Source organism: Sminthopsis crassicaudata, chromosome 1 (genome assembly GCF_048593235.1).
Source record: "Sminthopsis crassicaudata isolate SCR6 chromosome 1, ASM4859323v1, whole genome shotgun sequence".
NCBI classification, from domain to species: Eukaryota; Metazoa; Chordata; class Mammalia; order Dasyuromorphia; family Dasyuridae; genus Sminthopsis; species Sminthopsis crassicaudata.
The window spans coordinates 229,085,455-229,157,543 of record NC_133617.1 but is presented as its reverse complement, the minus strand read 5'-3'; the positions used below and the strand labels follow the sequence as shown (position 1 = coordinate 229,157,543).

Below are 72,089 nucleotides of genomic sequence, written 5' to 3'. Positions count from 1 at the left end.
GGGAATAGCAAAAAAGTGCTTGTGTATAGTGCCTTAGCTCCAGGGATTCAACTATACTTGGGAGAGAATGATAAGAAAACAGTTTTCAATCTCACTTATTCATCAACATAATTCTCAATAATTTTCAGTTTGAAACAAATTTCCTTAGAGTCCTTGTGCTCTGATTCCTGCTGCCCTTCCTGCCCTCCCTTATCCTAAAGTCTAGATTATCTTCACAGAAAAGTATCCAGACAGTCCCAGCCAACAGGTAGTTCCTTCCTACTCCTTTTTTTTCACATGGCATTTTGGAATCTAGACCTTCCCAACTCCAAAGTTTATCCACTATAACACTCTGATATACTTGGGACAAAAATGTGTTAGTTAGTTCTGACTTGAATGATCAGGAGAGGCTCCAGTGAACCATTATTTCTGTTTGACATTTCATCTTCTACATTCCACACAATCTGTTTTTTACCATCCCTTTCCCCTACTTCTTCCCAGAATCCACCAACTTTTTGTTCATTTTTTCAATTTTCTTAATTACTTGACTTAGTCTTCCATTCTAATTCAACTTTTGGCATCATTTTAGAGCCACCGTTTTGATGTTTAAGAACATTAAATCTTCAATTCCAATGTGATGTCCTTTATCAACACATATCAATCAGACACTAGTATGATCACATATTGGAAATTTTACTCTCTAACCCCAACTTTATACTCTTCTACCTCTTCTATTCTTTTACTTACATTAAACCACTTTTTCTGAACCATGTCTATTATTCCAGTTTGTATTCTCAGCTCCACATCTAGTCTTGATCTCTTCTACTTTAATTTTTTACTAACTACTACCCTTAGAATCCAACATGCAAATCCTTATTCCTGACAATCCCCACGATTCATTTTTTTTTATTCTACTCCTAGGTTACTATCATTGGAGAATATTCTGAAATCAAGTTCATTTTTATCAACTACAAACTGTTTCCCAATCTCAGCAGAGCCCTCTCTGTTGATCAACAAACTTTCTTCTCTAATTAAACTCCTTGTCTCATTATCCAATTGTTTCTAACCTGCTCTCTCTTCTTAATGCCAACTCTGCTCCCTTCTACCATATAGAGCAGATAACATACTTTTTTACTTCATTAAGTAGAGAAACCATGTCATGAATTCCCCAAACTCATCTAATTCCTCAAAAATTTTCAGCCATAGCATCTACTTTTCCCTCCCATCTGCTCATAGGATCAGTTATCCCAATTACTCACTAAGGTAAATCCTCTACCTGTGTCTTTGATTCCATCTCCTCCCATCACTGAAAATACTTCTCTTTTATATATATATATATATATATATATATATATATATATAGTTAATTTCTATTGGTTTCTGTCCATCATCAAAGAATATCTCCTGAATCCTAAAAAAAAGCCTTTTCCTGCTTCTTCTAGCCTATTTAGATATTGTTCTACCTTTTCTCCCCTTTACTGCTAAACTCCTTTAAAAAGTTGTTTGCTATCAAGCACCCACTTCCTCATTAACTACTATAATTCCTTGAAGTCTGACTTCTGTTTCTTATCACCTTAATAAAGTTGCTCTATCAAAAATCACTAAATTCTAAATCAGATCCTATTCACCAAATCCAATTGTGTATCTTCACTCTTAATTCACTTTGACTTCTCTGTAAGTTTTGATACTGTTGACCATCCAGTACTGTTGTATATTGTTTATTTCCTTAGTTTCAAAGACATGACAACTCTTTGTTTTCTTCCTGCCTCTCCAACAACTCCATTTCTTCATATTCCAAATGTGAGATTTTTTCTTAAGAATTTGTCTTCAGTCTTTTTGTTTTATATGCTTTCTTACCAATTTCATTCACTCTCACCTCTCTTCACCTCTAAGTGCTTAGCTACCAAATCCTCATCTCCAGATCAGATCTCTTCTCTCTTCAGTTAAATGTCTGACTGGCACCTTACATACAACATGTCCAAAACTGAAATTATTATATTTCTCCATAACCTCTGACTTCATTACTTCTGCTTATGGCAATAAACTTGCTATCTCCTATGTTTATAATTCTAAACTTGACTTTTCTTGCTGTAATAGTTTATCATTTATCAAATAACAATCATTTTCAGCTGCACAATCCCTCTCATTTTTATTCTCTCTACTTAATTCCCACTGACACCATCATGATATAGGTATCATTATTTATCATCCATCTGAACAATTTAATAATCTACTTCCTACTCCTACCCTCTGTCCTTTCTAAACTTGCTTCCATCCTGTAGCCATCCATGTCACTCCAACTCAAAAATATTCAATAGCTACCTTTTTCATTCTGATGAAAGTTTAAACTCTTTTGCTTGACATTTAAGATCCTACACAATCTGACATCACCTTTTTAGTCTAACAACATGTTATTCTATGAATTTTATACTTCAATCAAATTGAACTAATCACTTTTAAAATATACCTCATATTTTCCTATATCTTCTTTCTGCCTGGAATAACTTCCCTTTCCTTATTCCCTTTTTTAATTCCTAGGTGTTCTTTAAAACCTAATTTAAATGCCAACTTCTCTTCAAGCCTCTCCTAGTCCCTTTAGTAAAGTCCCCTCTGACCTTTAAAAGCTTTTTTTCTATTATTCAAAGCACATGCTGTGTTGATAATTATAACCATCTATGTTGACATCTTATTTGCCTGATAAACTTGGGCCATTAAAGTAGAGACTGTATTTTATCTCAATGTCATCGTTCTCCCAAAACCAGCACATAATAAAGGCTTGTTGGATGTTGAACACTGAGAAAATAAGGCGAATTTAATTTGGGATTTGAAATATTAATGTGATTTCATGACAAAGATGAGAGAAAAGCCAAGGAAACAAAATGAGGGAACTTATGATGTTCTAAGGATGAGAACTTATGAGAAATAGCAAATGAGTTAAATTGTTTTGTCTATAAGATTTATGTATGGAAGTAATGAATAGTAAAGCTAATATAACCTGGCTTCTACCCAAGGCTAGAATGGTATTGTTGCTTACGTGGAGGGAGACATAACTCCTGATTAGTAGAGACTGTTGAGCATGACACTGTGTACCTATAAATATTCTATGAAATGAAAAGAGTGAACATATTTCTAATGGGAGATGAAATCAAAGCAATCATAAGGAATTATTTGCCCAATTATATGTTGAAAAATTTAACAATTTAAGTGAAAAAGAAGAAAAATTTACAAAAAGTAAACTGCTAGACTAGCAGAAGAGGAAATAGAATATCTAAATAGACCATTTAAAAAAATAAACTGAAGAGGCCATAAATAAGTGACTTGCCCAGGATCACATAGCTAAAAAGTATTAAGTATCTGAGATCAGATTTGAATTCAGGTCCTCCTGACTTCAGAGTGGGTGCTCTATCCACTGCACCATCTAGCTTCTAGGTTGTAAAATGATCAACCATTTTGGACAGCAATTTGGAACTGTGACCTAACAGGTAAAACTATGCATACCATTTGATGAAGTAGTGCCACCACTGGATCTATATATTACAAAGAGATAATAAAAAAGGGAAAAGAACCCATATATGCAAAAATATTTATAGCAGCTCTTTTTGCAGTAATAAGAAACTAGGAAGTAAGTATATGTCCATTAATTGGGGAATTACTACTTTATGAAGGTAATGGAATCTTATTATTCTCTCTCTCTCTCTCTCTTTTTTTTTTCTGAGGCAATTGGGTTAAGTGACTTGCCCAGGATCACACAGCTAGAAAGTATTAAGTATCTGAGATCAGATTTGAATTCAGGTCCTCCTGACTTCAGGGTGGGTGCTCTATCCACTGCACCATCTAGCTTCTAGGTGATTCAAGACAATTCCATAGCCTTGGGATGGAAAATGCCAATCACATCCAGAGAGAGAACTACAAAGAGTGAATGTGCATTGACGCATAGTATTTTCATCTTTTTGTTTGGTTCATTTTTTTTTATTTTGGTCTGATTTTTCTTGTACTACATGACAAATATGGAAATATGTTTTAAAGGATTATATATATTTAGCCTATATCAGATTGCTTGCTGTCTTAGGAGGGGAAGGGAGGTAAGCAAAAAAGGGAGAAAATGCAGCTAGATAGTGCAGTGGTTAAAGCACTGACCTTGAAATCAGGACAATCTGAGTTCAAAACTGGCCATAGACTCAACACATACTAGCTGTATAACTCTGGGCAAATCTCTTAACTCTATCTGCCTCATAAGAGAGAGAGAGAAAAGGAGACAAAGAGTGACAAACCTAAACTAATTTGTATATATAATCCCATCCCAATTAAAGTAGCAAAAAAATTATTTAACTGAGTAAGAAAAAATAATAAAATTGATTGGGAATAACAAAAGGTCAAGGATATCAATAGAACTAATAAAAAATGTAAAGGAAGGAAATTTAGCAGTAACATCTTAAACTATATTATATGGTAGTAATTATCAAAACTATCTGGTACTAATAAGAAATAGAAAGGTAGATCAGTAAAACAAAGTAAATATACAATTTATATCAGTAAATGACTATAGTAATTTTGTATTTGACAAATGTAAAGACAGTTTTTATATAAGTCTCATATCTAAAATATAAAGAACTTGTTCAAATCTATAAGAATACAAGTCATTCCCCAATTGAAAGATGGTCAAAGAATATGAACAGCCAATTTTCTGATGAAGAAATCAAACAATTTATAGCATTATGAAAAAATGCTCTAAATCATTATTGATTAGACAAATGCAAATTAAAACAAACTTGAGCTATTTTACGACTATAAAATTGGCTAAAATGGTTGAAAAAGAAACCAACAATTGTTGGAAAGGATATGGAAAAATTGGGACACCAATTTTCTGTTGATAGAACTATGAACTGATGCAACCATTTTAGAGAGCAATCTAGAATTATGCCATAAGAATTTTAAACTGCCTATATTCTTTCACTCAGTAATCCCATTACTTGGTGTGTTTCTAAAGATAATTAGGGAAAAAGGAAACAAGCCTGTATGTTCTAAAATACTTAGAGCAACTCTCTTTATGGTAGCAAAGAACTTGAAATTGCAGAAATTCCTATCAGTTGGGGAATGGATAAAGTTGTGGTATAGCATCATGATGGAATACTACTGTGCTAAAAAATGAGACACTCAATGATTTTATATAAACATGGATAAACTTGCACAAAATAATGAAGAGTGAAATGAGCAGAGCCAAGAGAATGCTGTATATAGTAACAACAATATTATTTTAAGAACAACTTTGGGACAGTCATTTTGCCTATTATAATAAATATCCAAATTAACTACAAAGGAGCTATGAAGAAAAATGCTACCTGCATCCAGAGACAGATCTGATAAAAAGATGTATAAAATGCATTTTATATACATTTTATATACACACATACATACACACACATACACATGCCTAATGGCAGTCATTTAAGGACAGAGGGAGGAAGAAAAATGAAAAAAGTAATATTATTGCAGTTACATATGCAATTATCTTTTATATCCCCTATTCTTCTATATTATGGAAATGCTTGTTTCATTTCTCAAATTCAGAATAAAATAAAATTTAAGCAAATTGTTAAATAGTCTATGGGAGAAACACAAAGAGAAATCCAAGGAGGTGGTAGAGAAGAAGACTTTTAAATGATAGACATGATTAGGAAATTGAATCCATCATATCCTTGGACCTACTTGAAATTCTAGAAACTGATGAGAACAGACATCTTTTGAGTAAAATTATTCTCTCTTTCCTGATTTCCTTATTTCATTCCTAGTTAAAGAGTTCAATCATTTTAAGAGTATTTTGATATATTCTTATCTATATAAATTCTCCAATTTCAGTTTGCTTAGATAAATAGATTTCTTGAATATATAGATGATTCAATATTTGATATTCATAATGATCTTCTGTATAACCAGCATTTGGGGGGGAAGGAATTAAGTATGACCTATAAGCTATCTTCCCCATTAAGAGTAAGCAAGGAATTAACTCCCTCTTCTGAATTTATTTAATCTCCTAGATTACCACTATTTGAGATCATAGAAGGGAAATTGTTTTAACTCAATATCCTCAGATTAAAGAATGTCCAGTGTCATTCTTATTTCTGTATTGTGCCTACCTTATCCAGTGCCTATCTTTACCAGCTAGCATTGTCTTTGGCTCTCTTTTTATGCCTAGAGATGAACTCCATTAGTTGATTTGGACATGCCCAGAGTGGCTGAAGTCATATATGCCATAGGTAATGAGGGAGCCTTTCCAAGCTTTTGAGTAGGAAAGTTTCTTGTTAAAAATGTTGTCTTCAGAAAAACCAATCTGCTGGCATTCTGTAGGATGGATTGAAGTCAGGAAGAGTTTGGAGGCAGAGTCTTGCTAGAAGGCTACTTAAATTTACTTTTCACAGCTATTCAATTTATACTAAAAATAGTTTTTATAATTATATACTTTTAAGGTTGTTTAATAAAACTAATTTCAATATGTTGGAACTCTTACCTATTTGATGAGAATTCCTTTTATGTGATTAAAAGAAAAGGAGTCTTTCCTGCTGTACTCTTGATATTAGTTGTTATATCATATTTCATATATAATAGAGTAAAACTCAATTTGCTTATCCAAACTTAGAACAATTAGAATGACCTATAATTGGCTTCATATACTCCTTTTATTGATGCAAATCACAACCCTTCCAAGAAGAAGGACAGGAGCCAGAGCAAAGATGACTCTCTAAATAAAGGGCAAGTGGTCCTGTGCCCTCTGAAAAAAACTTAAAATTCCTACCAGACAAAATAATGATTTTTTAAAAAGTTAAAACCGAAGTAGAGTAAGTTGCTTATTTCATCCCAGAACTGCATAAAAAGTCAGCCAGAAGCTGGACAGCAACAGGAAAGGAAGTCACCAGCAAAGTCAATACCAACTTAAGGCAGCTTCCCAGCATGACTAGAACCTGAGAAGCCACATGTAATCTTCAGAGCTCTGTGTTCAAGGCACCAATAGTAGAAGGTATGAATGAGATAAACTGAGTGAAGATCTCTCATAAGGATATGCCCTAACTATGCTCTAATTAGTGACTTGAGACTTTGCAATAACAAGTTGTGCTATACTTGAAAGCTGCAGGTGTTTGATTATCTTAGATAAACTTGCCCTTTCTTTGCAAAACCATAATAAATCCCTTTTTGCATTCCTACTCTTATTTTAATTTGGTTAAGGGTCATAATTGTCCCACACAGGGTCTCTCAAGAAATGTCCAAGGGGGTCAGAAGGTTGGGACTTTAGAATGTCTGAAATCAGTATGGATCAATAAACTAAAATGGATCTCCATAGACTTGATCCAGATAGCCCAGATCGGGGGCTATGAAGTTCCTAACACTGACATAAGACATCAGAGGGAGCCCTGTAGATCCAGTTACTTTGAACCTCCAAGATGAACCTTCCTCATAGGAGGAAGGGGTCAGTGCAAGAACTCAAGAGATTCTAGATAAGACCAAGCAGGATAAACTGCCCCACCTATAATAGTACTGGGGGGAATCTTGGCCCTAGGTTCAAAGGAACTACAGTTCTTAATTCATGTAAAAAAGAAAATGACAACCAGTATCACAAATTATTATAGATCCAGAGATCTCCAAAGAAAAGGAGTAAGTGACTTCATAACAACTGAAAACAGATTTTTTTTTTAAAGGACTTTCTAAGGACTACATAAATATATAAGAAAAACTAAGTAAAATATATAAAAAGTGAGATAAAGGCTCTGTAGGAAAGAATTAGAGGGAGAATAAATAGCTTAGAAGAGAAACTGGTGACAAACTCTTGAAATCAAAATAGACTAGACAGAAATCAGTGGTTCAATGAGATAGTAAGAAATATTAGAACAAAATCAAAAGACTGAAAAAGATAGGAAAAATGTAGTGATATTGAGTGAGACAGGTGAAGCTTTCTCTTTTTTAGTTTTGTTTATACAAAAACTTTTTAACTTAATATAATCAAAATTATCTATTTTGTGATCAGTAATGACCTCTAATTCTTCTTTGGTCACAGATTCCTTCCTCCTCCACAGATTTCAGAGATACACTATCCTATGTTATTCTTCTAATTTGTTTATATCATTCTTATGACTAGATCATGAACTCATTTCTACCTTATCTTGGTATAAGGTGTTAGGTATGGGTCAATACCTAGTTTCTGCCATACTACTTTCCAATTTTCCCAGTAGTTTTTCTCAGTGAGTTCCTATCCCTAAAGCTGGAGTCTTTGGGTTTGTCAAACACTAGATTATTAAAGTTTGACTATTTTGTCCTGTGACTCTAATCTGTTCCACTGATCAACTAATCTATTTCTTAGCCAATACCAAATGGTTTTGGTGACTGCTGCTTTATAATATAGTTTTAGGTTTCGTACAGCTAGGCTACCTTCATTTGGTTTTTTGGTTTTTTTGTTTTGTTTTTTCCATTAATTTCCTTGAAATTCTTGATCTTTTGTTCTTTCAGATGAATTTTGTTGTTATTTTTTCTAAGTAAAATAGTTTCTTGGGAGTTTAATTGGTATAGCACTAAGGTGAAGCTTTTTCAAGTACTCTATAAGACTAGGCCTAAGTCAAGTGATCCCTATTCCCATAGCTGGAAGATCAGATATTAGGCTCAGGTAGCCAGAAGTCACATGATCTCAAGGCCTAGAAGTCTCTAAAGACCAAGATCCTTGGTCAGTGACAGGAAGTGACATAAGCCACAAGAAGCTGACAACATTGATGACCATTGGTCAATGATGGTTACTTCCTTTTAGTCTATCCAATGAAAAGACTTGCATCTTTTGTTGTTTAACCAGCTTTCCTGTTTCTGGTTTGTCAGGTCTGGCATATATTGGGAGCTGAGATACCCCCCAGGTGTGCTTGGGCTTCTCCTTGCAGGGACTAAATAAATGCTTTCTCTTTGTACCTGAAGATGTCTTTGATTAGTTAATTTGGGAAAGGGAGTCTAGCACCTGTTCCACACAATATTAAAAAGAACTGAAAATAGGTCACAGATAATTCAAGAATCATTAGACTCCCTAAAAGCTATAATTTTAAAAACAAAAATAAAAACAAATCACCAAAGTACCATATTTGAAGAAACCATAAAAGAAAAACATCCAGATTTATAAGAATAAAGAAAAAGTAATAATAAAAAGAATACAGAGATACAAAAAAGATTCTTTATTTCCACAAAAGGTTATGTGATTATGTTAAAAAGTTTTAGCCAACAGAAGAAATTAAGCAAAACCAGATATCAGGGCCTTAATCTAGCCTTTGTGATAGAGAATTACATTTGGTCATTGTTCGAATCCTGATTGATTTAGATTGAATGTAAATAGTAGTCTTTTCTGCATTGCTCAGAAATCCTGAGGGTCTTCCCCTCCCAAATTTATTTATTTATTTGGAATTGGGGGGGGAGGGGTCAGTTCTAGGTGAAAAAGAAAATTCTTTGCCTAAATTGCTATCTAGCCTTAATCACTGAATAGGTCCATCCTCAGTCAAACTGAGATCTGTGGAAGATCTTAGCTTAAAAAGGCCAAAGTCCCCGTTTAATCAGGGTCATCTCCAATTATCTTGGTGTATATCTTGCCAATGGACCCAGATGATTCTTCTGGAGGGGAAAGTGAGGGAGGTGACTTTGCAAAGCCCTCCCTCACTTAAATTCACTTGCTTGTCACCGTCTCACCTCCCTGATGTCATGGTCCTCTTTAAAAAGGAAGGGCATTAGTTGTTGTTGTTGTTGATACTTTGATACTTTGTTCTCAAAGAAGACCATGACATCAGAGAGATGCAAATGAGTTGACTTTAACCCAATTAAATCTAAGCCATCAGGACCCAAACAATGACTAGGTGGGACTTGGGCTGGGACCTGTTATTGGCCAACCAAAGACAGACCAAGTGATCTTGGTTTAAGGCATGGTATTTAAAAGAAATCTAGCCTGTAAACCCCAAGGTATCTTTCAACATTTCACCAATCAAAATTTATATTTCTTTGGGCAGAGCACCCTAGGTAAGATTATTACATCCTATGTGGATGGAGGAAGAGGAAAGAGAAAAAGGAAGGGAAGAGAAGGGAAGGAGAGGGGAAGGAAAGAGAGAAAAAGGAGAAGGGAGGGGAATAGAGAGAAAGAAAGGGAAAGATGAGTTGTCCATTGGAAGTGCCCAGCTGGGTCCCCAGTAGGGCAGCTTGAACTCATAGTTGTGACACAGAGTATACAGTGGGATACTTCTAATGAAAGTAAATTTGTTTGCAGGAACAAAAGGATGCATTAGTATCAAAATCCATGTGCTCTGACAAAATCATTTAATCATCAAGATTAGATCTTCCAATTTATCTAAAGTGTGATAGAGAGCAAAGATATACTCACTCTGTTGCTCTTGAAGACAAACCAACCAAATTTAAAGCAGTTTAAAGTGGAAATGAGACTTGAAGCCTATGAAGCTATGTCCAGATTATATAGCCTCTACAATACCTATCTAGATAAACACAATAAGAAGTGTGATCAAGGAAAGGATACCATATGCCAAGATTATGGTCTCCTATTTTATGATGTCATAGTCATTATCATCATCATCATCCACAGAGATGTAAGTTTCACAAAACACTTTATACTCATTATCTCATTTGATCCTTTTTAGAGAAGGGAAGTGATACTGTTAGTATGATTGAATTAGCCCTATGTTCTGGGAAGGATTTGGACAGCAACATTTGGTATATTTCCCCACCCTTCATCACTACCTCTTCCATCTTCTATCCTAGAAAGAAAGAATATTATTTATGTTTGAGTTCTTGTCTATCTACCAGGATTCCTAGGGATTATATATATATATATATATATATATATATATATATATATATATATATATATATATATATACACACACATATAAATACCCAGTTGCAAGGTATTTATACTGATAAACTATCAAAAAACACCATGAATACATGTATATATTGTATATGCATGTATACATGATCCTCAGTGGATCAGTGACCTTATATATGTGGGTACCCCTTCCCACAACTGAGAATGTAGCCCATTCATGCCCACTGATAACACAATGCATACACAGGCAATATTCAAATGATCTGAGATTGCCTTAGTGGAAAGTCCTGGTATGGATACTCCTTCACTCAAACAAATTTTCCTCTGAGATTCTAATAGAATATAAGCTTCTTGCAAGCAAGGACTATGTTCACTTTTTTTCTTTGCATCCCTAGAACCAATACAGTGCCAGGTACAAAGAAAGTGTTCAGTAAGGGCTTATTGAAGTGAATTAAATAAGATGTGATTAATAAATATCAGGGAGCTACCAAAGTCATAGTGGATAGATTCTTAGACCTGAAGTAAGGAAGATTTGGATTTGAAATTTGATTCACATACTTATAAGCTATGGGATCCTGGGCAATTCTGTTAAGTTCTTTGGGTTTCAATTTATTCATCTGTAAAATGAATAAATTGGACCTTAAGGTTCCTTCTAGATCTAAATCTATGATTCTGTTGCTCTAGATTTCACAGCTGTCAGAGACAGGATTCCTAACTTCAAGTCCAAAACTCTATCTATAGTCCAGCCAAACATTCTGAGAACTGGAGGGCAAAACAGTGTATTTTGAGGTGCCAATTGCCTTAAGTCTCAACTCTTGGTTAAGATAAGTCTAGACCAAACCATATGATATCTGCACCTCATTTTGCTGAGGCAAGAATCAGGAATGTTTTTCTAATATAACTAAATCAGAGTGGTACAAAGCAAAAATATACCCACTTAGTCATCCCTGAGGACAAGCCAACCAAATTTCAAATGGTTAGAACATAAGTGGGATCTTGCTATTTAAGGCCCAACAATCTCATCACACAACTACTCTCTGTGTGTGGTGAAAATCACTCATGGGACTCATGGGAAATCTAAAGATGTCATAAAATGATGTGAGAGTTGGAAGGATAGGGAGATAGATAAGATAGTATGACCCTTTTAACTCAAGCTACACTTCATTCCTCCTCACATCATTGTTTATGAAGAAGGGACCCCAAAACTCTAAAACTCCGTGAAGGACAAATTCTCCTTGAATCCTGCCACTATAGGGACCCTGTCTGAGGCCAAATAGCTTCATTCTGTAACCCAGGTGGGGCTGATTGAGTTCAGAGCTAAAGATATCAATCCCATTGAAATGGAGTAACACCCATTCAATTCTAAGATTTTCTCAATTCCACCTCAAGCTGAAATCCAACTTGTAAATAAAAAGAGCCAACTTGGAATTCCACCCACTGGTCCAGCCCCCTTGGAGCAGATCTGGCTTGTAGCCAAAGCTCCTATTATAAAAGAGCCAATTTAAAACTCATTTCTTTGCAGAGGTCCTAACATGCCCTGCCATGCTATGATATTCTCTTCCAGTGCTACCCTCTCTTTATTCTCACCTATTTCCCTAACAAGACTTTATGCCTCTGTCAGGATTTCTCTACTAGAAACTTTACTTAGCCTGACTTTCCAATGCGTATAATAAACCTCATTTATCAATCTAGGTTTTTGGATTTGTAAATTCCTTTACAGAGAATCTCTGTACCACCAGGAGGGGGTTCCCCAAAATCCCCTACCCTTGTGCTGAATCCTAAGAGGGTATAGGGGAGCCAAACCTGCGCTGAATCCCAAGGAGGTATAGGGAAGCCAAACCTCTCCATTTGGTTCCCTGAACCCTGAACTTGCCAATAGATCTTATCATTTAACTCCCTGACCACCAGGAAACCTACTCTCATTTTGGTTCCCTAAATCTAGACTTCATAATTTGGTTCCCTGACAGAAGGGAACCCCCAAACCTAAACCTCATCAAGTGGACCAGAAAAGGGGAGGAAGCCATTCAACTTGCTATTTGGAATCTGTTCTGAATGCTGACCAAGCATTCCCTAAAATCCAGTACTTCCATGTAGGAAGAAAATCCTATGGTCTTTAAATTAGGTAATTGCTAATTTTTTCTTCTTTTCCAATTTCATTCATAAGGTAGGAAAATTGCTGCAAATAGGGAGACAGCTTATGGGACTTTTATCTTAATGAAAAATGTTTTTGATAGTCAATCTTAAACCAAGATTCTCAGTAGCATTTAAGAAAATGGTGAAAGCCCTGCTTCTTCTTCACTGATCTCAGGAGCCTGAGGCACTTTTGTAGAGAAATATATAATTACCTAGCTGTACTTAACCCAAATTCTCACTCTTCCTTACAGCTAAGACAAGCTTTGGTTGGAAGCATTTCCTGGTTGTGAAGCACAAAAGGAACATGTTGAGGTAGAAAGGACAAAAATATAAGTGGATCTCATAACTGGGATTGATGGGGTGAACCCTGAAACTGTCTTCCTTGATTTATGGGGGGGAACAATGGGGTTGAACTCTGAAACTTGTCCCCTTTGATCTGTAAAAGATTCGAAATCTCAGATTCCAAGTCTGGGAAAGCATATGTTCCCAGACAATTTAAGTGACTTCATTCAATTGGAAATCTTGGTCAAATCATTCTCCATTGATCTTTTGGAGGTAGCCTGGATCCTTTTAAATTCCAGGCTCTGGGAAAAAAGCCTTCAAGATGATTTTATTCAGTTAGAGATCTAGGCCAGATATTCCTACTGAGTGGCTTAAAACTTCAAGATAAGTATCTATGCCCCGGGGCATTGTCTCTCTTTTCAACTGGAACCAAGCCTCAGACTTCTTATAAAGTGACCATTTTGAACTCCAAATCTTTGCAGAAGTCCGAAATAGGATTATGCTTTGCCAAGGGACCTCTCCTTTTGGCACAGCGGCCTACCAGGACTCTTGCCCGCTGTGAAGACATTCTCTTTATTTCCCTAACAGAACTCTTGCCACTAAGAAGTCTGTCTTCCTAGCAAAGCTGGCTTCTCAGTGCCAATAAAACTTCCCTTTGCCAACAACAGATTACAGGTTCGTGAATCTACATCATACATCTCCAACCAAAGAGGGGATTCTCACATCAATTCTCACACCTCAATTCTCTACCACTAGAACCACATCAGGATGAATGAGAAGATTTAAATGTGGAGAAAGGGAGTGGACAGCCAATGAACCTTACTCTTAGTTAAAACAAGATAGTTGGACATGTAAACACATGCAGATATACACACCCAAAGAGTTTGGTATAGAAACATATTAAACTCAATAGGAAAATAAGTGGAGATGGGGTTTCTATTATAGCTTTTTATTTACCAGATAAATGCATGGGTAATTTTTCAGCATTGATAATTGCCAAGCCTTTTGTTCCAATTTTTCCCCTCCTTCCCCCCTCCCTCCTCCCCCAGATGGCAGGTAGACCAACATATGTTACCTATGTTAAAGTATAAGTTAAATACAATATATGTGTCATATCCATACATTTATTTTGCTGCACAAAAAGAATCAGACTTTGAAATAGTGCACTATTTCAGTAATTAGCCTGTGAAGGAAATCAAAAATGCAGACGGACAAAATTAGAAGGATTGGGAATTCTATGTAGTGGTTCATAATCATCTCCCAGAGTTCTTTCTCTGGGTGTAGCTGGTTCAGTTCATTACTGCTCTGTTGAAACTGATTTGGTTCATCTCATTGTTGAAAATGGCCACGTCCATCAGAATTGATCATCATATAACATTGTTGGTGAAGTAGACAACAATCTTCTGATCCTGCTCATTTCACTCAGCATCAGTTCATATAAGTCTCTCCAGGCCTTTCTGAAATCATCCTGCTGGTCATTTCTTACAGAACAATAATATTCCATAATATTCATATACCACAATTTATTCAGCCATTCTCCAATTGATGGGCATCCACTCAGTTTCCAGTTTCTGGCCACTACAAAGAGGGCTGCCACAAACATTTTTGCACATATAGGTCTCTTTCTCTTCTTTAAGATCTCTTTGGGATATAAGCCCAGTAGAAGCACTGCTGGATCAAAGGGTATGAACAGTATGATAACTTTTTGAGCATAGTTCCGAATTGCTCTCCAGAATGGCTGGATGTATTCACAGCTCCACCAACAATGCATCAGTGTCCCTGTTTCCCCACATCCCCTCCAGCATTAGTCGTTATCTTTCCCTGTCATTCTGGCCAATCTGAGAGGCCGGTAGTGGTATAATATGCATTTATTGAACATTGTGAGGCATTGTTTTCTTTTCATTGGGATTAAACTATATCTTGACCCCTTTCACTCAAATTGGGGACTGTGATCAAATTAAATGTCCCCCCGAAGTAGAGGTGAGGCCAGTATCACAGGACAAGTCAGCTCCAGCAGAGATATTTCAGGGTAGCCAAGTGACGTGGAGAGAGCTCCGGAAAAGCAAACGTCTGAGCAGAGTGGGGCTCAGGGCTGGGCCTGCGTGTGAGGTTGCCTTATCATCACAAGTCAGAGGTTTCCTGTGTGTCCCAGCTAGTGGGGCCAATAGAAGGGTCAGGTTATCCACAATTGCTTCTCAGGGCACGTTCTTATGACAATTCACAGGATCCAAAGCATTTCATTAGCCTTTTCCTTAATTTTATTAGGGTTGAATAAAATTCTGTTATTTGCTACCGCCTTGGACTTTGTGAGGAAACTACACTCTTCCTTTTTAAAAGATTAGGTCTAGTCCCTACAGAGGTGCCGTTGGGATACTCTCCGTAGTGTGTCTCCACTCAGTGGAGATGTATGTGCATTGCATTGTTCAAATACTGGTTATCCGTCCCCCCAAAGTAATTTCTAAAAACTATTGTTTCCTCCTGTTTTTGTCTTATTTTTGGCTCGTCCTTTTTTTTCAGGTTCCAAAATGATGATGTGGTGGCAGGTTCCGGACTTCACATATTCATGCGTCCCCTGGGGCATCTAGCACAGTGTGTGTTAAGGGCCAGCGTTTGCAGCAGTGCTTACACGCAAGGTACCGCGCTTAACCGCCAGGGGTACAAAAAAGAGCGCTCTCCTATCTGGGGGGGAGGCAGGGTGCAAACGACCCAGTACGTTCGAGATACCTAAGGGTACACGCGCGATATCTAGGAGAGGGGAGAGGGGACTGAATCCCTGTTGGAGAAGAAATCTCGGGGATAAAAGGGCGCAGGAGAAGGCTAAGAGAATCCTCCGTTATGCTCCGGGTCTTACTCCTGGATCTTTAGATAAGCTGCTGTGCACATGCACAAAGGTAAAAATCGGGTTCGTCCCGTTTCATCCCGTTCTTCACAAAAGCGGAGCTTGGAGATGGTGAGAAAAAGTCCTGGGAGGAGCTAAGCTCAAGGCCCAGCTCCCACTTACTGTGTGGCCCTAAGACTAGTCATAACGAAGGTGACAGAAGACGCGCCGGGGGCCTAGGGCCAAACTACGGACAGAGGCCGATCCCTGCGGCCGGGAAGTCTCCCAATGGGCCGGGGCGGGAATCTCGGTGACGCCGCGGAGTTTCCGGGGGAAGCGCGGTAAGGGAGACGGCCCCACCTAGCCGGCTGTGGGGAGCATTTTCTCTCGTAAAGACTTCTAGCTTTCCAAAAGCAATTAAAGGGAAACTAAAGTATCCACGAAAACTGCCCTCTCCGCAATAGCGCCTCCTTTTCTAGGGAAGCGGAGAGTCCGCGATTAGAGGTGAATAAAGAAACACTATTCGGAGCGGGGACGTATAACAGTATTTCGAGGCTGGCGAAGGCCCCACACAGATGATCTCATAAGAGAAGAATATACAAGTCTGACTCGCACAGTAGGGCCTTTCTTCCCCACAAGCAGCTCGATACTTGGAAGCCTAAGAGGAAGGGGTTCGGGCGGGGGAAGGCGGCTCTGCGCCTGCGCAAGACCACCTGTGAGGTAATAGGACGAGACTTAGAAGAGGATCACGTGAATCTCTATGCAAACATTCCCTTCTATTTCCCTACATGGACATGGATTGCGGAGTCCTGCCCCTTGTTGAGCTTTGGAATGTGTAGCAAGGCCAGTGCCTGGGGGCTAGGCGCTACCATTTCTGCCGACGACGAGGGGAGAGCAAAACTAAATTATGACGGTGAATCCCGAGAAACCACAGAATTCCACCTGAAAGTAGTATCACCAAGCACTTGCACCCACGTTTCTACATAGCGTGCCATGCTTCTTGCTTTCCCTCAGCCCACTGGCTCTCTTTGTAGCCTGATGCTGTGTAACAATCCCCTTTTTTTCTTTAGAAGGGGCCCATTATTCGGCTGAAAATGGAGCCCAGCCCGAAGTTCCTTCCGGTGTGTGGGTCGGGGCCGGAAGTGCGGGGTCGCGGCTGCTTCCTGGGCAGTGGTGAGCTGGGTGTACCGTAGCGAAGAGTAGACGCCGTCTGCTCCCTTTCCAGCCGCGCTTGGGGCCGCGTCGTTATTTGTTACACCGTGGTTGTCTGCTGCCGCAGGTGAGTAGTGCTCGCGGCCCTGGCCGTGCCTCTGTTCCCCGGAGTTCTCCCTGGAGGGATGATTTCTGGGGCTCGGCCGGGATATTCCGCTCTCCCTCTCCCATCATCGACCCCGGAGCGTCCGGGGAAGACACCTCAGCACCTCCCTCTGGGAAGGCGAGGCCCGTGAGGAGCGGGGAGAGTCCCGGAACCTCCCTCCCCACCTTGATGCCGGGGGACTTCAGCTGGAGTCCTCGGGAGTCCCGGGAAGGCCGAGCCCCTACCCCCGGGGCTAACGCCGCGGGACTCCCGGCAGTACTGACCGAGTTTCCTTGAATGCATGAACTCGAGAGTTCCGAGTCGGCCCGGGAACTTTTAAAACGCTTTGGATAATTGCATTTCAATGTGGTTACTTTGATTTGGAACATTGTACACTGCATTTTGTGAATTTGCACACGTTCTGGGGAGGGGTCCATGGGTCCAGGCGGCGTAGGGTAGGGGAGGTCGTGTTTGGAACAAGAAAGGACCCTGAACAATCCTTCCGCGTTTTGAAGTCCCGCCTTCAGTTCTAGGGCCCAGGCTGTGGTTGGCGCCCTTTTAGGGATGTAGTAATCGAGGGCCGTCTGCTGATAGTCTCTGGTCCGACTTTCAGAGCTCGTAAAGAGCAATTTTTAAAGATTACAATTGGTTCCGATATTTCTGACAGCTACAGTATTCAATTCCGCCAACTTAGTTATGTGCTAAATTGCGTTTTAAAATTAGCCTGGGAATTAGCTACATCTTTAAAAAAGCTAACTTGTAGGAACAGGGTGGGGGAGGAGGAAGAGCGACTTGTTTTCTTTTTCTCATCCTCAAATGCCTAAGAAAATAGGGTAAATCTGCAAAGAGAAGGGGTGTTTTTCATACTTTAATATTTCGCGTGAGATTTTTTTTCTCCTTAGCAGACTTTTTAAAAAGTGATGCTTTTTTTTTTTGGCTTGAGGAACAATCCTAACCTTGCAAACTGCAACCAGACTACTTTAGATAAACTTAACCACTGGTGGGGTGTGGCAGTTAAAAACTCATACTGTTTTCGAAACAGGAAGTTAGAATAGAGTAGCTTTGTTGGAAACTTAACCCGCATTTAACTTTTGGAAAATGGGGCTTTAAAAAAATACTAGGATTGTCAGCAGTAAAGAACATGTGAACTTTAAAAATAAACTCTCAAGATATATTTAACACATTTTACTACTCTACAAAATAGTTATTCTAACTTTTCTAAATTTTATATTCAAACTTAATATTTATCATTTAGCACGAAGAAAGTATATCGCAGTGGACTTTTTTTTTTTTTTTTTTAAGGCTACCAGCGTTGGCTTTAGGAAAATACATTTTTGTACCTTGACGTTAGATAGAGAAAGTAGGCCATTTATATATTGCAGTTTGTATCAATTCATAGCTCTCTGTGGTTACTTATGACAAACCTGATGAAAAAGAAGTCTTCATATTACTTTAGGAATGAAATTAATTGCCTGTGGCTACCTGAGCTTTATTTAAATATTCAGATAGATTCCCTGTAGCTAATTAGACTGAGTTTTCCAACATCCTGAATAATGTCAGAAAACCTTTGGGATTTAGAGATTGAGATCATTGAGTCCAGATTTTGCATTTCGTAGATGAAGGATCAAAGAGGTTTGTTAATTTGCCCAGAATTTCACTTGGATAGAAAGTAGTAAGAGCTTTGATTTAGAAACATCCTCCCTTCAAAGCTAGTGTTCTTACTACACAGTGCCACCGGTCATGAAAAAGTTTTTATCATGATGACTCCCAGTTTACATGTGTCAGATGGGAAAAGTCAAATCGTTATCTCCCCAGTCTCTCTGGAATTAATTTTAAATCAGTCTGTGCTCACTAGGTTACATAAAGTTGGACATATTTCTACTAAACATCCTTTGCCCTCTTTGTGGACAGAGAATAGAATGCTGTGAGTTAAGGGAGGAAAGTTACCTTAATCTCATTGCTTCTAGTTATACCCAAACTAGAATATCTTCATAAAAATTAATCTTTAAAATAGTTATAAGTTAACCTGGATGAGTTGTATAAAAGGATTTTAAACTTCAGCTTAGACTAGGAGGAACTAGGTAATCAAAATTTGAGGAAGCTAAGTGGCACAGTGGATAGAGCACTGAACCTGGAGTCATAACATTTGATCCTCCATTAAGATACTTAAGCAAGTCCTTTAACTTTTTTTTGCCTCAATCTTCTCATCTATGAAATGGGCAAAATAACAGAGCTATCTCTTAGGGTTATCATTCAGATCAAATGAAATGATAATTGTAATGGCGTAGTGCCTGATATACAGTAACCACTGTTTAAGTATAACTGTAGTTATTATTCAACTTTTGATTATTTTTAAATAACCTTTCGTTTTTCATAACTTTTTAAAGCCAAGGTATAGCTAATAGCCAAATAGTCCTTTGAATGATAGCTCAGGCTGATTGGACTTGACCTATTTCATTCCTTCAAAAAGGGAATGCTTGCAGATGAGATGGGGTGACTGGATGGCAGAGTGGATAAAGCATTAGGCCTAGAGTCAGGAAAACCTGAGTTCTATCCCATTCTCAGACACTACTGCCTTTTTGACTTTAGGCAAATCACTCCACCTTTCTTTGACTTGCCTTCCTCATCTGTAAAATGGGAATAGTACCCACCTCAAAAGGGGTATCCTGAGGATTGAATGAGATGTTTAGTATATTGTCTGCCACATAGTGCAATATAAATATTATAACTAATAACTCACTCTAAAACAGTCTCAAACTTATACTTGCTTGTTGCAAAGTTTATTTAACTTAATTTGCATGGCCATGCCTATGAAAGAGTAGCAGGAAGATCCCAGAGAGTATAGACTGGGTTTTTTAATGAAATTCATAGGGATTGGAGAAAGGCAATTGATTTGAGCTTTCCAATATGCCATAAGAGGCATTTTGGAACTATTTATTTTTTTACTCAGATTGGCATGGGGTGACTAGACATGTCAAGAGACAACAAATAGAGGCTTTGGGGGCAGCTAGGTGGCGCAGTGGATAGAGCACCAGCCCTGAATTTAGGAGGACCAGAGTTCAAATATGGTCTCAGACACTTAGCACTTCCTACCTGTGTGACCCTGGGCAAGTCACTTAACCCCAGCCTCCCAAAAAAAAAAAAAAAAACAAATAGAGGCTTTGCCCTTGTCTGCTGTGTCCCTTTATTATTTTCTTCATACATGAATACATTCCAGTATCTTTGGAGAAAAATGTTTTATTGATATGTATGATTGCAAAGTTTTAAATGAAAATTTTACTCGGGCTCCAAAAAGTTAAAACAAGTTAAGTGCTTCCAATGGGCATAAAAATATATATTCCAATCCACAGGCAGATAGCTTTTTCTGAATTTTTAAAATTTTTGCTTAGCCATTTAGCTCTATCTGAATTTATGACAGAATTTATTCTCCTTTACTACACCATTAGAAATCCTACCAAAAGTTTCAGGTCTCCCCAACAAAGAAGTTTCTAACTATACTTGTATGACGATCTTTCACAAACGGTGAAATTATTAGTTATTGGATATAGTCAAACAATAGCTAAAAGGGTTTTAGAGTAAGAAAAAAACTTGAAAGTACAATATACTCCCTTTAGTTTATAGAAGAGATAGTATTCAGAGATTAAGTGATTTAATTAAAATCTAAATAGCTAGTTTGTAGTAGAGCTGGAACTAGGATCAAGAACTTTTCACTCTTCCATAACAGATATAAAGTACTGTCCCAAATCTGAAATATTTTGTACCTCAATTAAAGCCCAATTCAGGCACCTCTACTATAAAGCTTTCTTGGTTCAGGATAATTTCTCTCTCCTCTAAACTAAGATACCATTCATTTGACAATGAAACTTGAATTTCCTGTGACATCTCTTGTTTATTTGCCATCTTTAAATTTTTCATGCAATTAGTATGATTATAAAGTAATGCAAAAATAGCATTCTTCTATATTTATACCCAGACTTACACCTTTGTTTTAACTAGCTGTACAGTAAATTTCTTGACTGTAAAATCATGTCTTACATTTGTTAATTACATATAACGTCTGTGAATAAGAATTCAGTGGGAGGTCAAAGAAAAACCTTCCCATGTGAATATTGTTTTAGTTTTGAAAGGTTTAAACCACTTAAATTTCTTTATCTTATTCTTGGAGTAGCAGACTAAAATAGAAAAATCAAGTGAAAATTTAACTACTATTCCATCATCAACAGGTAGCAAGCTGTACTCCACCAAATTTATCTTTATCCAGACTCAAATATCATTCAATTATGAGAATTGTCTTTTGGTTTTAGTTTTCCAGCATTTTCAACATTGTTTTAAAATAATTGTTAGTTTTAAAACAGCTAGGTGGCATGGTAGATAAGAGTGCTTAGGCAAGTCATTTGACCTCAAGTTTCCTCATCTCTTAAATGAATAATAGTTCCTATCCCCTAGGGTTGTGAGGATCAAATGAGACAATAATTGTAAAGCATTTATCACAGTGTGTGGTAACATAGTAAGTACTATATAAATATTAGCTGTTCTTTATCTGATAACTTTGTGTTTTTGCAATACATACAAACCTCAGACAGCAATCTCTTATAAGAAAAAGAGGGGGGAAAGGGAAACTTAACAGTTCAGGAAAACAAAGTACAGACAAGGTCTCATCAACATGTAGTACATTCCTTTACTTTTAAGCCCCACTTCTATATCTTATCATTATGTGGCCGTAACTCTTATCCTAGAAGAACAGGAATGTATGTCTACAAACACCCTAATTAATGTCTCCCAAAAAATGGAGACAAAATTTTTTTTTTAAACTGAAGTTTTTTAAATGAAGCCTAGTTTAATTTTAGAGTTTGGTTTGATGAATAAAACTAGTGTCCCTTTATGACTGAATATTTCATAAATGTTTCTCTTAGAAAATACAAATGAAACCCCTTGGGTCCAAACCCTAATGAAATGTGCTGCTCACCTCAGTAGCTTGATATTAGATTGTATAGCTCTTATCAAAGCAGCAGCACAACTAAATTCAAAAACTTAAACTATCACAACACTTTTTGGTCTAGAAAATGTGCTGTGCATGCTCTTTTAAAAAATGATTATGGATTAAATAAACAGCTAAATCTTAGAATATTTGAAATTGGAGGCACCCCTTTAAGGCTTCAAAAAAGCAAAATTAATAGATAAATACTGCTCACCTAGAAGGAAATGTAAGAAGAATAAGAATTAAATGCAGCTTCAATTGTAGATAAATTCTTTGAACATATTAAGGACAACTAGAGGTCTGAGGATGAGTAATGGATAAATTTAGCACTAAGCTTTTGAGCCTGTCATAGCAAATACCATACTTTACCACAGCACTGACCCTTGGTATGCATAGTGTTCTGTTTTATGGTACTTTTGTGTTAAGACTCTGAAATGAAAATCTAAGATAACAGTGAAGATTATATTTTTATGAATGCAGTGATGCAACTGTAATAGGGAATGTAAGGAACCCAAAAAAGGAATAATTGATGTGAGTCACGGGAGCCATCTGTTCAAAGCTAATATAATAAATAAAATTTTTCACTGCTATGCTAAACACTTCATTTATAGAAGGAAATTTATGGCACAGAGATCTAGGTGACAGTTCATTCTTTGGAGTCCAGGGTTTTATTTTTAGTACAGAGGATAGTGTTTTTCAGTGTCATAGATGAATGTTGCATATGGAACGTAAGTTTTAAAATTGTTAGATTGGTCAGTGGATGAAATCAGTGCTGGCTATTTGTAGATCTAGCTAGAAGAATATAACTCATTACAGAGTCCCATACTTTTTAGCTGGAGCTTTTACAGATTACTAGCCGGATCTCAGCTCAGTCATGGTATAGTAAAATATTTTATTGTGAAATGGTTGTGGGCTTTGTAATAACTGTGTAAGCCAATTTTAGGTCTGAAAGGCAGAATACTTTAAAGGAATTAATTGTTTTTGTTGCTAAAGGACAAACATTTGTGTATCTCTGTATGTATGTATTTTATTCCTGGACACTTAAATTTTAGTTTTGATATTTCACTTAAGAATGGTAATTATTTTTGTATCTATCTTTACTATTTAAAATTTCTTTAACCATGGGTACATTTTATTTTTTAAAAAATCAACTACTTAACTATTATAGTGATTTCCTGTGCCAAAAGTGGAAATCTGTTGGCTATTAATGCTTGAACATGTTTGGCAGTAAGAAGTAGTAAGTGAAAACCTTATTCCCACAGTTCTGTTTCATAGCTACCCTCTATACTTTTTTTTACCTTTCTACCTGCCTTATATAAGCAGCAAGGGGCCTCATATAAGCAGCTGGTCTATATCATATCACTGGACCTAGGTGGCTTAGGAAGAAAGAATGAGAAGCTAGTGACTTTGCATGGCCCTGCCTTACTTAAATCCAATTCATTTCCAAGTCATGGGATCACCTTCCTGATGTCAAGATCCTCTTCTAGAACAAAGGACAAACTATAACTTTTGAGTAGTAGTAGCTGCCCCACTGGGGACCCAATTGGTCAGTTTCAGTTAGGCAATGCAGTTCCTTCCTTCTTCCCTCTCCACTTAGGGTGTCATAGTCTTACTTGTAAATTGTGGTGGCTGAAACCTCTAAATGCGTTAGTTTATTGGCTAGATTTCTTTTTAAGTACCAAGCCTAAAACCCTAATCATTCTGGCTCTTATACAAACCTCACTTGATTTTTTTGGTGGGGAGGCTCTTGTGTTGCAGTTGTTTCTGTTTTGGCCAAGCAACCCTGAGGTTCTTCCCCTCTCCTATTTATTTATTTAGCCTAGGTAAAAGAGACCATACTTTGCTTCATTTCTTATTTAGAGTTAAATCATTGAGTGAGCGCTGCCTCAGACAAACTGAGACCTGGAAAAGACCTTAGCTTAAAAAGGCCATCCAGAGCCATCACCAGAGAGGCTTTGCCCAACTCTACCTTAAATCCAGTTCACTTGCAAGTCATGATCATCGCCTTCCTGATGTCATGATACTTTTGGAGATTGGAGGCCAAACAGCAACAATGTAAAGTAGCAACTATATGAGGAAGAGAGGAGAGGACTCTGAAGAGATAAGAACATTTTATGATAATTAATGTAATTATTATTACTTTTGTGTTCTATGAAAGCTTAAGTGTAAAACTGGCATGGATTCCCTGGCAATTTATAGATCAACAGATTTCTTTTCATCCATTATATATCATTCATTTGTTGTGTTTATCACTCTGGCAACTTGTTAAATGTTTGGGAGCTATGGGGATTTTTGTTTTGTTTTATTTTAATTCAGGAAATTGGCATGTCATTTATTAATTCCATAGTAGTGCCATGCATATTGTCTATATAATTCATCAGTTTGATATTAAAACATAAATTAATCAATTTGGTGGTTGTGAATTATAGAGAACTGGCTTTTAGAACCTATCTGGTGGCCCAGTCTAAAAAAAAAAAAAATCCCAAATTTTATTTTTTCTTCCCACCCCTCCTGCCAATTCTTTAACAATTTTATTTAGAATATTGAGGTCCTAATGTTATCCTTTCTTCCCTACTCTTTTCCCCCAGATGATTTAATATTCTAATATAGAAATGTAGGTTATGCACATACAGTTATGTAAAATATTTCTATATTAGTCATAAGTGTAGCATAACTAATATTGTGTATAGATTATAAAAGAAATGGATCTTAGTGATAGTGACTTAAAGTAAAGCTATCTACAAGTCATGAATATAATATCCTTTCGTATCCTTTATTTTTTGTCATGTTTCAACTTGCTCACACTCAACATCAGGTGCTTCTTCATTGCCCTTTCTGTGATTGGTACAATAGTGGTTTTCAAAAAATGTTATAGGAACATAAATGTAGAATTGGAAGGAACCAGAAAACAATCTAGTTCAACTTTCTTTCCCTCTCCTTCCCTTTCTGGGGCAAGTTTTGTTTATTAAAGGGGCTTTGCAATAATTCAAAGGTAAGCCAGTCTGCTAACCCTCCTGTTTAGTGCTGGAGCCATCAGTGGATTTGTTCATTTCTGCAAGAGAGTATATCATGTTATATGTAAAATTTTACAAGATTGACAGGTTGTAGTGTGAAGATATAGATGGGTTGCAATCTTCATCACTGGAAGAGAAAAACACATCAATGAGATCATTTGGATCTTAATAAGCTTAGAAGTGGTTTAAATTTTTAAATTCTTTTGAGTTGTGTTCTTGTATTTTTAATTTTTTTTTTTTAATATATCTTTCCTCACTAGGATTTAATTGTCAACATGTCGAGCAAAAGGGCAAAGACAAAGACGACCAAGAAGCGCCCTCAGCGTGCAACATCAAATGTATTTGCTATGTTTGATCAGTCACAGATTCAGGAATTCAAAGAGGCCTTTAATATGATTGATCAGAACAGAGATGGTTTCATTGACAAGGAAGATTTACATGATATGCTAGCTTCCTTAGGTAATCATGGACTTTTATCATTTTACATACACACATTGTAGAATATCTTAGAATGTTTTCCTATAAATTTTAAAATACAAAACCTATTTCAGTACTGTAATAGCCACTAGGGGTCGAACCAGATTGTGGAACAACTAAAAGCAACTTTTAACTGTTCTCTAGAACCTCATGAATGTAAAATTATTTAGCAAAATTTTAGAATGGACCTATCTACTGTCTTATTACCTTATTTGAGGTATACATTTTATATTCTAGAATTGCATTTGCTGATTTTTTTTTTAATTAATGACTTCCTACTTAGTTTAAGTCTTCAATAAATGCTACATACTAGATCTTAGGAGTGCAAAAATAAAAAAAATGGCACAGTTTTACTGTTGAGGAATTTACACACTAATAGGAATAAAACACAACTATAAATTAGAATGTGTTAAATGCAGAGGTTCATCTTGATAGCTAAGAAGATTGAAAAAACTGGAGATAAAAGATTTGAGGTATAAAAGTTGAAATTCAATCCATTTGATTTAGAATCAAATAAATGTTCACTATACAGAATACAACTATTCAAAATTGTTGGCATTTTAAATCCACTATTTGGTAAAATAATCAGTTTTTTAAACTATTTAAAAATAGAACTTACATTTTAATTTGAAAGCCCTTCGTAAAAGTGAGTTAATTCTTTTTAAAATATGTATGTCCTTGTAGGAAAGAATCCGACCGATGAGTACCTAGATGCCATGATGAATGAAGCTCCAGGTCCCATAAATTTTACTATGTTCCTCACAATGTTTGGGGAAAAGTTAAATGGAACAGATCCAGAAGATGTCATCAGAAATGCTTTTGCTTGCTTTGATGAAGAAGCTACAGGTGAGAAATTCCTTTTAAACAGCTGTATAGAAATCTACATTTTTGTAATATCTTTTCACTATATATTTCCCAGTAATTATAGCAAGACAATATAAAGTTCTCTAAGTTCTGACACTAAAATCATCCATTTCTATGGTTAATTTAGCTTACTTATTTTAAAAATTATCAAGCAATCATTGGTATCTCTTATGTATAAGAAGCCACAGAAGAGGAACATACAACATTGTATGGTTTAGTGACATTCAAAGGACAAAAATGTGCTTGTTAACTATTGACCACCAGATAAACGAGTGAGTCTGAATAGGAGATCAGTTTAAACTAGTTTTGGCTTTTATTGTTCATGATCTAAAAATGTATCAATATATGAATTATCATTTTTATTTTGGTCATATGAAAACCCTTCAATTTTTATTTTTAATTATTTATGCATAATTTTAGGCAACTCGGTGTAACCCTTAAGTTTCTTTACTACATAACATTTTTTGACTTCATTACCTACACTCAGACCATGTGGCTTCTAACTTAGAGTCACTTAAGCAAAATTATTTGTCTCCAAATTTTACCATCGCAAGTCATTTTAGGAAATTCTTTTTTAAATTACCCTCACTATTCATTGACTTTAGTGTTAATTTTCACTTCTCCCATTTAGCCAAGGAATGAGAAGTTTAGAGGATTAGTAAAGGTGGATTACTTAGAGGACAAAGAGCATTGGAAATTGAAATGATGATGTTAGGCATAATTTAACCATTCTTTATGTATTGTGAAGGTAAGGTGTCATATTTCTGGAAATAGAATTCCAGAAGTATATATCTTTTTGTGTTTGGTAAGATATACTTAACACTGCATAGAAATTGTTAAAACATTGTTAAAACATTCTCACAGTAGACATTTTTACTCCTAATCTTTTTGTCTTGTATTTCATAGGTACCATTCAGGAAGATTACTTGAGAGAATTGCTGACAACTATGGGAGACAGGTTCACAGATGAAGAAGTAGATGAGCTGTATAGGGAAGCACCTATTGACAAAAAGGGAAATTTCAATTATATAGAATTCACACGCATTCTTAAACATGGAGCAAAAGACAAAGACGACTAAGAGAAAATGTCAAACTCATGCCAACGGTTTTTATTTTTACCTTGTTTATTTCTGAGACTTTCTGATACAACCTGTTTGCATGCACTCAAGCTTTAAAGCTTTTGCCTCTTGTGTATTTATTCCAAGCCATTTGGGGCATATTTGCACCTCTATAATCAGACTGGAAAAGGGGGGGTGGGTGTTATCATTTTTTTAAGCTGAAGTAAAATATAGAATTGGAGAAATGATCATTGTGAAAGCCTAAAGGGGAAAAAAAAGTCTCAAATTTCTGGTTTAGCTGGATTTTTTACACTTTTCGTAATAAATACTTTTAAAATAAAGGTTGTGAACAAAGTATTTCCACTAAGGTAATAAGTTTATGCATGAATCAGAAATTTCTTTCTCAGGAAGAGGTGTTAACTCCTCTGTTCTTGTGCCAGATTAAAAAAAAAAAACAAAACCACTTCTGAGATGAAGTACTTGTTCAAAACCTTTAAAAGCTCAACAAAAAGTAATCAGTTAATGGCAGCTTGGGCATTTATTTAGACTATTCACAGCTCCCAGAGAATATAGAGATGAAGTAAATTGTAGCAAAAATGGGAATAATCTACTTTTTTCCCACCATCTCCAGCAGTTTATCTACCTCCACCATCTTTGTATTCCCAGTGCCTCTTAACACTCTGGACACTGAATAACTTTGTTAAGCCAAGAGTAAATGGAGTGCCACAGTGCCATAACCTTATTTGTATGAGCATGTTTCCTTTGTTCTCCTGTAACTTTGATTTACATTTGTTTTGTTGATTTATAGTACTTAGGTAGCTTTAATCCTAATCAAGCTATGCCTTCCATTATCTATTCTGAATTTTTGAGCACTTGCTTCAGTTCATAAAACTAAATTATTCCATCTTTAATTACAAATTTATAAGAATCTTTGTTTCAATAGTTGCTTAAATTTATAAAAAAAATTTTAATAGACATATGATTTGAAGTGCCTTAAAATTGGAATTTTGTTTTTCTTTTTTCATTATTGTTTATGGCTCTTAGATTTCATAAGAGGAATTTCCTTATATAAGTATCTGCCTTTTAAGTGGAAAGCCTTCAAAGAGAGGCATATTACATTTTATCTAATAACTGCACAAGACATTGCACTGAATTATGTAATGAATCCTAGGCCTTATATGGTCCCTTCTTCATCTCTATTGCACTGAGCAAAGTACATATCTCATAGAATAAACTTTTATAAAAGTTATTTTTACTTATGGCATATTGCAAGATAACATAGTTCTGCGCAGGTGTTGCTTAAGATAAACTACAGTTTGTTTTTAGGGATATTGCTTCATAATTGAATTTGGCATGTTATATATACCCACACTGTTACTTAAGCACAAATATTTGTATTTTGACAGAATGAGGATTTTTTAAAGCCAGTGAGTTTGAAGCAAACAAGTTTTTCTGTGTCTACTCCTAAGTTTTGCTTTAAACTTTTGAAATCATGAAATAAATTTATCTATTAGAAGAAATGGCCCTGAGTGTTATGGTGCATGCCTGTAATTCCTGCTCATAAAGAAGGCTGAGACAGTTGGATTCTTTGAGCACAAAAGGTCTGAGCTACAGTAGAGCAAAAGTGCTACATTCATTGCCAATGTTGTGAGCATTCTGGGAGCATGCCTAAGGAGGAGCGAACCATCCCAGGTTGTAAAAACAACTACAAAAAAACCCCACCACCTGTTTAACACTTCCATACCAATCATTAATGCCCATTCGAGGCTGCTACACTTCTAGCCCATTAAAATCAAAATAATAGGTCCCAGTCTTTCCTATCTCCCTTCTAGTCTTCCATGGAAGTAGGGTCCTTTACTTGTCTCATTATCCTTATGTTGTGAACTTAATTTGAATAGTTTATAATAAATGGAATCTTTTTATATTCAAGTTATATCAAGCAGAAGTCAGATTAAAATCATGTTATTTCTAGATGAGATTGATCGCCTTTGGACAAATTCATAATTTCTTTAGATTACAGATGCATGTTTTTGAGCCATATTCACCATTCCTTGATTCCCTCAAGATTGTGTAAAGCAGGGAGTTGAAGGACTAACTTGCAAGATTCTGCTGTCAGTATATGTATATTCTGTGTTCTGCTTGATAGAAGTATGTTAAGAATGGTCTCAAATGGGGGGGGAAAAAAAGACATTCTTACAAAGCCAATGGTATCTGCTTTGGTAAATCTCCTGAAAGACCAGTAGCAGTATGTCTCTATTAGGAGGGGTGGGAAGGTTGGTGGAGTATAACAGCTTTATCTGAAACAACTATCTTGCCTCCATCAGTGGTTTCCATTTCAGAAAATATTCTCCATTAAAGAACTAAATTTTTGGTTTAGTAACAGTGATCACTGATGTGAAACAGCTCCAAATTTAATGAACACAATCACCACTAACATTAAATCTATTATATCCTTTTTAATAAAAAAAAGTCAGCTGCTTTGGTTGATATTCAGTTTAATATGCAATCCCCTTTGTTCTATTCTTTGTATGCAGCAAAAAAGCTGATAATTGGCATTTAAATATGGAATAACAAAATTAAATTTTTTTAAAAATGTTCATTTACCATAAATGGTAATGATGGAAGGGGTGTCTCCCCTGACTAGTTATTCTTTCTGTACTGCCTCAGCTTCCAAGATAATGTCTAGGCTTTCCTCTGATCTTCGGGTGCTTTGGACTCCAAACATTTATTCCCAGGCATTTCTTCCTAACCCATTTACTCTAAGGTCCAGCTGTTAACATAGCAGAGATGAATACCTGGCACAGGCTCAAAAAGGTAGCAACCTCTCCCTTCCTTAGACATAAAATTTCAACCACTGAGGGCTTTTTCTCAGATGCATTAAAAATTACTTGCAAGCCTCTTTTGCTTTCAGATAATGATTTTTTTTTCCTACAAAAACAATGACCAGGATTCTCCCATTTTTCCTCCCAACAAACTCCTTTTCTCCCATTACCTCTAGGCTCTTTACTATAAGATTGCTTTCTCATTTTGCCATTTCCAAGTGGAAAAGAGCTGTGGATTCTCTGACCTAGGTACTGTGTGTAGTGGGAAAAAATTCAGCTTTCTGCATTGTCATTTTCTCAGCCTCAATAAAGCCCGGTATGGGGAAAAGCAAGTTAATGTCCCTCTATGGAATTTGTCCTTACTTTACTGGAAAATGGTTCTTAGCAACAGTTCCAGAGGAGGAGCCACAAAGGAGTATGACTTTTCATTCTGGGGACACAAATTGTAACAGCTCAAGTTCACAAATTGGGACAGCTCCTGAATATGCTCTCTCCTCCCTAGATTTTCATAATTGCCTTTCCTGTTTCTCTTCCTCATCTGATTCCTTCTCAATTTCCTTAACTGTACTATGAGAGTCTTCCAATCCTTCTGTATGGGCGTTTTGACTCTTTGTTCTGGGTTCTCACCCTCTTTCTACATTCTTTCAATGGGAAAGGAAAAGGAGGAAGTACATTCCAGATATGGGGGATGGCTATTAGAAATGCAGAGAGATGGGAGACAGGGTGAGGAAGAGCAATATTATGTCACTGGACAACACATAACCTCTCTGGACTTTAGCTTCCTATCTGTAAATTGAGGAGCTTGGATTAGATGATTTCTAAGGTTCCTTTAAGTTCCAAATACGTGGTTTTTTGCCAGCCAACTGTGAAGACAGGGGCTGTTTTTCTTTCTGTCTTCATATAGCTGATCACCCAGCACAGTACCTGGCAGAAAGCATATACTTAATAAATACTTGCTGAATCAAACTGAATTATATTCGATAAAACTATAACCACTGTAAATATTCACAAAGTTCAGCCATGGAGAGATATGTGCAGCGTTTTGAATTTGGGCCTGCTCTTCAAGATGTTCAATACTTGCTTCCAAATTGAAGCTCCCTGTATCTGCTTCCTCCAAGACCCTCACATAGTAACTGATGCCACAAGACACTCACTCCATCTCTCTGTATAATCTGAATTGAACAAAAGGAGCTGGCAGGGTTACCGATTCATTATAGCAGTCTCTTTGGGAGTTTTTCTTGTTTGTCCAATTTTCCTTCTGGGTCACAGCTAGAATGATCAAGATGGTCAGCATGACTAGGGGAATGAATCTCTGCCAGTTTCATATATGGTTTTGAAGTTGATCATGGATTATGATGAGACAATATTCAATCAACCAAACATTAAGTGCCATTATATTCAAGGCAGTGTGCTAGGGATGCTTTTGGACCTGAACCATAATTCCATTGCTATGTGGAACTCTCTCAGTGAGGAAACACTTCTATCAATGCAAAATGGCATCTACTTGACAACTGAGTCTTAGGAACTTGTCCTGAATCATACAGCTAGCATGTGTAAAAGACAGCACTCAAATCCAGATCTTCCTAACTTTAAGGACAGTTCTTTATCCACTTCTTGTCATTGCTCCTCTGTTAGGAATATCCAGACAAATGAAAAAGATCTTAGCTTTAAAGGATTTTACCTTCTATTGGAGAAACTAAAACACATAAATTGATTAATAAGTACATAGTAAATTGGATGAGGGAGAGAGCACAACTGAGTTGAAGGGGATCAACGGCTTTCCAGAAGAGATGGCACCTGGGAGCACATTGAGAGAAGAGGAGTTTTGAGTTGGGAAAGTATACTAGGATGGAGACATTAATTTTTTTAATTAATGCTCAAGTGCTAAATATATTGTATATGATTGTGATGGAATACTACTATGCTATAAGAAATGATGAGCTGATTGATTTTAGAAAACCATGGAAAGACTTTCATGAAATAAGTGAAATTAACAGCACTAAGAGAAGGTTGTATACAGTAACAGCAATATTGTTTGAAATGTAAGTTATTTTTAATATTCTGAATATACCCAAATTAACTACAAAGGACCCACGAAGGAAGATGTTATTCATCTGGGGGAAGGGGGGACAGTGGAACGGAAAAATAGAAGTATATCTGTGTCAAATGGTGGCCTTCTCTAGAGTGGAGTAGGGAGGGAAAGAGATAGTTTGGACTTGAAAATTTAACTAAAAAAAAAAAAAGTCATAGCAAAACATGTCTCCTAAGAGATGAAGACCACCACAGGTATGGAATAAGGTGTACATTTTCAGAAATGACCAATATGTTTTGCTTTATTATATTTGTGTGTGGGGAGGGTTATTGGAGGAGGTCTATAACAGTAAAAAGTGATGGTATATTTAAATGGCGTATTTAAACAGCATCTAAAAACAATGTGTGGGAAATCACCATCTTAAGACATTTGTTATGCAGGGATATTGTCAGAAATAATGTACAAGTTTTATAGGATTCAGTGCAAGAAGTAACTTTAGAGATCTTTTAGGTCAACTTGCTTATTTTTCATGAGGAAACTAAGTCCCCAAAAGGGGAAATGATTTTTCAAAAATCATATTGATAGTAAACAGAACCTAACTGAATCCAGGTCTCCTGATTAATTTATACAAATGATCCCTACACAAAACGCTCTAACTCATTCTTCTGTACCCTGCGTTAATCATTTTGAAGAACAGCAGTCCTGTTATTATGGTTAAAATCACCATAGCAATAAACAAAAAGAAAAGCTTTTTAAACTTTTTTTAAAATTCCAACTTTTTAAGAATTTTAAATTAAAAATAAAGTTGAGTGGCCATATTTATTTGGGATTTCTCTTTCACTAACGCTTTAAATCAACGTCTGTGACACATATATATTCCTTTGGTCTTGAGAAGAAAAGGGCAGCGCGAATTTATTTAAAAGTTAAAATCGGGCAGTTCCGAGACGAGGCCGGCATGTCACTTTTTCATAAGGTAGATACCTGGATCAAGGTAGACAACTAATGCAAACCAGGGGAGGCCGCTGGGAGCAGGCGTCCGCGTGCAGCCAGTGTCCCGGCCGGCAGCGCAGACTCTTACTTCCCTGTGGCACAGAAGCCAGGGCACTCACGAGCCCAGACTAGGTGGGGAAGGCGCCACTACAACGCCAGGGCAGGCCTACCGCTTTCCCCACCAGCCCCACAGACTCCCAGGCCCCGCCCTGCCCAGGGTCCGAATTCCGCGCTCGGCCCTTCCCTTTCCCTCTCCGGATCTGTGTCAGGGCCAGAACCTAGGAGCTTGGAATGCGGAACACCCACTGGAATCTACCACTGTATGGAACCGAGGGTCTGGTTACCAGAGAGTAAGAAAGACACCGCCGAATCTGAAGGAAGAAAATGCCTCGGAACAACCTTCAAAAAGCACAGAACGTTTCCGCCTCTCTCTTATATACAAGCGCTCGCCAGTTATATTCATTTACCCCGGGGACGGAGAGACAACTTTAACTCCCCCACAAACTGCGAGGTGGACTTGGTTACTCCCGGAAGTGGTGGAGGTGAGTCCCCAGCCGCTGTCCAGGAGAGGGGGTGCACTGGTGGCTGTCACCTCGGAGCCGCGGCAGTTCGCTTTCTGTTCTCGCACAGAGGGGAAAAGCTTACTTTTCTTTCGGGTTTTTGTGGCTGCGGGTGAGTGGTTCTGGCGCCGTTAGAGCATGACACCTTCCGCCTCTGGTTCCCCAGCTCCCCGGCGCAGCTTCCGGACGAGCCCCGCCCCAGCCGGCGGCCGTTGTCCGGAGGGAAAATGCTGCTGGCGAGCGACCGGGGGGAGAGGGGGGGACGCAGAAGATGGTCCGGGGGTCTTTTCCCCTAATGACAAGAGAGGGGAGTTGAGAGGGAGGCGAGTCCCTCCCGGAGGGACAGAGGCAAAGAGCGGGGTCTGTTGTCCGTGATTCTCCTGCCCTTGGGGGGCTTCTCTGGGAAGGTGGGGGGGCAGGAGATGAGGGTGGGGTGGGAAGAGGAATCGGCCCGGGATGAAATGGAAAGAGGGTTGCTGCTCTCGGACCCACCCTGGAAACCTCGGTGGGGAGGGGCGGGGCGGGGCGGGGCGGAGGATGGAAGGAAGAGGAGACGGAGGAGGATTGAGATTGCCAACCTCGGGGCCCAGGTCGTCCGCTGCCTCCGAAGCCACCCTTCCGGCTCGTAAGGGCACTGTTGTCGGAGTCAGGAGGCTGAGCAGCAGCTTCGGTGTGTACAACTCGCACCGAAGGAAGTGATCTCTGAGCATCTCTGTGTCCCAGGGTTTGGAAGCATGAGAGAAAAAAAAGACGTGTGTGTGTGTGTGTGTGTGTGTGTGTGTGTGTGTGTGTGTGTGTGTGTGTGTGTGTGTGTGTGTGTGTGTGTGTGTGTGTGTGTGTGTGTGTGTGTGTGTATATGTAATATCTACATTTTTATATATAAAAACAATAGTTGTAAAATAAATATGACTAGTTTAAAAAAACGAAGTCACAAGTCTTTGGATTTGGATGTTGTTAGGGAAAAGTAAAGGAGAAATAGGGTTGTAACTAGTTTTTGATAAGTTTTTTTAAATCCCCCAGAGAGAGTTTAAACTTGATATGCATTAAGGGGCTGTTGTAAATTCCCAAAGAGGAATAGCATGAGGAAGACCCATTTATGTAGGATGTATTGGGAGGGAGAAAGAGATAAAGATCAGTCTGTTATGGAATGTAGACTGTAGAATTTAAGAGCTGTAAAGGATCTTATCTAACACCCCCCCCCCCCCATTTTATAGATAAAGAAACTAGAGCATGGAGTGAAATGACTTCTGCCACAGGAAAGCGAGGTCAGATTCCAAAGCCTTTTTTTTTTTTTTTTTTTTTATATAAAGTGCAGTCCTTTTGTTTTACAGGGGAAGGCACCTGGCAGCTTAAGCAACTTGTAGTCATGTAAGGAATTTTAGAGCACTCAGTCAGATATTTCAGCAAGTCGGCTAGCTTTTTGATTGTCTAGGACAAGTAGATGGGCAGCTATTTGGTCCTAGGCAAAACTGAAGTAAACATCATTTTAGTGATTTGGGCCCTTGTTTTCCATAACTTTCTCTTGTAAATTACGTGTTTAAGTATAACTTTGTTTCCAAGGTGGGAAGGGTGTTTGAGTCTCAGTCTTAGAAGTTATTGGGGAAAAGTAACAATGTCTCCCAGTTACAGTTTCCATTTGGGACCAGCTTTCTTCCTCTCCCCTCCTCTTCCCTTCCCTACTGAACCAAAATTTTTGATTTGTCTTCCCTTCCCCTAGGATCTGACTAAAGTAAAAGAAGAGATGGCATATTTTATAGGGTTGTAAGTTTCGCCACTGGCCTTAGTTGGAGTCTCTCATTTAGCTCTTTCTCTTTACAACTTAATGATCATGCTTTTGTCCCTAGGGTCATCCACCTCTTCACACTTTTTCCTAGGAATAAATAGCTGTTACTAAGATACAAAACTCCTCCTGTGCTTTTTCAGTGTCTTTTTTCCGTGATTAGAATGTACTCATTCCTTATTTCTTTCTCTTCTAATCCCCAATTTTCTTCAAGATGCAATTTATATATCACGTCTGGAAAAGCCTTTCCTAATTTCTTCAACTCTTGATGTCTTTCCTTCCTAATTACTTTTTAAAATTATTGTTATTTTACAAAGAATTTAAAAGCCAGAGGTTTGTATTTGATCCTTGCATTAGGGAACCACTGGAGTTTATTAAGTAGGGGAGTTATATGGTTAAGACTAATCATTTAGGATAATTGCATATCATAAATAGCTAATTAATGTGAGATTCACAAATAGTAATGTATTTCATTAAATGTGTTAGATCCACTTTGTTGTACATTTTATTTGATTATAACACTAAATTCTGTTTGTGAACAGAATTTATAATCTATTGCTCTCTTAATATGATCAGCTGCTGTTGTAATAAGGAGTGGAAATAAAGAGAAATGGGGACTGTAATAAACTTTTCAAAGAATTGACAGAAAAATTGACATTATTTATTTTCCTTAGTTTCTCCCATATTCTAAGTCTTAGCTGAGAGCATTGTTTCTTTTGGTTCTCTTTGTTCTGTGTTGCTGTCTAGGAAACCTCATTCTCTTAAATGGAGTCATCTGTCATTTCTGTGCTCATCTGAACTCACATCCCATGTTTTCAAACCACTTAAATGGGAAATATTTTGAACTCATGGAAAGAGCACTAGATTTTAGAATTAGAGAATCTGGATTTAGATTCTTTCTCTGTTTTCTATGCTATGTGTCTTTGAGAAGGCATTTCATTTTTTGGCTTCATTTATTTCCTTTACAAAATGAGGATATTGATGTAGATGTTCACAAAAGTCTTTTTCATATTTTAATCCTAAAATGCTATGTGCTATTGTCGTCTCAGATTTGTCATGTTTTAAATAGTTGGTTTTCTCACATCTATTCTCTCTCCATCTTCCAACTCCCCTCCTTCAAAAAAAGAAAACTTTTTTTTTTTTTTAAATCACTCTCATTTCTCTCAGGATATTTCTATTTTGTCAGCAGCTAACACAATGCCTGGCACATAACTACAGTATTGTTTCCATCCTTACATATGCAAAGCACATAAAACATGGATAATAAGTATTTTCTTTAAATTCAATCATTCAAGAACAAAAGACCAAGAAAAATTAAATCAACCTAGGAAGACTTTGTGCAGAAAGTGCTAAAAGAATTGTGCTGCCCTGATGTAATGGAATAGTTGCAAGGAGAAGCTAAAAAAAAAAAAAAATGGGGGGAGGGGGGAAGATAGAAGAGAAAAGGGGGTGAACCAGTAATGTGCTTTGTAAGTGATTAGAATACAGAGATATAAAGTGAATATTTTTTTCAAAGAGTTTATATTGCACAACTATATACCATAAATAATAAAAAAAAATTGTGCAAAGTAAATTCCTCATGGTAAATTGGGGGAATAGAAAAGCCTCTTATGGTAAGCAATTTCTAGCCGAATTTTTAAAAGGGCCAAATATTGCTGTGCATATTATGGGAGGTAAGAGATAGAATATTATATATGGGCTACAGTAAGGTATAAATTATGAGAGGGAGAGTAATACAAACTCAACTTGGAAAGTTGGATTGGAGCCATATTATGAAGAATTTTTAAGTACTTAGCAAAAGAGTTTGTATTTTATCCTTTGGGCAATTGGGAATCAGTGATATAGGCAAATCTATGCTTTAGAAATATCAATTTGGCAGCTGTATTTAGGATGGATAGTAAAGAGGAAAGGCTTGGAGTTGTTAGACCAATTAGGTATTGCATAGTTGAGATTTGATAAGGACTTCAGCTGGAGCGGAGAAATTGGATAGATGGGAAAAATGCTAAAGTTGAACCAACAACATTTGACAGCTGATTGGAAATAAAGATTGAGGGAAAATAAGGCATTGAGGATGAATCTGAAGTTTCAAACATGAGTTACTAGTCAGAAATAGAATTAAGAAGAGTATTGGATTTGTGGAAAGATGGAAAAGTTCTGTTTGGGTCATGTTGGTTGAGATGTCTGTGGAGCATTCAGGTAAGTTGATTTTTTGGGACTGGATTTCTGGAGAGAAATGAAGGCATGCCTGTGGAACTGATGAGATCATCAAGGAGGAAGTAGATAAAGAAAAAAGGATCTGGGATGTGGCCCTGGGAGACACCTATTTAAAGTGGCAAGACTTAGATGATTGAGTCAACAGAGGAGATTTAAGAAAGAATGGTCAGGAAAAACACCAAAATAAAACAATGTTAGAAAAACCCAAAAAGGAAATCATCTTCCTTGGAGGAAGTCCACTTATTGAAGATTGGGAGAGCCAGCAAAGGAAGACAGATTTGTTCACCAGAAAGCAGTTAAAGGGAAGGGAAAAGTATGGTAAATGTAGGACACATTGTGAACTAAGTTATAGGATGGATTGAAAAACTATAGAAAGGGATAAAAGAGGAGAGGAATCAAAAATGAGACCAAGAATTCTAGGTTACAAGGAGAAAATTGCTTTCCACATTAAGTTCATTGTTATTCTGAAACAATATATGAAGAAACAAATATCTTCCTGGTTTTACCCACTTGTGTAGTAATTCCTTTATTCAGTTGTGTCTGCCTCTTTGTGATCCCATTTGGGATTTCCATGGCAAACTTACTGGAGTACTTTTCCATTTCCTTCTCCAGCTTATTTTTACAGGTGAGAAAATTTGAGTCAAACAGGATTAAATGACTTGCCTAGGATCACACAACTATTAAGTATTTCACAAAGAAGAGTCTTCCTGACTCCTTGCTGGTGCTCTATCCTCTGGACTACCTAGTTGTCCTGTAATTCTAATGATTTAAAAAGTAGATTGGATGTTTAGCTAAAAGACTGCTTTTTGTATGGAAGCACCAAAATCAGATGAATAAAGGACCTTAATGACTTAAGAATTCTCTTCCAATAAGGGGAGGTTAGAATAAAGAAGCATTGACATAATTTATTCTATGATCACCTTTCCCACCAAAAAGTCACACAAACCAGATTCAGCTTAAAATTTTTGATTATGAAAGAATATGTTAAAAATCGCAGTGGATCTGTTACATGAATACATTAATAAATGTTAAACCACACAGTTTGATGTTCCCCTGGATTAAAAATGTATACCAAAATGCCATACTTTTTGGAGACTATTGTATTAGGTCTTGAATTCATGGTTAAGACTAGGGCCCCCACCCCCCCAAAAATGTAGCAACTTGATTAAATAGTATTACCAAGAGAACATATCATATGACGACTGTTCTGCACCTGGCCTTTGTACATTATTTGAAATCTCTTTGCTTACCTTCACCCTGAATTAAGTGGTATTTAGTTACTCCAACATCAGCAGACCATTTTATTGGTAGCATTTTTTTTCTTAAAATTCAAAGTGCCTGGGAGAAACATCTATACAAAGGTTTAGAAATGGTGACAAAGCAGAAATGGGATAAAAGAAATTAAGATGCTTAGATTTGCTTCTTAAAAGTCTCTTTTGGCTCCAGCTAAAATTCCTGAATTAAAGGATCTTTAGGACTAATTACAATGCTGTTCAAACTAATTTTTTTTTTGTTTTCTTTCTTCTTTCTTATTCTCTTTAATATATCTGATTGGAAAATACTTGTTCTCAGATTCTCTCTGGTCTTTGGCAGGATGCTTTTCCACTTTTCAGCTAATAAAAATATACCCGATAATTTTATAGTAAAATTTGACAAATTTTATCTAACCTAACATTTTAAGATATTTAGTTGCATTAGAGAAAGTGGGACAGATCTTTATAACAAAACTCTTTCCAAAGTATAAGGATATTAATTACATTATCAGTTTGTCTAAAGACTTCATAATGAACTTTTCTTTATTCATCTATTGTTGTGCACAGTTTCCTTTTATTGTTCTGCCTCAGTTTCTTGAATTGCTCTGCTTCAATCCCCCTGGTTGCAACCCCCCCCTTCCTGATCATTAGGATTGAGATAATTAGGGCCATAGAGATCTGGCATTCCAAAAGATAAAACTCCAGATTCCTATCTCAGATACCTAATTGTATCCTCTATCTCTAAGTTTCAGACTTTCTGTCTCTAACTAACTACTCCCAGTTTATCAGAATTTATGATCCTACCCCTAACCTGACAGAACTGAAATGATGGTCCCTTCTTGGAAATTCCAGCTCTCAGTGTTCTGACTCCGCCCCTGCCTTTGTATACCCAGATCACTTAAAGCCACTTAAATAAAAACTATTGGAATCTCACATTCCATGCTGCTACTGCTGCTGCTGCTGCTGAATACTTTGAGACTTCAGCTCTGGGACCAAAATAGATCCTTTGGTTCCAGAAAATCTCTCCCTCTCTGAAGTCCTATAAAGGGCTAGAACTGAGCAAAGGCACTTGGATAATGGAGCATGTGAGACTAATTGCCAATTGAACAATTCTCTATTAACATGTTTGAAGGATGACCCTCCCCAGCTATTCTGTGCTGGCTGGATCGGTGGGTGTGGACAAAGAAGGGAAAGTGACATGAGTGGGTGGAGTAGGAGGAGGAAATTGAGGCATTCTCCTGGCTCTGGAGAGATAGGAAGGATTTGTGGAGACTGCTAGATCTAATCCCCTGACCATGACCGCAAAAGACCAAGAATAAAGACTTTTGATTATCCTGAGTCCAGCTGATTCTGGGAAGACAGGGTCCCAATAAAGTCCAAATAAAATATTAAAAACTCTAAACTCTGTCTTGGCTCAGTTTCTCTGTCATTACACTGTGTATGTGCTTCAAAAGTGTAATCCATTATTTCAATGCATTTTAAATAGAAAACTATATCTTCTGATTCTATGCAGTTTTTGGTCTTATCCTCCTGTAATTATAGGATGCCTACCCAATATTTGAACTGGGAGAATCATAAGAATACCTCTAGATTCATGTTAAAAGTAGATGCTTGTAATTGCTAATTTATGATAGCCAGATCCAGAACAGAAGAAACAGTGAGCAGTGCTAGAGAATATAGAATAGAATCTCTGAGTTGGAATGGAATTCCTCATTTAAAAGATGATGAAATGGACTTGAGGGGTGGGGGGAGGAATTAAATGATTTGTTCAAGGTCACATGGGTAGTAGCAGAGCCAGAAGCCAGAACTTAGCTGTACTCAAATGTGTTAGAAGCCTTGTTCTAGCTCTCTTGAACTGTGCAACTTTTGAACTATCTGTTATGCTTCTTGCTTATCTGACTAGTCTACTTCCTTTTCTTATCATTTTTAAGCAATATCTTCTAATTTAATAATATTAAATATAAATTATTACATTGTATTTCTAAAATTTATAAGGGTGTAATTTGTGGATATTATACCCTCATTTAAAGAAAACTAGCATTTTTTTCTTCATTTAATCATCTCGGATTTAGGAAGATAAAGTGAAACTCTGTTATGGGGATGGGAACTGCACTTCTCATTTCATTGTTGTAGAGAACTCCCAAGTGAGGAAACCCTTTAGCAATGCAAGTTAGCACCTCTCTTTATTTAGCAAAAATACTTGGAGTGGTTTGCCATTTTCTTCTCCAGTTTATTTTATAGAGAAGGAAACTTAAGCAAATAGGGTGAAGTAACCTGTCTAGGGTCCCACAGCAAGTAAGTGTCTTGAGACAAGATTTGAATTCAGGAAGATGAAACTTCTCGACTCCAGGCCTGGCACTCTATCCATCGAGTCACCAACTGCCCCTTGCCAGAATTCCAAAAGATAAAGTGAATTGCCTAGAATTTACAAAGCTAGTTTATGTCAGAGGCAGTACTTGGGTCTTCTTGGGTCTGAAATAGGCTTCTCTCCACTATGCCAAGATGCCTCTCAGCCCTATTTTAAGGAAAATTAAATCAAGTAACTCTTATCCCACCTCAGGTGCAATAATTACATGCAACTTTTCTGTTATATTATTTTATTATATAACATTAACATTTAAAAGCTGCTTATGGTTTTTAGATAATTTAATTGAAAAGAATGGAAAACCTTTGTTTATATATATATATTTTTAATTATATAATATATTGAATTTCCATAGAAATCTAAGTTTTTGGAACTGTATGAGGCTTTGGGAATATTACTGCTGTGACTGCTTATGTGCAGGAGCAAAGAGAGGCACAGTTAAATGAGACAGGGTCCCTGCTCTTCTGGATACATAATAAACCCTCTTTTTCAGAAATGAGGAATGAGGCCCAAAGTAGGGATGTGGTTTATTCAATGATAGCTACAAGCATTTATTAAGCATTTATGCTAATCTTGTGCTAGAGAATTGAAAGAAAGGCAAAAAATAGTCTCTGCTCTCTCCTGGAGCATACATTCTAGTTGGGGAAACAACATGTGGCTAACAAGGTACAGGCAAAATATATCCAGAATAGATGGAATAGTAACCTGAAATTAGCATCTGGGAAGACCAAAAAAGACCCATAAAAGATAGTTTTGAGTTGAATCTTAAAGATGGAGGCAAGGGAGTTCAGCCATTGCAAAAGCAAGAAAAATGGAGGAATTGCAAGTAAGACAGCATAGCTGAATCTTGTGAGATCAAGAGTAAAATAAAATATAGGAAGGGACCATGTTATAAAGACCTGAAAATGCCAGAGCAGTAGGTAATAGGAAACCACTGGAGCTCACTAAAAGAATAACATAGACCAACACTTAAGAAAAATCATCTTGGCAGCTGTTTGGAAGACACATTGGATTGGAGAGGATTAAGACAGGGAGACCAATTAAAAAGCTAGTCTAAATAAGCAGTGAGTGAGTACATGAGGGAAAGGAAGGTAACATGAGGACTGCTATGAAGGTGGAAATGAAAAGATTTGGCAATAGATTGGCTATGTGGAGTAAGTTAAAAGAGTTGACTATGATACTGAGGTTAGCATAGGCAATTGGAGGGCTAGGACTTCCTTGTTAGTAACATGGAAATTCAGAAGGTGATAGATCTTATTAGATGTAAGTACTCATTTCTAAAAATTGCTACTTCTAAGGTATATTATCAGATCTATAAGTCATAATGGGATTTTATTGAATTTTTTATAATTTTATATCTATTAAAATTTTATCTAGCATAAGTTAGAAGCAAAAATGAGAAAATCTAGTTCTTAAACTATATGTGTTTTTTGGAGCTATTTAATTTTCATCTTACAGCTATGATTTATTTTGCAATTGCCTGCTTGCTAATTTTAAATGCTGTAAATTTTGCTTTACTTAATAAATTTCCTTTTCTCTTCTAGAATTCACTAGCCAACATGTCGAGCAAAAAGGCAAAGACGAAGACCACAAAGAAGCGTCCTCAACGAGCAACTTCTAATGTATTTGCTATGTTTGACCAGTCACAGATTCAAGAATTCAAGGAAGCTTTTAACATGATTGATCAGAACAGAGATGGTTTCATTGACAAAGAAGATTTGCATGATATGCTTGCTTCCTTAGGTAAGTTTTAGGGCCCCATTTTTTTTTTCCTGGAAAAACTTATTTTTTGAATCAGAGGGATCACAAGAATATTTCTCATTTGTGTTAAAGAAAGATGCTTGTAATTGCTAATTTGTGATAACCTGACTGAGAACAAAAAAATAAGAAGGGCTAGAGAACATAGAAGTATAGAATCTTTTGAGTTGGAATGGACTTTTGAAGTGTTTAAGTTCAATATCTTAACTTTAAAGGTGATGAAAGGAAATCCAGAAAAAAATAAGTGACTGGTCTAAGACAAGGAAAAGCAATCAAAGCACCCTAAGTTCATAGGAAAAGGACTAAATTAATTAATTAGAATTTAACTACTTGAGCAGTTGAACCTGTCTTAAGACTAATGCAAAGAGATTTCTAAGAGTGGAAATAAAAAATTGATTCCATACCTAGATTTCAGTAGCAAAAGGCCAAGAATAGGAGTTCACCTAGAACAGAGATTCTTAAACTCTTTGTGTCAAAGACCCCTTTTATGATCAGAAAAATGTTTTTAAATATATAAAATACAATTTGTGTGATTACAGTGGAAACCTATTAAAATACAGTTATGACAGTACTTAATTAAAAAAAAAAAAATTCAGACCCTAAGCTAAGAACCCTTAGCTCAAATTGAATTAAATCCTTGACTAAATTAAGGCAAAGAGTGGTAAGTTAGTACACCAGCTTAAGATTAAGTGAGTAGACCAACCATGGTTTTTGAATATGCAGAGCTTAACAGTAATTTCCACCCATGCCATCCATTTCTTCTTTGCCAATCCTAGAGGAGGACACTGGTCTCCTAATGGGGCCTTAGCCCTTGATCCCAGCCTTTGACTGGAATATATAGCTATCATTGGTTCGAATTCCTAGTTTGATCCAGTCATGAACCTGCTTGTGAGATGCTAAGCATAGGCCCCTTAGGTTTCCCTAAGCCCTGGCCTTCCTTAGAAACAATTTTTAGGAACTTAAGTCCAATCAAGGAGTAAGTGTGTCTGTTCACAGAGAAACAGTCAATCTGAGACCCCCTAAAATCCAGGTAGTGGCATTTCATCTTCCCACCACTTGGAGGCCCATTTGGTGAAAATCTGTTAGTAACTTTTGTGAAACCTCAGAAGGTTACTTGATTACCTAGTAATAAAGAAGATGACTAAGGGTCATCTTCTGCCCATCACCTATTTGCATAAAAACACCCCACCAAAAACCTATTAGGGCAAAGTCTGAAAGGGAAGTTTGTTTGGAGAGAACTATCCATCACTTTTGTACATGAGTGTCTCCTGTTGATATGAATTATTATTATTATTATTATTTTTTTTTTTTGCTGAGTTAATTGGGGTTAAGTGACTTGCCCAGAGTAACACAGCTAGGAAGTGTTAAGTGTCTGAAGCCAGATTTGAACTTGGTCCTCCTGACTTTAGGGCTGGTGCTGTATCCACTGTGCCATGCCACCTAGCTGTCCCTTGATATGCATTATTTATGGACCAGTTTGTTACTCAGATAAATCCTACTAGCTTTCTTGATTTATATGATATAATGCTTTATTCACTTACATATTCTTTGAAATTTAAAAAGCATGTTACATGTGAATTCTACCAAACATTTAAAGAACTAACTCCAATGCTATATAAACTATTTGAAAAAATAGGGATTGAAGGAGTCCTACCAAATTCCTTTTATGACACAGACATGGTACCGATACCTAAACCAGGTAGATAGAAAACCATAGACCAATTTCCTTAATGAACATTGATGCTAAAATCTTAAATAAGATATTAGCAAAAAGACTTCAGAAAATCATCCCCAGGATAATATACTATGACCAAGTGGGATTTATACCAGGAATACAGGGCTGGTTTAATATTAGGAAAACTATTAGTATAATTGACCATATTAATAATCAAATTAATAAAAACCATATGATCATCTCAATAGATTTAGAAAAAGCATTTGATAAAATCCAACATCCATTCCTACTAAAAACACTTGAGAGTATAGGAATAAATGAACTATTCCTTAAAATAATAACGAGCATATATTTAAAACCTTCAGTAAACATCATATGTAATGGCGATAAACTAGAATCTTTCCCTATAAGATCAGGAGTGAAACAAGGTTGCCCACTATCACCATTACTATTCAATATAGTACTAGAAACGCTAGCCTCGGCAATAAGAGCCAAGGAAAGAGATTCAAGGAATTAGAGTAGGAAAAGAGGAAATCAAATTATCACTCTTTGCAGATGACATGATGGTATACTTAGAGAACCCCAAAGACTCTGCTAAAAATCTATTAGAAATAATTTAGAACTTTAGCAGGAGTTGCAGGATACAAAATAAATCCACATAAATCCTCAGCATTTTTATACATTACCAACACAATCCAACAGCAAGAGATACAAAGAGAAATTCCATCAAAATAAAGGTCGATAGTATAAAATATTTGGGAATATATCTACCAAAGGAGAGTCAGGAATTATATGAGCAAAATTACAAAACACTTGCCACAAAAGTAAAGTCAGATTTAAATAATTGGAAAGACATTCAGTGTTCTTGGATAGGCCGAGTGAATATAATTAAGATGACAATACTCCCTAAACTAATCTATCTATTTAGTGCTATACCAATCAGACTCCCAAGAAACTATTTTAATGACCTAGAAAAAATAACAACAGAATTCATACGGAAGAATAAAAGGTCGAGAATTTCAAGGGAAGTAATGAAAAAAAAAATTAAATGAAGGTGGTCTAGCTGTACCTGATCTAGAACTGTATTATAAAGCAACAGTCACCAAAACCATTTAGTATTGGCTAAGAAATAGACTAGTTGATCAGTGGCATAGATTAGGTTCACAGGGCAAGATAGTGAGTAAAAATAGCAATCTAGTGTTTGATAAACCCAAAGATCCCAAATCTTGGGATAAGAATTCATTATTTGACAAAAACTGCTGGGAAAACTGGAAATTAGTATGGCAGAAACTAGGCATGAACCACATTTAACACCACATACTAAGATAAGATCAAAATGGGTTCAAGATTTAGGCATAAAGAATGAAATCATAATAAATTGGAGGAACATGGGATGGTTTACCTCTCAGACTTGTGGAGGAGGAAGGAGTTTGTGTCCAAGGGAGAACTAGAGACCATTATTGATCACAAAATAGAAAATTTTGATTATGCCAAATTAAAAAGTTTCTGCACAAACAAAACTAATGCAAATAAGATTAGAAGGGAAGTAACAAATTGGGAAAACATTTTTAAGTTAAAGGTTCTGATAAAAGCCTCATCTCCAAAATATACAGAGAATTGACTTTAATTTATAAGAAATCAAGCCATTCTCCAATTGATAAATGGTCAAAGGAAATGAACAGACAATTTTCAGATGATGAAATTAAAACTATTTCCACTCATATGAAAGAGTGTTCCAAATCACTATTGATCAGAGAAATGCAAATTAAGACAACTCTGAGATATCATTACACACCTGTCAGATTGGCTAAGATGACAGGAACAAATAATGATGAATGTTGGAGGGGCTGTGGGAAAACTGGGACACTGATGCATTGTTGGTGGAGTTGTGAAAGAATCCAACCATTCTGGAGAGCAATCTGGAATTATGCCCAAAAAGTTATCAAAATGTGCATACCCTTTAGGAAATATTAAAGAAGGGAAAGGGACCTGTATGTGCCAAAATGTTTGTGGCAGCCCTTTTTGTAGTGGCTAGAAACTGGAAAATTAATGGATGCCCATCAATTGGAGAATGGTTGGGTAAATTATGGTATATGAATGTTATGGAATATTATTGTTCAGTAAGAAATGACCAACTGGAGGAATACAGAGAGGCTTGGAGAGTCTTACATCAACTGATGCTGAGTGAAACAAGTAGAACTAGGGGATCATTATACACTTCAACAATGATACTGTATGAGGATGTATTCTGATGGAAGTGGATATCTTCAGCATAGAGAAGAACTAATCCAATTCCAATTGACCAATGATGGACAGAATCCGCTACACCCAGAAAAAGAACACTGGGAAATGAGTGTAAACTGTGAGCATTGTTTTGTTTTTTTTTTGTTTTGTTTTGTTTTGTTTCTCTTCCCAGATTATTTTTACCTTGCGAATACGATCCCTTCTTTGCAACAACAACAACAAAATTCGGTTCTGCACATATATCTTGTACCTAAGATATACTATAAGATATTTAATATGTATGGGAATGCCTGCCATCTAGGGCAGGGGGTGGAGGGAAGGAGGGGAAAAACTCGGAACAGAAGGGAGTACAAGGGATGATGTTGTTAAAAAAAAAAAAAAAAAAAAAAAAAAACTACCTATACATATGTACTGTCAAAGAAAATGTTATAATTATAAAAATTAATAATAAAAAAAAAGAAATTTAAAAAGCGTGAATAACGTTATATGAAATGAGAGACTGGGCAACAAAGGGTCAAGAATTATACAAAGAACTTTTAAGTTACTTAAGAACTTAAGTAACAGGTAAGGGGACTATTAATAAGACTGGAGCTTGAATTATAGCTTAGAGCTATATGCAGAGGAACTCTTCTCCTGCCCAGAGCCAAAACTTGCCATATGGGCTGACCTAGCAGATCTGAGTGGGAAACCGTTTTTGGTAACAATGCAGAGTCTTAACAAAAAGAAAGAACAACTAGCTAAAGATATCAGGCTGCCTGTAAGAGCAGTGTAGATCAGAAGCTTGGGGTTGCCAGTAGAACAAGGCAAAGAGGATATATATATATATATATATATATATATATATATATATATATATATATATATATATATATATATATATATATATATATATATACATATATATATATATAAATTATTATTATTTTATTTTAAATTTATTTATTTTAATACACATTGCTTGGTGAATCATGTTGGGAGAGAACAGTCAGAACAAAAGGGAAAACTTTGGGAGTAGAGAAAAACAAAAACAAAAAAGGAGTGAACATAGAATGTGTTGATTTACATTCAATCTCCATAATTCTTTTTCTGGATGCAAATGACATTTTCTGTCCAAAGTCCGAGAAGAACCAAATCTTTCATAGTTAATCATGCTGGCTTTTGTTGTGTACATTGTATTCCTGGTTCTGCTTGTTTTGCTCAGTATCAGTTCATGTAAATCTTTCCAAGCTTTTCTAAAATCAGCTTGTTCATCACTTTTTATAGAATTAAGTAATATTCCATTACCTTGGGGGCAGCTAGGTGGCGCAGTGGATAGAGCACCAGCCTTGAATTCAGGAGGACCTGAATTCAAATTTGGCCTCAGACACTTAACACTTCCTAGCTGTGTGACCTAGGCAAGTCACTTAACCCCAGCCTCAAAAAAAAAAAAAAAAAATTCCATTACCTTCATATACCACAGTTTATTCAGCCATCCCTCAATTGATGGATCTCTACTCATTTTCCAATTCTTTGTTACCACAAAAAGAGCTGTTACAAACATTTTTGCACATGTGGGTCCTTTTTAGGATCTAATTTTTTGAAGGAGAAAAAAGCATAGAGAATACCTTTGTAGCTAGAAATGTGTCAGAGCACTAAAACAAGAAACCTGAATGTTATTCTGGGCTCTGAATGAATCCTATATTCCTTATGTCTAATGAATTTTACAATAAAAGATATGCAGATAGACAACTAGGAGATATGGTAAATAATTTAACACTAATCTCTTAAGAGCCTTATACGTATAATTCATGGTTTTTTGTTTGTTTTTTCTTTTTAAACAAATATAATGGTCAGTGTTCTTAAAGTAGGCCTAGTTAGTCTAGTAATTTTTTGCATTCTAAATGGCTGGTAAATTGTGATATTTCAGATGATTCATTTCAGAAAAGAGATATTAAGGACAATCAAGAGGTAAGCATTTCCAAGGCTGCCCTTTAAAAAAAAGAAATGCTTGTTTTATTTCTTAAAAAAGGTAAGATTAGGGCAAACTCAGGAAACATTTTAGGTGACCCCAATTTATGTCAGAGTTGTGGCATATGGTGAACCTTTAAAATCATTTTTCCAATTTCATTTACTTCCTGACTCAAGCTGAAGTCTTTGGCCAGTCATATAAGTTATGAACTCCATAATGGAGATTGTGAAATGACCCAAGAAGCATATGACCAGTTACTCACAGGATGACTTGGAGGATGGGCTCTTCATCCTAAGGTAGTAGGGACTGACCTATGGGGAAGAGCCTCCTCATTTTTCTTTTAGACTGGGAGGAATAAATTTCATAGTTGTGTGTGTGTGTGTGTGTGTGTGTGTGTGTGTGTGTGTGTGTGTGTACATATATATATATATATATACATACATGTGTATATACATATATACATACATATGTATATACATATATACATATACATATATATACATATATATATATGTATGTATGTTATGGGTATTTGCTCAATCTTTTTCTCAGTAGAGATGTGTAATCAAAAAAATTTGGAGATTACTGATCTAAAAAAAGTGGCCATAGCCAGCCATCCCTACTGTATGCCAATACTTGCCATCCAGAGGGGTAGACAGGAGACAAACCACCATTACCACACTGGTCATTTTTTCCTCCTACACCCTGAAGAAGACTACCCTGGACCTTGACCCTAAGAGCCTTGGGATTTATATTGTGCCCCCAGTCATCACACCTGCCTTTAAATCAGCCTCCAAATCATCTTTGAGAGTCCAGGGCATTGGCTGGCCAATTCCAGTAGTGGATGGGCAGATAGGTACAACAAACCTGGGAGTAGCAGAACCCAGTAGATCATTGGTTCTCCTCCCAACCACCCACTTTTATATCTTTTGTCTGGGAAGCCAGGACCTTCAACTCAAAAGCCTTTGGAAAGGCATATGTGTGTTTCCTTCTGGCTCACTACCTTCAGCCCTCATCCTAGAATCCAACCCTTATAGAAAAGATGTAGCCTTGCAACTACTTGGCTTGTACAGGTAGTGTTATGAGTACATTTATTAAAGACACAGAAAAGAAAGTTCTTGGCAGTATCAGATTGTTAAATATAAGAAACTGAAGATTTTTATGAATGGAAAAGACATTTTTAAAGTTATGTTATTATCTATTTTGGTACAGTACTCTGAGGACCATAGTAATTTTTCATATGTATTGTCTCCTCCATTATAATTTGAGGTCTCTTCAAGTCATCTTTTCTATTTGTATTCCTAGCACTTAACACAGGGATTTGAATATAATAAACATTTGATAAATTCTTTATTCTTTCATCAATCATCCCTTCTTTGCCTTGTAGTTTTCATTGCTATCTCTCTATTGCCTAAATCTCTTCTATAAAAATGCTTGTCTCTCCATTCTAAAAAAAAAACCCTCAAACTTTTCCTTCCATATTTCTTCTTTTTTACTGCCATATTTCTAGATGAAGTAATCTACATTCACAACATTTACTTCCTTACTGTCCACCTTATCCTTAATGTCTTGTGATAATTGTTCCCTTCCCTTAGAATCTGTCTAAACTGTTTTCTCTATGATCACCAACAACCCTCCACTTGCTAAATAAATCCTCACATTTTGAACATTCTGAAAACCAAATCACTTTTTGCTATCAAGATAACTTCCATAGTATCAAGAGATCCTATCACAGGTTGCAATTTTTGTAGGAAGCAAGAAGTTTCCTTGTATCTCTAGAACTAGAGTAGGAAACTTCCCTCAAAACTACATAGTCTTGAAGAGATATTTCTCAGTTGGAACTCAAAATGCATTTTCCCATAAAAATAATGAGAAACTAAAATAAAGAGATATAATTCAGACCTTTTATGGGCAAATGTAAACAATATTTTTAATATTCTTTTGCCTGAGAAAATGTGTGTTCCAATAATTGATTTGTTAGCAGACTTGGAAAATAATCCATTTGCAAGGTAGAGACTAACTATAAAATAATGATTGTAACTTATATTAATATACTATTTTATGATTTCAAAACACTTAAATATGTATCATCTCACTTAATCTTCACAACTACTTTACGAAACAAGTTGTGCCAGTAATATTCCTCCCTAGTTTAAAGATGAAGAAACTTATCTTTAGAGAGATTTGTGGGTTTTGAAGGCCACATGGTTAACCAGATTGATTGAGATTGTAATTCAAAATTTTCTGTTTTTCAAACCAATTCTTTTCCTTCTATTTTATATGTAAATGAGTATGCAGCAGTTCTGGATTTAAATATGCTTTCATGTTGGTTACTATTCTTATTCTTTACTCATTTTAAGCTTTAATATTATGATATTACATATCGAATAGTAATTTAGTGTACAGTAAAGTATGATCATTATTGTACTAGAAATAATTTGCATCACAATTACCAACCTTAATTTTTTTCCATGTGAATTCTTTTAGGGAAGAATCCAACTGATGCATACCTAGATGCTATGATGAATGAAGCTCCAGGTCCAATAAACTTCACCATGTTTCTTACTATGTTTGGTGAGAAATTAAATGGAACAGATCCAGAAGATGTGATTCGAAATGCTTTTGCTTGCTTTGATGAAGAAGCAACAGGTGAGTCTAAATTAAGATGTGTCTAACTAATAATGTTAATGTGGAATTTACCTAGACCTTCAACCATAGTAAAACTGAAGATTCTGGTGGCAGAACTAGCCTCAAATAGTTGACAGCAGGAATTAAAATCTTAATTTGTTTGACTTTATAAAATTTGTCAAAAAAGATTATTTTTAACTGTGAGTTCATATCCACATCTGTTATTTTATTGATAATAGGTACAACTTCTAACAACACAGAGTATAACCCCTCTTATAAATCAGTGGATGATCTTTAAGAGTTAATAGTGGGCCAGAAAAAAAATCTGGCCTCTTGTTGATAACATTAGTTTCTCCTGGTGTTTTATCTAATTCTACTTCTTTAGCTCCCATAGATTTCATTATTTTCTCTGTGGAAATTACTCAGAATTGTGCAAGATGTTCCAAGCATTAATAGCTTAAAATTGTGATAAGATTTTCGGAACACCCTGTATATCCAACCTTGGCCTCTCCTTTGAGCTCCATTCCCACATCACCAGCTGCCTAGAGTCCCATACACATCTTACATGTATCCAAAAAGAATTTTTTATCTTTCTCTTCAAATCCATCTCCTTATCTGAAGTTATTTATTTCAGTAGAGTACAGCACCATAATCATTTTAAGTTTACAATCTTAGAGCCATCCTAATTCCACAGTCTCTCTTATCCTGTGTATTTAATCACTTACCAACTTTTGGCATTTCTGCTCCTGCTCTTTCTGTATTCAGTTTCTCACAAAGACACCATCCTTAGTGCATACCTTCCTCATTTCATTCCTGGACTATTGCAGTACCTTCCTAACAGCTCTCTGTCTCCCAATTCTTCCCATTCCAACATTTATATAACTACTAAAATGATATTCCTAAAGCATAGGTCTCACTATATCACTCATCTACTTAATATAGTCTAGTTGCTCACTATAATTTCTAAAATCAAATAAAAACTCTTCTTTACAACTTTATTCCTAACTACCTTCCCAGCCTTAATATACTTTCCTTCCCTCATATACTCTGTGATCCATTCAAACCAACCTTTTTCACACTCTTTACACACATTACATTTTCTTGCCTTTGTTTGGCTATCCTCCACGATTTCTATATATTCATTTGTACATGTTGTTTTCCCTTATAGAAGAAGTCCAGTACTATTTCATTTTTGTCTTTGTATCACTACTTGCCTAGCACAGTATCTTGAACACAGTAGGTGCTTAATAATTTTTTATTTTATTTGCTTTATAAATGTTTGTTAATTATTGGTTGATTGAATGGTCTTAGACTTTTAGACAGATAGTCACTTGACCAATATTGGAAGCCTTTCAAGCTTAGAAGGAATAACTAAAGATTATCATTTTTTCTGGCATAACCTCTGAGAATCCAAGATCATTAGTGTTCAAAGGAGGAATCAAAAGTGACCTTAATGAATTTCCTATTAAAAGTTATATAAAATCCTATTTAGCATAAAACAGAGAATTGTTGTATTGAGTAAACTTCATGAATCTGATTCTTGCCTGCCCATATTTTTAATTGCATTCATTTCTCAGCTAAAGGTAACTTCTACTTTCTCCAGTCTACATTTGTTTATGCTATTGTATCGCAAACACTCTTCTCTTTATTTTTCATCTTCTCCAGGCCAAGTTCTATTATGTAATTTTGGGCAAGCCATTTAAGTACACTATGTTCTGTGTACTTTACTAAGTTCTAGGGATTTAAAAATAAAAGTGAAATAATTTCTGCTCTCAGAGAGCTTACAAATTATTAAGGAAAATATAAATATATGCAAAAAAATAAATATGAGGTAATTTTACAAGGAAACCTACTAGAAGTTGGGAGGAATCTTAAAAAAAACCTCATATAGAAAGTAGCATTTGAGCTGGACTTTTAATAAAATATTTATTTGTTTTGCAATTTATTTTATTTTATTTTTTTAATTAAAGCTTTTCTATTTTCAAAACATATGCATGGATAATTTTTCAACATTAACCTTCGCAAAAGCCTGTGTGACAATTTTCCCTCCCCTTCCTCCACCTCCTCCCTTATATGGCAAGTAATCCAAGATATATTAAATCTAATATACATACATATTTATACAGTTATCTTGCTACACAAGAAAAAACAAATCAAACAAGAAAAAAAATGAAAAAGGAACAACAACAAAAAGAATGAAAATGCTATGTTGTGAACCATACTCAGTTCCTACACTCCTCTCTGAGTTTAGATGGCTCTCTTCATCACAAAATCATTGGAACTTGTCTGAATCATCTCCTTGTTGAAGAGAGCCATGTCCATCAGAATTGATCATCGTATAATCTTGTTGCTATGTATAATAATCTCTTAGTTCTTCTCTTTCCACTTAGCATCAGTTCTTGTAAGTTTCTCCAGGCCTCTCTGAAATCATCCTGCTAATCATTTCTTATGGAACCATAATGTTCCATAACTTTTATACACCATAACTTATGCAGCCATTCTCCAGCTGATGGTATCTGCTAAGTTTCCAGTTTCTTGCCACCACTACAAAAAGGGCTGCCACAAACATTCTTTCCTTTAAGATCTTTGGGATATAAGCCTAGTAAAAACACTGCTGGATCAAAGGGTATGCACAATTTGATAACTATCAGGTCATAATTCCAGATTGTTGAGCTGAATTTTAAAGGAAGTAAGGAATTCTGGGACGTGGACATGGGGAGAGTATATAGTCCAGGAATAAGGACTACTTTTGCAAAAGCAGAGATGTGAGATTGAATGTTGTGAAAAGCGTGTTTGGTTGGACCATAAATTATATAGAGAGGATTATTACACATAATAAGACTGGAAGGGTAGGTTGGAGCCAGCTGGGAAAGACTTTATATATTAAATAAGGAGATTGTATTTTATCCTAAAGATACGAGGGGAAAACTATAGAGTTCAGTAAGCAGAGAAATTGGATTTTGTTTTAGGAATATCTCTTTAATAGCTAAGTGGAAGATGAATTGGAGAGGGGAAAGCTTTAAAGCAGGGACACTTATTTTACAGGGCATTACAAGAATTCAAGTACCAGATGACTATAGCTGTACTAAGATGTAGTCTTGTGAATGGCAAAAGGAAGATAAATTTGAGAGATGTGAAAGTAAAACTGGCAAGACTTGGCAGTTGAGTATATAGATGAGGTGATTGAGAATAAGGAATTAAAGTTGGTAAAAAGGTTATGATTTAAGTGACTTGGTTTAAAAAAAAAAAGGAAGTTCAGAAGTAGGTGCAAAGGGAAAAATAAAGTTCTTTTAAAAATATTTTTAGTTTAAAATGCCTATAGAACATCCAGTTTGAAATGTTTAATAAGCAATTAGTGATGAACAACTGGAGCTCAGGACTGGCTGTGTGTGTATGTATGTGTGTGTAGATTGACTGATATAAGAATGAATAGATATAGATAGATTTTATAGTAGAGATAAAGATATAGTTTTGTGAGCCATTTGCATAGAGATGATGATTAAACCCACAGTAACTAATGAGATTACCAAGAATGAGGGTTTAGTTTAATAGCATGCTCCAGGACAGAGTGTTGAGAAACCAGTCAGTCATCAGTCAAGCATTTGTAAGCTCACTTAATGTGAGCCAGGCACTGAGTTAGGTGCTAGGGATAAAATGAAAGGTAAACAGGGCCTCCTCTTGGGCTTGCATCCTAATAGGAGAAACAACATATAAATAATGAAGCATATTTAAAGTAAATGTAGAGAAAATGGAAGGCATTACCAGTAGGAGGATGGGAAAAGGCCTCCTGCAGAAGATGAAATCTAAACCAGAAGGCTTATGTGAGGAGGGAGGAAATTGCAGGCCTGAGGGACCAGACATGGACAGAGGCAGAATGATGCAGTGTTGTGTTTAAGGAACAGCAAGAAAATCTGTGTGGTTGGATTGTAGAGAGAATAGAAGGAACTGTAAAGGGGGATAAAATTGGATAAAATTAGAAAAGAGCCCGATTAAGAGCTTAAAGTGCCAAACTGGATTTTCATTTTTATCCTGTTAATACCAGTACCCAGAGGTAATAGGAAGCCTCTAGAGTTTGTTGCATAGGGAAATGGTGATGATGATGAAAAACTAGAAGGAAAATAAATAGATGAAGAAGTATGGCTCAGAAAAAATTAATTAGATTTAGAATTTAAGAAATTGTGGTAACTTTAGAGAGTAGTTTACATTTCAAGCATGAGGTTAGAAGCCTGATAGGACAGGTTAAAAGAAAGAAAGGAAAGGTGGTGGAGTTAGTAAGTATAAACAAGTTTTTTTCTAGGAGTCTGGAAGAAAAGGGGAAGAGATATAGGATCGCAGGTCTAGTGAAAGGTTTTTTTGTTTCTAAGGATGGAGAAAACTTGTTTAAAAACAATAGGAAAAGAACCAGTAAATGGGGTGAAGTTGAAGATTAGAAAAAAGAGGGAGTGTGATTGTCATTCTTCTAGAGAAAATGAAAGGAGGTGAGATCAAAGGCCCATTTAGGAAATTGACTTTAGCAAAGAAAAGGGCCATCTCTTTATCAGAGACTTGAGTAAAGGGAGAGAGAGGAGGAGTGAGTTAGGAGTTAAAAAGAGAGATGTTGTTCAGGTTGAATGTCAGTTTTCCTTGTTAAGTTAAAAACTTAATTCGTCTGCTGTGCATGTGAGGAAAATGGGGAGATGTCAGACACTTGAAGAAGAGGAGGTTTGGAATAGCTTCTGTGAGTAGTGAGGTAAATATAAAGGAATAAAAGAATTACCTTGCTCTGGTGAGATGGTTAGTGAAGGTAAAGACAGTGCTGATGGATGGCCAGGAACACACTATCTGAGAGAGGAAGAATCCAAAATGAAGGGAATTTTATTCATTATGGAAAAGGAATGCCATTGAGCACAAAGTTGACTAGAGTTGAAGTAGAGTGTGAGTAATATGGCACTGAGAGTGAGGATAAAAGAAAGAAAAAAAAAAGAAAAAGGATTTGGAAGTAGTTTATTCTTAGGCTGCTGTGATTAAATAAGCAGGGATAAGAAGAATAACAATTGGTGCAAGTTTGCTAGTCATGGGGTAGAAGTTTTCTTCCTACCTGACTGCTCCTTTTCAGTGTCCCTTGCCAGATATTCATCTCTGTCATACTCACTAACTGTGTAACACCCCACTGTCTCTGTCCTGAGTCCTCCTTTTGTATTTTTTTAATGAAGTGATCTTATCAGCTCCCATGGATTACATTATCATTTCTATATTGATGATTCTCAATCTATTTATCCAGCCCTAATGTTTCTGCTGACTTCCAGTCTCATATCTCCAGTTACCTATTGAATATCTCCATTTGGAGGTTCTGTTGGAATGTTAAATTCAATGTATCTAGAACTGAACCCATTATATTTCCTTCCCAAATCTCCTCCTTCCTAGCTTTCTTATTACTGTTGAAGGTACCACCATTCTCCCAGTCTTCCAGGCTCAAAACCAATATGTCATTCTGTGTTCCTCACCAGTAATACCCTGGAGAAAAGTAGGATGGTGCCAAATTATGGAGGGCCTTCATTTCTGAGCAAAGGAGTTTGGAATTTAATTGGTAATTACTGGGGAGCTCCTGAAGACTTTGAGCATTCTGGAAAGCAGTTTAAAGCTGTGCCCCAAAAGATATTAAACCCCACAATCCTTCAGTGCAACAAAATAAGTGGGATAACATGACAGACATAATGAAGTCATAACAAAGAGTAAGTTTGAAAAATACCTGGAAAAAATGGGCTTTGTTTTGGACATGTTAAATTGGAGATGCAAATGGAACATCTAGAGGTAGCTAGTGGTGCAGTGATTAGTGCTGAGCCTGGAATCAGGAAGACTCTTGCTCATGAGTTCAAACCCACCCTCACACACTTACTAGCTGTGTGACCCTGGGCAAGTCATTTAATCTTGTTTGCCTGGGTTCCTTATCTGTAAAAATGAAGGAAATGGCAAGCCACTCCTGAAAAATGACTCAATAAAAATAGGTTAAAACATCTACATGAATCTGGAACATCAGAGAAATATCAGTACTTTGGTCAGAACCAAAATTAAAAGTTTAAAAATTGCTTAAAAGATGAGAGTGAATGGAATTAACAAGAGAAACAGCATAGGGGAAAAGCCATGAGGTCAAGAATTGGGGAACACTTGAATAAGGAGTGTAGAAGAGAATGAGAAATATCATCTCCAGATATAGGAAGAATGGCTAGGAAAGCACCAGAAGAATGTAATGTCTTTGAAGATAACGGAGGAAGAGATGATGTAATAGAAAATAAAAGATGGTAACACTCATGTCATAGGCTGCAGAAAAGTAAAAGAGCATGAGGACTGAAAAAAGCTTTATTAGATTTGCCAATTAGGAAGTGATGTTTGAAAAAAAAAAATTTCATTAGAGTGGTAGAACTAAAAGCTAAATTGCAAAGAATTGAAAAAGCAGGTAAATAGAGGTGTGAGTATGAGAGGAAGTGAAAGCATTAGATATGTAGATCACTGTTAGGAGAAAAATACAACTATTACTAAAGGAGTTAGAAGGGTCCCTGAGTAGGAAAGAGTTTTGAGAATAGAGATTTTGTTGAATACAGTTTATTGAGACAATTCTTGTTCTCTTGAACATATTAACATTCCATTTATGGCTTTATATCCTAATCCAACAACTTTATAATTTGGCAATGGATTTGTGTCATTGAGCTTAAATTTTTTGGCTTCTTCCGTTGGGAAACTATACTTCTAAAAGCAGATATTCCTTTTTTCCCCTCTCCCCTTCTCCAGAGATGTAGAGTATTATTCAGATCTTCCTCTAATTTCCTGAGCAGCCCTCACTCAAATGATTGATTTTCAGTTTCCTGTTTCTTGAATGTTTTATGTTTTCAGTTTAACAAACATTTTTAATAGTTCATCTCTTATAGAAAGGGAGAATGTTAACCTGTTAAATTGAACAATGTATGTGTATTTTTTTTTCTTTTGGACTTTCAGTTATTGTTTTAACCATGGCAACTTGTATTCCCTATAGCAACTTACCTGCAAATTATTGCTGTATATCTACATGGTACAGCTACTGTTCTCTTTCACTATTAGGTGATTTTTCATATCAAAGATTGCATGTCACTTGGGTTAGTTATATTTTATTTTGAGAGATTTTAACAGTTTCTTCTTTAGTCAACCAAATTTAAAGGCTTATGATAAAATTAGTTGCCAGCTACTTTTTCAAAGTGGGCCAGAATGCAATAGAAATGAGACTAAGAATCTGTAATTGTCAAGAAAATTTTTTACACAATTTATATTATAGCTTTACAAGTTTATTATAACATTTGAAGCAAATATAATATTCACTAGCTAATGTCTCTGCATAAGGGAAGTTTTATTGCTTGATGAAATTTGTATTTTTGTTCCAAGTCTAAAAACTAAGAACTTTCATTTCAGAATATTGTAATACCAAGGTCGTCTTGTTTTATTTTGTGCTTCTAAGAAAATGCCTGCTGTAGTGTATAATTGCCTTTAATATCTTATTAGGTATTGAACTTTTTTATTGCTGCATTATTACATTCAGTTCAGATATATCCCCTTTCTTCCTCCCCTGCCTAGTGAGCTTTCCTTTGTAACACAAATTTAAAAAGAAAAACGACATTTCTTTAAAATCAACACATTCATTACTACATTTGACAGACCATGCAGTATTGCATATCTATAGTTCTCCACTTCTGCAACAGCTGGGGAAGATACACTCAATTTTTACATAATAGCAAAAGCAAATAAACATAATTTACAATTTTAAAATACAATTCAGCACACATTTAAATGCTTATTATGTTCCAGACATTATAAAGAAAAAATAATTTCTACACATATATGCACAAAAGATTATTTCTTGTGTCTCTGCTTCTGCTTTTTTGTTCATGTCAAGATTTGTGTCAGAATCATAGCTTTAGAGTTAAAAAGTACTTTAGAAGCCATTGAGTCCAACCTTTGTTCTTCCCCCAATCTCTATTTTGTTTTATCTATTTTTTTGTGAGGCAGGCTGAGTTAGGTGGCTTGTCCCTGGTCACACTAATAATAATTGTCAAGTGTCTTGTCAAGTGACTTAAGTAGTCAGGTCTTCCTGAGTCTAGGGCCCGTGCTTGTTGTGCCACCTCATTGCCCAGAACCCTTTCCTTTTTGACTTCAAAGCTGGTGGCCAATCTAATTCAGTTTGGTTCTCTATATATACATTTTTCTTTTTATATGTATAGTTATAGTGTTTGGTAGGTCTGGTTTTCTTCTCATACTTTCGACCTTTGCAAGTTTCTTTATATTCTGCATATTTATCATTTTAATATCCCCGAACACCAAGATTTTTATCCAGTAACAACTGTTGTATATTTTGATTTTCAATTTTTTGTGCTTAAAAATAGGACTAATATGTTTGTATTGACAAACCTTTTCCCCCTTTACAATAACTATTAAGATATAATTCTAATGGTGGGTTAAATCGTTAAAATCTGTAATTATTTTTATGAATACTTGGTATAAGCTTTCAGATTGTCCTCTATGAATTTGATACCATTTTTGCAATTCTATATGCTTGCTTCTTCAAACTCTTTGTTTTGAAAGCCATGTCTTTCAACTGCTTTGATTTTTGCCATAAGTTGTTTTTGTATGTGTCAGTTTAATGGAAGTAAAGAAGGAACTCAATTGTTTCTTTTCATTTCTCTGAGCATATTAGTAAGGTAGTTGAAGATTTTTCAGCTTTGTTTACAGTAGTTGTATCATTGAAAATTCTTTTGTTTGTGTCATTTGAACAATGTTTCAATCCATTGGTGGTTGAGGTTTTTCCATCAATTTTCTAATCTGTGCTATATAGTTCAGGATTGAAATTTTAATCTCACTATCATCCATTATTACTCTAATTTTTTACCAACATTTTTTATCAAAATTTCATCTATCATTACCCAAATATAGTATGTTTTTAGATAATGATGAACATTGGCAAAAATAATTACAAGTCATTGAAACAATTACCTTTATAAACAGATAATTAATTTCAGAGGCTCAAAAAAAAGTGAAGAAATTCCTTGCTTCAGTTCTTCATTTTACTCTTGTAGATGACAGTTTTATTTGTGGCTATAGCTACAGTTTCCTCTTTTAATTTCCTTATCTGTAAGTGAGAAGTTTAGCCTAGATAATCTCTGAAATTCCTTTTCATTCAGTTTATTGATCCTATGGTATTTGGGAAATTTTGCAATGTTTAAGACAGTGAAAGTTGCAGGAAGATTCAGGAAAATACTTATTCTCTCAAACTCACTTCTTTCCTTCTTTGTAGGCACCATTCAAGAAGACTACCTGAGAGAGCTACTGACAACAATGGGGGACCGATTTACAGATGAAGAAGTAGATGAGCTGTATAGAGAAGCTCCTATTGACAAAAAGGGAAATTTCAATTATATTGAGTTCACACGCATTCTTAAACATGGAGCAAAAGACAAAGATGACTGAAAGGAATCTCACATCTCTCAGTTATTCCTATTTTACTTAATTTCATTCCTAAGACTCCTTTTTTTTTTTTTTCCCTGATAGAACCTGCTACATACACTTAGCTTTATAGCCTTGGCTTTTCCTTATGTATTTATTCTAGACCCTTCTACCATAATGTGTTTGTATAATCAGACTGGAAATGGGGATGATGTTGTAAATTGTTTTGAAGAGAGTTTGGGAATTAAAAAAAAAAAAAAAATCAATGAATGTGAAAGCCCAGAAAAAAAGAATTTCACTATTTCTGGTTTTGCTGGATTTTTACATTTTTATAATATAAATGCTATTTTGAAATAAAGATTATGTCAATTTAAAGTAAAATATCATGGCAAGTTAAACAGACATATATATGAGGTTTTTTGGAATTATTTTTGGGAAATTTTCAACTTTGCATGGTTCAAATCACATGGTCAAGCTGATTTGCCAGTGTGAATATTGAACAATGTATATCTGGACATTAAATATTTAACATTAATGTGAAGTAAAAAACTGTTATGCCTACTTGGACTTTTGTCATGCTTTTAATAAGTTAAGAATTTTAAATTATTATATGATTAGTTAAAATGCTTCAGAAGATTTTTTTTTAACCATTTTACCATTGAAGTTTAATCCCAGAACATGAGGAAATATTTGAAACTTACTCCATTTATCCATGAGCCCTAGATGACCAAAATTCATATCCACTGAAATGAGAGTTCTTTCAGGATCAGGATCACTAATATTAATTTAAAATGAAGAATGAATAAACCATTATTTATGCCATTGCTGGTTTATTTCTAGATGTTTGAAGACTTAAACAGTTTCAGATTATCCCATGTATGATTAGAAATTATATTGGCCAGATTAGGGCAAGAAAAGTGTGTTGCTTTTTTAGATGGCCTCTAAGATGTTGAAAGTTAAAATAATGTTTAAGGAGAAAACTGGAAATCCAGACCAAAGAACTTGATGACTAACATTTTTTACACCAAATAACCTTTGTTGAATAATGAATTAAATTTTATTAAGATTTCCTTATAAACCTATAATCCGTATTGCTTATCTTTCTCAAAGGAATTATTTTGTTTTAATTATGGGCATATACAACTACAATTGATAAGTAAGGTTGTTAAAATAATTGCATTTATTCAAAGGAAAGGGCATCACACATTTCCCTTGATATTGTAATGCCCATACTACTTTTAGGCCCCAGTGTCTTTGGCAATTCATAAAAGATTTAATAAGATATTTTGGTTCAACCAGCAGAAGTGAGGGATTCCAGACAATAGTAATGTTGTTGGAAATGATATGTTCATTTGTAATTTGTAGAGAAATACATAAGGAGATTAAAAATGCACAACGTCCACATATCAAAGCACATATTGAAATAATTCTCAAGTCATAGGGCAATCTTAACCACATGAGCATTGGTAAAGTCAGAGCTATCTAGAGGAAGGGAGTCATAGAGTATAACAGTGGGGACTTTTGATAGCTACCAATCTTCGTGTTTTACAATCTACTTCCTAAGAATGTTATTACTTGTTTTTAAAATTAAAGCTGTAATTGTTTTGTTAACATCACCTTATAATTGTATTACTGTTTACAAATCACTTTTGTATATATTGTATCATCCTTATAACTGAGGATGTGATAAACAAGTATTATTGAGTAATACTTTTCACAAGATTATAATTAAATGGCAAAACACTTTTAGTTCAATATGTGATCTATTTCATTCTTTAAAGAGCTTAAAATCCGGACTGTGCCACTTACTAGCTGTCTAATTTGAGCAAGTCATTTCACATCTTTGAGCCTGTTTCTTCATCTGTCATATGCTGTCGAATTCTCAATCTATTAACATTTGAGAAGGGGGAAAAAAAAAATCCTTAGAACTACCCTTGTCTTAAAGGTGTTGTCTTAAAGGCGAAACACCTTGTCTTCCTGTTAACAACTTGCCCCATCACCTTCTTCCCACAGTTGTGACTTGTTGCCTTCTCCACAACTTGGAGTCAAAAGTAGAATAACTCATAATGTAAAAACTCAGCAAAACCTGCTAATATTAAATTTTACATTTTATTTGAAAATTAAAAAACAAAACAAAACAGTATCTTAATGCTTTGTTTCTGTGGTTGTTTCAATACCCTTGTAAGTTGTGAGTGTATGTGTGTAGGGAGGTGTAAGGAAGAAGAAGCTGATTAAAAACAAATATTGTTCATTCGTTACCTGCCACAGAATATTGTGGTTTTAGGTGTGTAATAAATGTTCCTGGCTTGAGAGTAGGAAGGGTGCTTTAGGACCGTGCTTCTCCCTTTCGTTTTAATCCCTGACCCTTTTGTGACAACCATGTAGGCCTCTGTACTATTGAACCCCCAGAGCAATCGCCCCTTTTATTTCCATCGATCACCTTCTTGAAGGTATTGATTTTTAATGCCCAATATATAAGTAGAGTCATAGTTACAAAGCTTCATGTTGTGTTTGGAAGAATGCTAGTGTACTACATGAAGTTCTGGACTGGGAAAAAAGTTGACCAGGGGTACGCATCTTTGACAGTAACTAAACAGGCGTGGCTGGTTTCCTCATTTGTACAAACAGGGTAATAATCCTGTTACCTTCAACACTAGACTTACGAGGCTCAAGTGAAAGTATCTTTAAGGAGCTACATTTATCAGCCGTTTTGATTGTTACAAAATACTGTTAACATGTTCAGGTGTCTCCATTTTTTTTTTTTAAAGAGGTTAAATGTCTTGTTTAAAGTTCATTTATACCCACTCCAAATCCTGGAACTCTTTGATTCAATTGGTATTGAATAGCTAACCATTTTTACTACACCATCACCACCAGCCTTGGAAATATTTTAGGAGGGAGTGTGGAAATTAATCAGGTGTCAGCATTTAGTCTGAAGCTTAAGAGTGTCCTTGGCAACAAAGGGTGTAAACCACCTATCACTAACTGTTGCCTTCTATACTTCACTTGCTAGAATAGTGTTGCCTATGAAACTGGGTGGTTTTACAAAGCCGGTGAAAAGACCACTGGGTGGCAGTATTATTCCTAGTACAGTTGCGGCCATTCCTTTGCAGAAGTTTTCATATCCCTTCCAGACAGTATTATGCCCCCAAAATGTTTACTTTGTTCTTTAAATCAAGTAAAAGATGGTATGGGTTGCCTCGGAGATTTTCACAATCTAGAACTCTTAAGAAAAATTATTGGTGGCAGAAGTTGACTATTTTGTGACCTGATAATATTGCCCTGTCATGTCTGACTTTCCTGACCCCGTTTGGGGTTTTCTTGGCAGAGATACTGGAGTGGCTAGCCATTTTTTTCTCCCTTCTTTTACAGATGAGGAAACTGAGGCAAACAGGATTAAGTGATTTGTTCAGAATCACACAGCTAGTTGAATTAAGGTAAATTAGTAAAGGTTAAAAAAAAAAAAAAAAAAAAAAAAGGCCTGACTCCAGGCCTGGCACTATCCACAGCATCCCCTAGCTGCCCCTTTCATATAGGACACTATGTTACAGGAATACATGAGACCCTGGTCTTAGAACCTGGATTTAGATATGACCTCTGTCCTCTGAACTTCAATTTCTATGAAATGAAGGAGTTGGACTAGCAGCAGGCCCTTGAGTATCGGATCTCTTGGCCTATGAAGTGTCATGATATCATAGCAAGAAATGAAACACCTATTAACTGAGTATTTTAAGCTTTTTGGCAAGAAAGTGCTTTAAAAAGTTCAAGAGCCTGGCAGTTTGTTTTTTAAAAATAGTGTAATCTCTAGGGGATCATGTTGAAAGTCTATCTCTATTTAGAACAAATGCAGCTATCCTTTCACTACTTCCTGTTGATGGTGCAATGAAAAGAACAAGAGGAGCCAGGAAATGCTGAATTAATCTAGCCTCCAACACTGGCTCTATGACCCTGAACAAGTTCCTTACCCTAGTTTCCTCATCTGTAAAATGGGGATAATAATAGTTCCTACACCCTTTCAGAGTTACTGTGAGGATAAAATGAGATATTTATAAAGCACTTTGCAAAGCTTTTGATTAGCTACTAGGTCAAACTACTTTGCATCTGCCCAACCTAGTTTCACCTCCACTGAACAATATGCTCCTCTCACAATAAACTCTTTACTTTTAATCTCACCATCAAGCTGTTAACTTGATTGGCACTCCCTCCCCCAGCCTCTTCTCCTTTCTAATTGGAGGACTGGAGGGCAGAGCACCAAACTTCTCCCAATACTTTCCTTTATAGAAGATAGAGACCCGACCCTCTCAACTCACTTTACTTTGCTTTTGCTGCTCTACTTGATTTCAGCTCCTTGGAACAAAATGCCCCCCACACTTGGTAGCTATGGTTTCCCCTTTCTTTCCTCCCTTTATTGTCTCTCCCTTATAGATCACCCTTTTTTTTTTTTTTTAAAAAGTGTTTTAACATAGTGGCTGGCACATAATAGGTACTTGATGATTATTGGATTGGATTGAAAGTAAAGTTTTCAGTATATACCAACGGGGAAATTACCACCCCCTCAGGCCTCTTCCTCCTGCCTGCTTTGAGATTTAAGGATTCTGACCTCTGGATGGTTAGGTATACCTTTCCTAGCGCCCCCCTTCTCCCCCACCTCCCACCACAGGCTGCAAGTGCTGGCCTCCTAGACAAGGGTTAGGTTGGGGTGCTTCCCTCATTGGTGGTCTTTCCTTTGGTGCAGGGCCTGATGAACTCTCAAAAGACAGCTGGCATTTTCCCCTTCTTGGGAAACTCAGCTGCTGAAGCAGTTGCATTGGAAACACTGACAGAAACAGACTAGCCAAGAGGAGGGAAAGGATTACCCACAGAGAGAAACCACTGAACAAAGAGCCCAGTTGGTATTGATTGACAGAACTCAGTGGAGGGGAAATATAAAATTACTAAGAAGCAGCTCTATCATAGAATTTGCTTGTAAATATCCAAATTGGGCTTGAATATTAGCTTCCCAATGAATTTTAATCATTATATGATTTTTTAAAAATCACAGTCTTCCCTTTTCTGTCTGTGTGACTAAAACTACTTCATACCTGATTCATGTTGTATCCTGGGTACCATTTTTACGTCCTTTTTCTTGGCAGGAGGGACTCCCATAGAACTGAGCCAAAATTTTAACTCTTCCTCAGGAATCTAAGGTGAGGGAGGGAAGGTGACCAGGGCAAAAATAGAGAGGTCAAACCCCTAGGAAAAGGATTGGTGAAGGTCACTATGACCTCAATCTATAGGTTCTTGTTTAGTCACAGTTTTATACTAGCAATCGATTATAAAGCATTAGAGATACTCTATATCAACCCTTATATTTTAAATTTCAGGAAAATGAAGCCCTTGAATATTCAAGGTCACAGTGCACTAATAGACAAACCAGAACTAATCTTCAGTTCTCAGGAGACCCAGATGCCTAATGACACACCTAATGCCTAATGCAAGCTTTGGAAGTATTTCAAATACCCCTATTTCAATGATCCACATTGATTTATAAACTTTGTGCACTGTGCTACTTTGGGGAACATGCTTAGTGAGAATAAGTATGAAGCTTCATAACCTCAAATGGGTTCTCACGGCAAGGCAATACTTTTGGACTTAACTAATTGACTTACTTTTCACAGCTGCTCTTCCAAAACTTTTCATCCTTCCTCAATCTCTTCTACTAGTAATTACCCCCCTCGATATGAGAACTTTGCCTTTTGTTTCCCTGAAGAAACCCAGCATCAATCCAAGTGCCTTATGTCAATATTTCTAGCTTCACTCCTATCTTCCATCACTGCCAAAACAAACTCCTCCACATGTACAAGTGATCCTACGCTATTCTATCCCTCCAGCAGATTGCCCTTGTATCATCTTTTACTTATCATCAGTCTTTCTCTGTTTCCCCATTAAATGATCACGGTCTCCCTCTTCCTCAAGAAATCCTCACTTGGAGGGCAGCTAGGTGGCGCAGTGGATAGAGCACCAGCCTTGAATTCAGGAGGACCCAAGTTCAAATTTGATCTCAGACACTTAACACTTCCTAGCTGTGTGACCCTGGGCAAGACACTTAACCCCAGTCTCAGGGGGGAAAAAAAAATAAATAAATAAATCCTCACTTGATCAATACATTCCTGCTACTACTTGGTCTGTCTGCCTGTAAGTCTCCCCATTCCAGTATATCTTCCACTCAGCTATCAAAGCAATCTTTGTAAATTGCAGGTCATCTTCCCCTCACCTATCCCCACTTAGGAAATTCTAGTGCTTCCCTATAATTTCTAGAATCAAATATATAATTCTCTGGTACTCAAAACATCTTTACAACCTTATACACACCTTTCCAGTCTTCTTATTTTATATATCCACTCTGTCCCCATCCCTCTATGCACTGAGAGCCAGTGACCCAGGTCTTCTTACTGTTCCCCAGAGAAGACATTTCATCTCTCTAGTGAGAACATTTGTCTATCCTAGAATGCTCTTCTTCCTCATTTCTGCCTTCTAGTTTTCTTGACTTCCTTCAAGCCTCAGTATATCTTCTATAAGAAGCCTTTCTCAATCTGTTTTAATTCAAGTGTTCTTTGTTATTTCCTATTTTTCTTGAATATAGCTTTTTTGTCCATAGTTGTTTGCATGTTATCTTCCCTTTTATATACATTCATACATACATACACACACACACACACACACACACACACACACACATATCTGCGGAAATTGAGGTTAAATGACTTGACCAGGGTCACACAACTAGGAAGTAGTGTCTGAGGCCGAATTTGAACTTAGCTCCTCCTGAGTTCAGGGTTAGTGTTCTATCCACTGTGCCATCAAGCTGCCCCCTTTAAAAAATATATTTTATTTTAAAAAACAATAAGAAAAAAGAAAAACAGAAAAGGAATACAAAACAAAAGAGAACACTGTCATGTGCCCAGCAAAGCATCAGGCAGGATTCAAAATAAATAACAAATTGCCAGATCAAGAAAAAATATATTTTAGTAGAAAAAAATTATATTCATGAGTGTCCATCTTTTCATTGCTTTCTTGTAGATTGTTCTTTTGTTTTCTGCTGTACACTTTTTTTACTTTATTTTTTTCCCCCTTTTATTTCCTCTACTACCCCCAAGCAGGTTATAGTTAAGAAAGGATATATTTATGTAGACATATGTAGACACACACACATACACACACACACACACACACATACATTATCTTTCTTATCCCTGCTGACTTTGCTTTGATTCTGCTGCAAACTTGCCTTACTTAATCTCCCCCTACTCATGGATCCCTCTCTTGTCTTCTTCCCACATTCTTTGTTTTCTGTTTCTCCCATCCTTCCCCTTTAATTTCTTTATAGATTTTAGAGGGCGCTATAGTCTTCATGGTATATATGTAGTGTTGCCTATTTAACCCATTCCCAATGTGAATAGGTTTTCAGAACTATGAACTCTCCTCTCTGCCTCTAATACCTTTATTTTTCTGCATCTCATTTGTATAATGTAATTACTATTTTTTATCTTAATTCTGCCCCAACGTTTCTTTTGAGCTGCCCTATTGTTGATGTCAATCTTAAACCTATACTATTCATTTCCCACGTAAAAAACAATTTGTCTTAAGTTGAAATTGATCTTTGATATTGGCTCTTATATGTTAAATTTTCTATTAAGTTAGGGTTTGGTTGGTAGAAAGTCTTCAAGTGCATTGAATGTTCATTTATTCTTGTTCAATTTTATAGAACTTGTGTGCTGCATATATTTTTGGCCACAGGCTAGTTCTTTTGATTGTCAGTAGATATGATTCTTTTTATATAAATTTAATAAGTATTAAAGCACAAAGGCAGTATTAAAAACTTGCAAAAGTTTTACTAGTTTGTTTTAGTCTTTAGGCTCCAAGGCAAGAGGATATATGGCTATTTTTAATGACATAGCTATACAATCTAATAATAATAGCTAGAATTTATATAACATTTTAAGATTTACAAAGCACTTTTAAAATATTTCATTTTATCCTCATAAGAATCTTAACAGGTAGATGTTATTATTGTCTATTTTGTAGACAAGAAAACTGAGACAGAAACATTAAATGACTTGACTAGGGTTATATAGCTGAGGCTGAGATTTGAACTCAAGTCTATTGTATCAGGTCAGGTTTCTAACCGTTACATCACCTAGCTGCCTCTAGCTGTATAGAATCATGTGTGCCATATTTATTTCATGAGTCTGCCTGAAACTGCAATCCTCCAAAAAATTTCATTAGCATCCTCTTCTAATGTCTTTAACCCTATGAAACGGTAACCCTAGGGTGACCAAAGGTTAGAAAGGGGGAGACAACATACAAACAACTATGGACAAACAAGCTATATTCAAGAAAAATAGGAAATAATCACCAGGGAATACTCTAATTAAAAGAGATTGAAAAAGACTTCTTATAGAAGTTAGACTAGAACATTATATCTGGCAAGTCACATCAAACTGGAAAGGTTTCAAGCATATTTTTAGGACAAATTCCTCTGCCAAAAGACCAGCCTAACTGAATATGTATTCAATGGGGCCATTGGACACCAAATTGTAGATTTTAATTTTTTACTATGGTGTTCTAAGAAATTTCCCCTTTTTTATCGCAAATCTATGCTGTAAGTCAATCAATAAACATTTATCAAATATCTACTATGTCCCAGGCAGGGGATACAAAGAAAAGCAAGCAGGGCTGAATAAGATTTGTGAATCATTAGCTTGGATCTATTGAAGCTGAGGAGATCACCACGGGAAATAATATGGAGAAGAGAAGTGGGTGGGGCTCAGGCTGAGATAGTGGAATAGGGTTGAAGGACATAGGAGCCTGTTCATTGTAATTGCCATTCATTGTTCATTGTCAGTTTAGTTCAAGAGGGCTAGGCGGCACCCAGGATAGAGTGCCAGGCTTGGATGCTGGTTGGATGCTTGTTGATGCTGGTCAGATTCACAAGGATTGAGTGAATCAGGGATCTCAGGGAATGTCAATTAGCAAATGTCCTGAACTGCGGCACCTTCCACCACTACCACTCAGCATTCAGATGAGCATTGTGATTTTGAAAGTTTGCCGACATATTTTTGGATTATTAGTTTCCTAAAATGATTATGATCAGAAAAACCTTGTATTTCTTGCCTAAAAGAAGCTGACTAAATCAGAACTGTGTATGGAGCAATTTTGAGGTACACAGGTGAGTCAGTCAATGATCAGACATAGAATTATTTCTGTCAACTAGAACCTGGCAACAGGTTAATTCTCACAGTCCTCTGAGGGCAGGAAGGATGCCTTGCAGTCAAAAAGTGGCCAGGGAAAGTCCAGGAGACTGGTACCTGCTGAAATGTTGCCTCTCTGTGTCCCCTCCAGTAGGAAGGGGGCCAGGTAAGGAGCCTTATCCTTAATGCAATAATGTCTCCAGGCTCTTCTACCTTCTGTTGTAAAAGAGTGTGATAGGGTCGGAAAGCTAAAGAGGAAGAAGTATCCTACAAAGCTACAACAATTGAGCACAAGCTCTGGCAGTTTCTAATAAACTGAAAAACTAAATAATTCAGTTGAACTCAGTAGAACAAGCATTTGACATAAGTACCTACTATGACCAGCTTTGTATGAGTGGGGCAGTGGAGCATAATGGTTTGAACTTTGGTTGCTGAGTCCAAAAGGCCTGGTCTCAAGCCTCCTCTCTGACATATATTGGCTGTATGAGTCTAGGCAAGTTCTTTAACCTCTTGGTATCACGGGCAACTCTCTGTTACTTACATTGCGCAGCAGGTGCCAAGGTGTACTGTTGAAGAAAATCCCACTGATGGAGCTCCCTATATGGTTGAAATCACAGATGCAAATTTTATGAATGCAAAAAATGAAAACAGTCCCTGAATCCAAAGAGCAGATATTCCTTTCAATGGGCAGAGAGGGTACAAGGATAATACACAGATAAATAAATACAAAATATATTTAACAAATCTATTGTTGGAGGACCCATTTAGCTAAGCTTGGAAAAGCTCACTCCCAGAAGGCTAGCCACTAGATAATGATTTTTTTTTTGTTTTGGTCTCAGCAGTTCATGCTGACCTTCTTCTAAATGATGTAGAGATTACATGTAGTCTGTACTAAAGGAGGGAGTGCCCACATGAATGAAATCCTGTATTTTTATGCTTAGCAGAGTTAAGGGGGATAGTGTGGTGATTAAGGTTATTTTGCCACTCCCCTTTGTCCTTCACTTTACTTAATGACTTGTTGCCCAGTTGCATTTCCTGGTATAAATATATCTTCTCCACTTTGGAAAATTATATCAAAGGAGCTGTAATTCTCTTTATCTTTTTATTAGTTCTGAGCCCTCAGCCAAAGACAGTACTTCAGGAAAAACATCTCCATCTATCTCTCCCTTCTCCAGGGTCGTTTTCCTTCAGTTGCTTCCTCCCAGTTCTATTCCCAGTAAGTATACCCCAACTAGCATTTGCCTACATCCCGACTAGCAATTGTCTCTATCCTAACTAGCAATTGTCTGTAGTTAACACTGTTTATAAATTCAAAATAAACATTGAAAACAAAGAAATAAGACAAAATGAGTTCCCAAAGGTTTCATGTTCCCATGAAAGAACCCAGGGGATGAGAGGTAGGGTTTCCA

General features: G+C 36.3%; 2 protein-coding genes across 6 annotated transcripts; both read left to right on the top strand.

The window, feature by feature from the left end:
• Positions 1-17,193: 17,193 nt before the first annotated feature.
• LOC141547460 (myosin regulatory light polypeptide 9) lies at positions 17,194-29,260 on the top strand. Of its 3 annotated transcripts, none has more exons than XM_074275872.1 (4): positions 17,194-17,331; positions 25,602-25,800; positions 26,503-26,664; positions 27,589-29,260. In XM_074275872.1, the coding sequence occupies exons 2-4, from the start codon at positions 25,617-25,619 to the stop codon at positions 27,759-27,761; spliced, it is 519 nt and encodes a 172-aa protein (XP_074131973.1). In that variant the 5' UTR covers positions 17,194-17,331; positions 25,602-25,616; the 3' UTR covers positions 27,762-29,260. The 3 variants fall into 3 exon arrangements, with proteins under 3 accessions (XP_074131973.1, XP_074131977.1, XP_074131982.1); XM_074275876.1 differs by lacking the exon at positions 17,194-17,331 and adding an exon at positions 23,090-23,204; XM_074275881.1 differs by lacking the exon at positions 17,194-17,331 and adding an exon at positions 24,535-24,673 and having other exon boundaries at positions 25,523-25,800.
• A 4,416-nt stretch (positions 29,261-33,676) lies between these two features.
• On the top strand, positions 33,677-63,205 carry LOC141547484 (myosin regulatory light chain 12B). Of its 3 annotated transcripts, none has more exons than XM_074275894.1 (4): positions 33,677-34,126; positions 43,301-43,499; positions 51,869-52,030; positions 61,302-63,205. In XM_074275894.1, exons 2-4 carry the CDS (start codon positions 43,316-43,318, stop codon positions 61,472-61,474), a joined length of 519 nt encoding a protein of 172 aa, XP_074131995.1. In that variant the 5' UTR covers positions 33,677-34,126; positions 43,301-43,315; the 3' UTR covers positions 61,475-63,205. The 3 variants fall into 3 exon arrangements, with proteins under 3 accessions (XP_074131995.1, XP_074131988.1, XP_074131999.1); XM_074275887.1 differs by having other exon boundaries at positions 34,109-34,256; XM_074275898.1 differs by lacking the exon at positions 33,677-34,126 and adding an exon at positions 34,702-34,814.
• Positions 63,206-72,089: the final 8,884 nt, after the last annotated feature.

Bases quoted from the DNA above. Each gene is read 5' to 3' on its own strand.
- LOC141547460 (XM_074275876.1), top strand. The intron at 25,801-26,502 runs GTAATCATGGAC...ATGTCCTTGTAG, and splicing joins TGATATGCTAGCTTCCTTAG to GAAAGAATCCGACCGATGAG. The intron at 26,665-27,588 runs GTGAGAAATTCC...TGTATTTCATAG, and splicing joins CTTTGATGAAGAAGCTACAG to GTACCATTCAGGAAGATTAC.
- LOC141547484 (XM_074275894.1), top strand. From the start codon at position 43,316: ATGTCGAGCAAAAAGGCAAAGACGAAGACCACAAAGAAGCGTCCTCAA. The intron at 43,500-51,868 runs GTAAGTTTTAGG...GAATTCTTTTAG, and splicing joins TGATATGCTTGCTTCCTTAG to GGAAGAATCCAACTGATGCA. The intron at 52,031-61,301 runs GTGAGTCTAAAT...CCTTCTTTGTAG, and splicing joins CTTTGATGAAGAAGCAACAG to GCACCATTCAAGAAGACTAC.